Raw genomic sequence first — 72,089 nt, forward strand, 5'->3', positions numbered from 1 at the left:
GCAGACTTTTAAGATTTCTTTCCTGACCAGATTGAAAACAGATATCACTACAGAGCCATCTGAGCAAGCTTGCATCTTTCACAGTAAAGAAGACAGATGTTGATAAAGTAAAATGTGCAGTGTTAGAAGAGAGAAGAGTCCCCAGAGTGAGGACTCAACAAGGCTTCTTTGAAATACTGAAAAGAAAGTTTTGTTGCTGGTATTTTTATAGTAGCATTTTTACAGGTAAATTGGGGTTCAATCCCCAGCCCATACTAACTTCCCTTCAAACATAATACTGGTGTTGCCCTTGGGATGGAGTGTTTCCTGTTCAGCCATGTGTGTGGTGGACTGTGGAGACTTGCTGCTATTGAGAAGGGAGTAGTGTTACTCACATGCCCTTTGGTAATGTTCCAAAGATGCACACAGCAGCTGATCTCTGCCTCATCAGGCAGTCAGGGCCTTTCGGCAATGCACTAACAAGCTTCCTAGTTGTTTTAACAATCTATATTCATTCCCTGGCCCAAAATCCCCCACCCCCAGAAAGAATATGCAATTTAATTGAAGACGTATGGACATACAATGAGAAGAATTTCACCAAAAACAATGATGCATTCTTATATGGTTTGAAAGAAAAACCATTAGGCACAGAGTTGCTGTGCTACAGTTTCTATATGAAGACTACTGTATTTCCCCCTGTATATCTAGAAATCTCATGTGTATTTTCAATATTGTTAGATGACTGAGCTTTTTTTCAGAATTTTAAATGTATTGTTCTTTCAGCTGTACAGAAGATGCCTTATTTCCTTAGGGTGTCTTTTAAAACTCTCTAGTTCATTAGGCAGGATATTTCCAATATGCTATGGATAATGATTGTTCATATATTTTATTGCTTACTTCACTAGTCCAGTTCAGGGATATTTTAAATTTGAACACCTCAAATTGTCCCTTCTTAAGTAAACTCTATTACAGAGTAATAAAAATAATAATTTATATTAATAATTTACATAGTAATAAAATAATCATAATTTACATACTCCTTTAGAGGCCAATTAAGTATCTTGGTGACAATTAGAAAAATGCATATAATGTAAATCTAATCCTCACAAAACACTTTTTCATTTTAGATTACTTTTCAATGAACTGGAAAAGATTTTTTCTAGCTTTTTTTCAACCCTATTTCCTTTAACTTGTGAATTTTCTTGAATATTATTTTGAAAACATACAGTATGTACTTTTTAACAAAAAAAACTAACCACAGTTATTTTGAGTTTTAGCACTTCTAACATAAATTAACAGGACAAATTCTGAAATGCCATCAGCTGATCAAGCTTGGAAAACATAATGTCAATGTGTACATCAATACATGTTTTTTTAACTGACTTTCTATTGTGTTAAACATTATGATATTAAAATATGCTTATAAAGATTCAGAGAGATCACAAGCTTGTGAGAAGCTGTGTGTGACAATGTATACTGTAGATATCTAAATTGATTCAGAAACTGACATCATAAGTACCTGTGAAATATACAAAACCAAGTGCAAATACTGTACTTTACTAATTTCTTAAATCAAGAATAAACGATTTTTTGCAGTTTTCATCTTGTTTTCCTTTTAATTTGAAAACCTTTTTTTCTTATAGTTTTTTTTTTCTGCAGTTGTTCACAAAACCAAAAGCATTTTAGTGAAGATTATATTATGTCTTCTTGAAATGACTGCCTCTAAAAGTCAATAATCTCGTTACATTCTGTTGCTTTTCGTTCTGGGACTCTGCAACAAATGATACAGGTTCGGCAACAGTGGGTGAAAGACAGGAAAGGACCTAGGAAAAGATTTAGTGAGCAAGAAGAAAGCAAAAGTACTGTACAAATAAACAAAAAACCTTTGTGCAGTGGCCATCCCAAGCTAACAGCTTAGTGTCAGGCCCGGGGTGACTATTTGGTATTCTTCCTATTGCTTTCTTAAGGAATCTAGAGCTGCTTTGGAGATATTTTCTGTCTTTTCAAGTTAATTTTGTCTTCTTTCATGAGGCAACTGACAATGCATGATCTAAACCTCTTTTATAGAGCCAGGGGATGATGTATAGAAAACCCTAATGCTATTGATTACCAGAGACACCAGCTTCAACAACCGTTTGGAAGACGTTTATTATCCACTTAGATGTCATGTATTATAATTATATTCAGAATCTTCACAGATGTTAAAATGCTCTGACAGATTGTACTGTTCTAAGAAAAAAAAAACTGGTGTGGCTTTTTGCGAGGTCCAGTTATTGTAACCATAGTAACCTCTACATTTAGACAAGATGTTAAAAGCAATAAGAAGATCCTGATAGTGTATAGTTACTGGAATTGTAATGATCTCAATGTAATCAGCATATGCCAATGCTGAGGACATGCAGCTGGCAGCATTTTAGGAATTTATGAATCCTACATAGGAATACATTCCAAATTCAAAAACATTTTTTCCTCTTGAGAAAAGATGGTTGTCAATTTGTATTTCTAAGGAATTCACTTTAGGTTATTCAAATGTAATACTGGTTTAAATTAATAGGAAATCTTTTTCAGACATGTCAAGTTTAATCTTCTCACTGTGTATTAGAGTGAATTATGTGCCCCTGCCATTACATCTCAAACGAGCTCTCTCTTCACACAGAGGAGCTCAATAAACTCACCAACTCTAGAGGCTGTAACTATCATTTTTGATAGTATACCGTGCTTTACGCTTTTTTATACATTTAAGCATTAATACTTGTCAGGGTCTGACACTGGCCTATTTATTTAAAGCTAATAAATATTTAATCTGCAAACATGTTGAAGAAGATCACACTAGCACTTGCATAGGACTGGAGCAGAATATGTAATGCCTTAATAAATATTTCATTTTCCCATTCCACTAGCCCTCTGTTGACTTGACGTGTGCCTCATGCAGTTCTTTGCAAGAATTAAACATGCTTTGCTTGCAATATTTAATCTTTAAAAAGGCATAACATACTGTGCGGAACTGCTAAAATGTATGCAGCTTCCAACTCACCTTTTTTCACCTGCTTTTATTGAAGCAATAATGGGTGCTCAAGGTTATAACAGGAAGCATATTAAAATGTCCATTCAGACTTAGAACCCTGTAATCATTAGATTATCACATTTTCGTTAGTGAGGCAAAATAAATCAAGACTAAAAATCTGTGCTTTCGTTGTGAACACAACACACATGTATACCTTTTACTTCAAATCAACTGCATCTTCTTCTCTCTTTCTAACACCAAGAACAAAACCAAAATTGAACTTGAATTACCCTGATGGCATGGTTCCACAAGAAGGTGACTAAGACTACTAGATTAGAAATAGCTTTTTTTTTCAAAAAGCAAGGACAACTGCCAAATGCAATTCAGAAATCTTTGCATTTATTCAATCACTTACTGTAGATCTTTGAATTATTCTTCATGAAGAACTTTGATCTTGTTAGTAGAATAAATTAACAATACCAAACATACTTGCGTCCACAGCATCATTGGAAATTCAGAAAACCATTTATAAATCCCTCAAGATAACACTTAATTTCAGTAACAAATGTGTGGACATTTGTTTACCAGACTGAGAGACTGCGGTTAACATGACCATAGTTATGTTACTGTATGTTTACTGCAAATAAACTTCCGATCAAGATCTTTTATTCTGAATGACAGACTGGTGATTGATGTACAGAAGGCAAAGCAGATTTTATTAAATGCCATTGTTCACAAACAAATTAATACACACACTCTTAACACTCATTTAAAAAAAAGTTTCACATAATAACTAATTATTGCATGAACAGACGTTATTCATGGACTTACAATAATGTACCTTCAAGTAATAGCTTAAGAATATTTTCATCTTGTATAAGAATGTATTAAATTGAAAATGTACATCTTTTTAAAGTCATTTCAAAGTGTACAAATGGATTACACTGAATCGCTTGGTATTGACTATTCATTATATGAAATTAGAGGTTTCTTAGAGACATCATGCAGAACTACAGAAACATTTAGACATACTGATGGCTATTTCAATACATAATAAAGCTATTACATTTCCTTTAAAAGATTAAATTTGACAAGGGCTTAATGAAACCTATTGTAGACTTTATAATCAGCAAAAAGTATTGAATGAAGAATCATGAGAGTTTAACCCATCAGAATTTGTTTCCCACTTCCAGCTGCTGTTGAGTTGTGCAATGCACTTATAGCAGCTAAGCCCAAGCATCTTTAAAATGATATTAGTTTGATTCATACAGAAATAGGTACATTGTCCATTTTTCCTACCTCTTTGTAAATGTCAACATTCAAAACTGCTACAAATTGTGCTGTCATGTGAATAATAAGAAAGGTATTTTTACAATTGTATTTTTTGGAAAAATCTGAGAATTACTTTTGAACGAAAATATAATTTATTGGGGGTTATTTTTTTATAATGTACTGGGGCAGAAAACAAAAGCAATTTCTGTAATTATCATTGGAGAGGACTTATTTGAGCAAGGCCTTGAAATGCAGTACCTCACACAAAACACATTTTTATCAGAATCAGTATTTATTTAATGCTCCAAAATGCATTTCACCTTTCACACCTTCTGAATTAACTGGTAATGCATATGAAGCCACTGTATCATTATCAGGCACTTACACATCCAAATCCTTACTGTGTTTTTTAATCAGATTGATGGATTGATATTCACATTACATTATATTCCTCACAGTATCCTAGCAAGTCAGAGCTCAGATGCTGTTTCACTGTGATAAAAAGAGAGATGAATCAATATGGTACTTGCAATCGATCAGGTTAAAATGGGCACAGTGATTTCCCACATATGTAAATATACTGTTGGTGAATTAAACTTTTGTTAAAACAAAAGTACATTCCCAGAATCAGAAATGAAACTGAGTGCCAGTACATTTCTTGTAGTCTGATGCATCTGAATTGAAAACCAGTCACTAGGAAGAACAATAAACATCCTTCATGTCCAGCTCAGTAAAAAAAAACTTTATTATTTTTCTACTGTAAATAGAGTAGGTTTGCTTAACATTAATGACTTTTATAATAAGTAATATCTTCTTGCACTTACGTTTACTATTGCTTGACATATTTTCAAGAAACAATGATACAAGGAAAAGTCCTGTATTTATAAGCAACTTTAAAGAAGGATTCTTCTTTTAGCATGGTTCTAATTGGGCCAAATTCCCTTTTCACACATGTAACTTTTCTTAAATTATTCAAAACTGTTAAAAAATTTTATAATAAAGGGTATAACACCTACCAGCAGCTATTAGTTTCCACATATCAAAACAGACTATACCTGAACGCAAAAACTTTAAGAATCATGAGTATTTCAATTTCTAACTGCTGCAGTTTTCCCTATATGAGGAAACTCATCAATAAAGCAATTGTTTGAACTCCCACAAGATTCTGCTTGCACTTGTAAAATTTATGAGCAGTAGTACAAACAGACACAGGATGGATCGAAAAAAGTCCCCAAGGCAGCAGGAAGAAAGTCGTTAGCAATAGCAATGCAATCAATCATGTCTCACATATGCATGTGAACTCTGAAGTATACAATAGTATGTAATAATGCATTTCCACGTTTCCATTTGTGTACGGATTAGCTGATTACCTATCATATGACATGCTTATTCTTAAGATATTTGCATGAAAGTCTAGAACGAGACATCAATCCATAATCCATGCAAAAGCTACCTCCAAATTATAATACAGTTTCTCAAGCTTTAGCATTTTCTTTTTTAAGAATGCAATTTCATGTAATTCTAACATGGGAAAGAGATACAGCTAAACTATCTTTGTTTGGGATAATGTTATGAAAGTTGGGATGGCACAAAATGATCCCAATAATAAGACTATGTTGTGTCCTGCTGAGCTTTAGGTTGATTCCTTTTCAGTAACAGTTAAAGGTTCATTCCATGCTGAAGGTAAAGGAAAAGAAACACATTGTTTTGGCTGTTGAGTTGAGTCTTCTTCATGTTCTTCACACCTTAAAAAGGCTCTGCAACTGAAACATTGCATTTCTTTTCTTTACCTTTCTTTAAGTTCATTTATGGAATGAACTTTTATCCACCTGTTCCTTTGCAACCTACACATGCCGACACAGCTATCTTCTTAAATGATTCCTTTTAAGCCAGTGGTTCTCAAACGTTTTAGACCAAGTACCACCACTGATCAAACCAGAGCATCCAAGTACCACCTACTGTACAAGTCATCTTCTTAACTTCTCTTCGCGACCTACGTTGTCTTTCAGTTTTCGTCCTGTACGTGTATGATTATTTCATGAGAGAGCGAAATCGGGCGTCAATATTAGTGTCTTTACTCAGTCTATCCAATGCAGAAGCATTCCCTCGAAAAGGCTCCCTATTTTGGTTCTCGTTTTCCTACCCTCAAACACAATGTCAAAGCGAAAGTCTAAATTCACAACAGAACTAAATAAATAAATTTCCATGTTCTCGAAGTGGCAGAGAAGACTGGGAACCTTAAACAGACATTTTGTGTAAGCCTGGTACTTTTGTCTCCGTGGCAAATAAAGGTGTACTTTACTTGCAAGCTCATGTTGACTCAGACAAACACAAAAAGGAGTTTGAGGAAAGACTTCGTCAACCAAATTATCAGATTCTTTTGTAAAATCTGGCAGCAAAACAGAGGATACTGTTATTGCAGCAGAGGGGACTTATGCATTTCACACAATTAAACATAATCACAAGCTACAGTACTTGACTGTAACTGTTTACAGTTATGAACATAAAACATGGGATTTTTTCAAAACCCTCTCTATCCCGACCCCTTTCCCAGATAAGGCAATAGGAAAGTTTATCAGTGTGTCCTCTTTTTTTGATGTTCAAATATAGTAACCCTAGTTGCCGATGTAAAATCCTCCTTGTTCTCAACGGGTGTGCGTGATCTATCGGAGCTGGCACCAGTGCTCTTGGCATCTATTCCTTTCAGGCATGACATAATACTTGATTTTTGCGAGGTATTCATTTTCGATCATTTGTTCTGTTGGCAAACGTGGCGCTAAGCTGTGTCTGAAAGCTTGAGGGGAGTATGAACACTGAAGTATTAGCGCGCGCTGTATCGATGTAGCTAAGTACAAAGGGTGCATATTTGACGCTAATTTTATTAAAATAGAAAATATGAAAACCCATCTCCACATTTCTGAAACCGATTAAGTAAATTACAGATGATACATTTACATAATTTATAATTATTCAATTTTTAATTCCCAATTTTTCAGTGCACACAACAAATTTCCAATGTGGTACCACAGTTTGAGAATAACTGTTTTAAGCCATGCCATTAAAGAAGAAGGAATTGGAAGTTTAAAGCTGAGAAGGGGAGGCACGTCTTTACCTAAAATGGGACAAGCTACCCATTCATGCTTTTGAAATTGATACCCTGGCATCCTGGCAACCCAGGCTGGATGGTTTGAGTCAGTTAGCAACCATATTTGTAATCATGTATATTTTCTAAACTTCTTTACTACTTTTAAACTGAATGCAGACCTGCCTCAGCATATAGGCTTAAGGGAATAAAAAGAGGTTAATTTCATACTAACAATGAAAGAAAAAAAACATTGGTTCACAGGCACTCAGCCAACAGTAAAAAAAAAACAGAAAAAAACAATGTTTCAGCATGGAATTAACCTAAAAATGAACTATGACTGCTTTGATTTTGTACACATCAGGAATCAATGACCAGTGACTGGTTTTATTTAGGATCACCTCAGAAGTACAGATGTTATTTTTCAGAATTCACCAGCCAGGCTTACACTGGGTCAGGGAAATACTGGCAGAACTACAGTACAAGTCCTCAATGATCAAACAACAGTGTGAAAGAATGTCAGGGAGGTAATAGGTTGTTATACAGTGTTAGGATATTGAAGCACTGAAAACAATTAAATTGTGATTAGACTATTATCAAAGCTGGTCTCTATCTGCTCTGCAATTATTTTATACTTTCTCATTCATTTAGCTATTTGGCTGTGGAAGCTTAAGTATGCTTTTAATAATTAATTAAACTTAGTGATGTGTTTTAAAAGAAAACAAATCTCTAAAATGAAAATAATTTACTATTTAAGGATTTACCACTGAAATAACAAAACCAATGCAGATGACTTCATAAGACCAAGAAAAATCAGATCAAAAGAGTTCCAGTAGAACAGAAAAGAAAACATGAAAAAAGCTAAATGTAGACCTAGAGATTTCTCACTTCCTCTCCTTAACAGCAATTTTAAATTTATACTTACAGTGTTTGTGAAAACAGGTATTTAATAAAATATTTCCACATTTCCTCTGATGTGTTGCATATTTTGTGTGAACCACTAGGACTTTTGTAGGTTTTATCAGTTTGTCAACTAGGAATGATGATAACTGTATTTTTTTCTTAGGCTAGCTACAGAGTTAATTCTATTTGCTTCAAAATTATAAAGCAATTGTGTATTAATAATTTTATGTAGCTTCGAGGTATGGTAGATAACTTTGTGCCAACTTACTCTAACACCATCACTATCTTGCAATCTGTTCAGCCACAGCTTTCCCTGTCTGAGACCTACTGTATTTTGTATTGTCTTGGATTGTAAACCTCATGGACAGCCTGTAGCATTCCCGCACATTAGGTAGAGTACATACCAGTATAGGAATATGTGTGTGCATATATATAAAATGGATTGAATGCTCTTTCCTGAACCCACAGTGATACCACACATCAGGGTGGAAAGTAGCAAAGTGCATCAGAGAAGATACATTACATAAGCACATACTGTATGGTACAACAAATACAGTAATGCAATAAATGCTCTAACATTTCACAGCTATCCATGGTAACTCCTGTCTTTTCTGTTATCGTTGCCAAAGGACTATTTGCATTGTGTCAACAAGAGACTGGTCAGAACAGTAGACCAATAGGAGCTACTGTAGAAGTCCACACGTATACATTTTCCTTTATCTGCAGTGACTTATTAGTTCAAGAGATCAAACTGTTCTGTTTATACTGTATAATGTTGTGTTATTATGTCTTGTTTTTAGCTATCTTCATCCTTTGTAGTGACTGGACCTGTCAGTTAAAAAGGTATCAAACAACAAGGTATCAGTATCAAACAACATCACTGTAAAGACAAGAATCCATTGAATACCTTTAACCAGTATGAAACCCAATTGTAGTTACTAAATGTTTAGACAGTTTATTTGAGAAGATACTGAAGTCCATTGGCTTTATTTGGTCCATATATGTTGTGTATGCTTCTGTAAAAAAAAACACACAAAAAAATTCTCGCTCCTTTTCTGCAGATGAGTTCCTTATAAAGATGGTATTTTCAATGTTATGAAACAAATTTAAATGGAGAAACAATACAAACAATACATATTTCAGTAGAAGCAACTGCAATAATCCTAAGAAGAAAAGGAGTCTGAAGGGATTTAAGGTTTCCATCTGTAAACTGTTTCCAAATGAAGTCATATGTTAGTTATTGATGAATAAAAACATTAGAATGTAGCTCACAATACCTTTATTACTGTATTTAAATTCATTGAAATGCTTTTTAAATTTCCCTTTGGTTTCCATGTGTTATTTTGGCTGTAGCTTTGTATAGCAAAATAAATCAAAGTGAATGACAGAGAAATCCAGAATTGTTTTGGAAATGTGGGAAGAGGAATATGCTGAATGCCAAATGTTATTTTTAGCAAATCAGCAATTTAAATCTGATTATATTTAAGCACAAACATTGCATAAGCATTTAAATGCCTTAGCAGTGAAATAAACAATTACACATAAATTGAGATAGTTTTCTCTTCCAGCATATATTCAGCATTGATAAAGAGCATGACACACCATGCCATTGTACAAGACAAGATTTATTGTAATGCAAAAATCCAATGTGCTGCAGGACATAAATTAATAGTGCTCAAAACCCCAAAATAATCTAAGTTCTTTCCTCCCACATGAAGGTGAAGTAATACTGTAAGTTCCAGAAACAATTTTGTGGATTTGCAAAGCATTTAACCTTTGACACCTATATAAAATGAACCAGTATACTGTACACATCTAATCATTCCATTCTCACATATAATAAGTCTGTGCCATGTATCCACTTCTATCCTAAAGACATATACAGTAAGAAACAAACAATTGAATAACAAACACAGGCATATTCTACAGGAACAATTATAAGACATGTCTTACCAAATTGCATGAAGTAAATCTTGACTAAAAATATAAAGCAAATAGTTATAATTATGTGGTATAACACTGTTGCAACAATACATTTAATACATTTCACACAAGCATAGTTATATAAATATTTCATTTATCTCCATGCCCTAATATTTCACTAATTCTAATATTAAAATATTATCTGAAGATGAGTTCAATTAGCATTTTTTTACAATTTTACATCCGTTTTGATAGCTTTTTTTAATATGCAATATGGTGAAGATGCTGTAACAATAATACTGGCACAAGAAAAATCTCAGAAAGCCACATAAAGGCAACTCATTTCCGATGATTTGGAAATGGACTGAATCTAAGTTCACCACCGTTTTTGACTGCTATAGTTTTCAAAGGCTATGCTGCAAGAAAAAAAAAACACTTCACAGACCACTACAGGTGGAAGGCCAGATAATGCTAGGGTTTTTGAACCAGTATTGTATTTCATCATGCTGCTAAGAGGATGTTTCAAAAGAAAAATAAAGTGATACTCATGAAGGAACAGGGAAACATGCATGGCAGCCAACTCTTTCATCTGATGCCACTTACTGTACATGACAGGAGAAAAGTCAACACATTCTTTTTGCTATTTAAAATGAATCCCATTGCTCCACATGTACTGTAGACATATTTGGTCTCATGCTTAATTCCCCCCCATTACCCAAAATGTTTGAACAATACATTGTACGTATTGTATATAATACGATATAAATTTATCAGTGTTACCTTTACAGTGCTACACTCTTAATTACCTGAAGACTAAAGAGAAGGGCACCTACTTGTGACAGTCTTTGAATCCCTAAAATAATTGTCTACACAACTAATCAGATGTCTTTTCCATAAGCATAAACAGAGAAATCAAATCATTTTAATGCTTTACATTAAATATATTTTCAGAATGATAAATGCTAAATCTATGCAAAAATGTTTATAACAGAGGTTAATGTTTTACTGTATTGGGAGTAAAAAGAGAAAACTAAAGAAACATGACTTAATTTTTCAAAAATTATCCTCCACTCATGCAGGGCAACTTTCAATTAGTCTTTTTACAACTATCTGCTTTTGATGTATAAAACACCAATTTTTAGTATTTTGATTTGAACAATTTTTGCTGCTTCCTTTTCCTGTTTATATTACATCTTTCTGATCTAATGTGGACACCAAGGTTTCCTCTTAGGAGGGTCAGTTTTTTTTTTTCAGGGAAAACCTTTTATTACTTGGTGTGTGGAAGGGGAGCAATCATCCTTCACAAATACATTTTGTCAGCAGTCCACCATAAAAGATTTTAATCACATTTACTGATGGATGGCTACTGACAATCCTGTAAAGAGTCTGGTCTTCACAGATTTAAAGTTTTTGCCCCTTTATTCTCTTATAAAAAACAGTCAAGATTGTGTAACTTTACTGTAAGAGTGTTAAAAAATTAATGCATTTTGCTGGAAGTGTAGTGTGCCCAAGATCAATATAATACTCTAATTGACCTGAAATCAAAACTGGATGTGCAAAAGGAATTCCAGAAAAAAAAAACACTGGTATACTAAGAGTCTTATCACTTTTTAACTTTTATGTCATGTTTACTTTCAGTCAGCAAAAACACAAACCAAGTGAATGTGCACTTAAAATCTCTCCACCTGCTCCTGTATGCTTTTAACATACCTTGATGCTACAAAATGCACACATATAAAATTTATCACATCCGACACACAAAGCACTTAAAATACGGCACTTAAAAAAGCTCTACCTAAAAATAAAAAAAAACTGATAATAGGTTTTGTAAAATGAACAAAGTCTGATAAATCCTACTCATAGAATTGTGTATTATTTCTGGTCAGACCATTTTTCTTAAAGAAATATATAACTCAAAATGCATGCGATAATATTCTCTCACTGGGTAGGGTAAATGTGTGCATATACAGTATACAATGCACACACTTCGCATTAATAATTATATGATTCTCAGCAGCAGCATTCCTCCACCCATCCCCAAGGTCCCTACAGAGATCACTATCTTTGTCCGTTCAAGTCTGCGTTACTCCTGCAAATGCGTTTATTTCATCTTCTCATCTTCCATGAGGCCTCCCTGTGAGATATGGTTTAGAATTTCCTTTATCTGCTGTTGATCCAGTTTTCTTGTCATGTGCTCAGCTCATGGCCATTTTAGTTTCTTTTTCCAATGTCATAGACCCCTGTTTGCTCTCTTTTCCATTAATTTATTTTTCTGTTTAGTCCCATTATCTCCCACATTCATCCTTTCTATGCCTCTTTGTATCGCTCATACTGTAGTTTCTGAATCCTTTGTGCATTCAGACTCCAAGCTACCAAACTGTATATAAACACAGGAGCACAGATGTTTTAGAGGCAACAGAGGGATTTTTTTAGGTGATTCTACATGGTCCAAATACTGTACATGTACTGTAAATTCTAACTTTTTAGTTACATTTTAATTAACGTCTACATTATTACTATGTTTTCTACCATTATTAAAAATGTTATAAAGAGTTCTAAAGGGTGTTACATGCCCATAACCATAAGGTTTAAGTGGATGGTTCAGCGTATGGTCAAGTTTGGATTCTGATATTAACAACCAATCAGTCTACAATACAAGTTCAGCATGATCACATTTATGTAACTCCAATAATGAGCTGAATCTTTTCTTTAACAGATTCGATACAGAGTCCGCTGTCCATTCACCTCACAGGCCTTCACCCCAGGCACCCTCTTCATGTCCTCAGTCACCCCATCATGAGATCCCTCCTACTCCTACTCCATCTTCCCCTGCCGTCCTCAGCCTATCCATCACAGCTGACCAGGTCAGAAGGGAGTTGAGGAGACTCCATGCAGGGAAGGCAGACGGTCCTGATGGTGTCAGCTCCAGGATGCTAAAGATCTGCACGGACCAACTGGGTTCAGTGCTGCAGTACATCTTCAACCTGAGCCTGAGATTAGAAAGGGTTCCGGTGCTCTGGACATCCTGCCTGGTACCAGTACCCAAAAAGGGGCACCCTAAACTCTTGAATGACTACAGACCAGTGGCACTGACATCACACCTAATAAAAACTCTGGAAAGGCTTGTACTGGACCACCTCAGAACCCTGGTGAGTACAGCACTGGAACCCCTGCAGTTCGCCTACCAGTCACACTTGGGAGTGGAGGATGCAGTCATCTATCTGCTACACAGAGCTAACTCACACCAGGAGAAGACGAGGAGCATTGTGAGAGTTATGTTCTTTGACTTCTCTAGTGCCTTTAACACCATCCATCCACCTTTACTGAGAGATAAGCTAAGGGTGGCGCAGGTGGACACTCCCCTGGTGTCCTGGATTATAGACTATCTGACCTGCAGGGCACAGTATGTACGGCTACAGAGCTGTGTGTCCGAACAGATTGTTAGCAGTACTGGGGCTCCACAGGGGACTGTCCTTGCTCCATTACTGTTCACCTTTTACACCTCTGACTTCAGGTGCAACTCTGAGGCATGTCATCTGCAGAAGTTTTCGGATGACTCTGCAATCGTGGGCTGTATTAGAGAGAGGAGGGAGGAGGAATATAGGAGCTTGATTACCAACTTTGTGGAGTGGTGTCATCTTAACCATCTCCAGCTAAACACCAGCAAGACCAAAGAAATGGTCCTGGATTTTCGAAGGAATAAGTCTCCGCTGAACCCTCTTTCCATCCAAGGTGAGGACATAGAGGGGGTGCAGTCCTACAAGTACTTAGGGGTACACCTGGATTATAAGATGGAGTGGTCTGGTAACACTGATGCCCTGTACAAGAAAGGTCAGAGCTGACTCTATTTTCTCAGGAGGCTCAGGTCCTTTGGTGTGTGTGGAACACTGCTACACATTTTTTATGAATCGGTGGTGGCAGCGGCCATATTCTACGCTGTTGTGTGCTGGGGCAGCAGCATCATGACAAGAGATGCAAATTAATTTATTTGCTCGTCTATGGACAGCATGTTGCTCCATTGTACTTTTGGACACTCAATCTGTATATGCCTATGCACATTTTGCACATATTATATTGTTTTTACAGTGACATATGATCATATTTTGCACACACCTATGTATTTATTTGATTTTATATTTATTTTGTATTACTGTACGTATTCTAATATTTCGTCTATCCTGTCCTGATGTCTGTTTTTTTTTTTTTGCTTGTCTTGGGCTGTTGTAACACATCAATTTCCCTTCGATAAAGTAAAATAAAGTCTTATCTATCTATTTAATGCTTTATAAATATGTTTTAATTTAAAAAACATTTAGACATGCTATCTGGACTCAGGTCCATTGACTAGAATATATCAATTCAAAATACTTTACATGTACATGTGTGTGAACATGTATACTGTACATACTGTAGTTGCACTTAGGTCTTTTGAAATATCCTTTCATAGGGATACTTTGAAACTAGTATCCCTTGACAATGTAGCATAGCATTGTATTTTCAGAAAAAGTGCACTTCTTGAGGAGCAGTCATTATTGCCTTTGCCAAATGCCAAACCCTTTTTTTAAGATTACACAATTTGACATTTAAATAGAAACTCAAATGATTTATGCAAATACAATTTTTTCAGTTTTTTGTGGATGAAGTTAGAACAGTGGGTGCTCATAATTGTTAATTTTTCATAACCTGGATAATAAGGTAAGATCAAAGTAATGAGAAGTGGGAATAACAGCCCTCTGTTGCAATTAATAATTTCAGTTTCAAATTTTAATTTGGAACTTTAAGAATAGAATTCCCAAACAACCATCAGCAGGTCTTAAGGATTCAAACAGATGGGATAGATTTTTTCCTAACCAATTTTCCACATTTTCTTAAAAAATATGGTAAAATTATGTTAAGTTACAATACATAAAAATTACAATACACATCAATTCTTTCCCTCTTTACTTAGTTGTGTTTTTCCATGAACATCTAAACTGGCTCACCTGTGCACTGCTTTCAGGAAGCAAATCAGTTCCATTATCTCATTTACCTGTCAGTTCATCATGTTAATCATGCAGTTCATCTGCATAGCAGATTTTTCCAAAAGAAACAGAACTGCTTCCATCTTTGAAATGTACTTTATGTTCAGAAAACACTCTGATAAATGTCTTTTCAGAATTGTGAATACTAAGCCACTGGTAATGACCCTCTACAATTAAAATACAACTTTTGTAAATTTGTAAATTCATCCTGCAGTTCACATCTGGCAACCCACTGAAGCTAAGCAGGTGTGATCCTGGTAAGTACCTGGATGGGAGACCTCCTGGGAAAAACTAAGGTTGCTGATGGAAGAGGTGTTAGTGGGGCCAGCAGGAGGCATTCACCCTTCAGTCTATGTAGGTCCTAATGCCCCAGTATAGCGATGGCGACACTATACTGTAAACAGGCGCCATCCTTCGGATGTGACCTAAAACCGAGGTCCTGACTCTCTGTGGTCATTAAAAATCCCAGGGCGTTTCTTGAAAAGAGTAGGGGTAGAACCATGGCGTCCTGGCCAAATTTCCCATTGGCCTTTACCAATCATGGCCTCCTAATAATCCCCCTCTATTAAAATGGCTTCATCACTCTGTTCTCCTCCCCACTGAGAACTGGTGTGTGGTGAGCATTCTAGTGCACTATGGCTGCCGTCGCATCATCATCTAGGTGGATGCTGTACGTTGATGGTGGTGGAGGAGAGTACCCATTGTCTGTAAAGCGCTTTGAGTGGAGTGTTCAGAAAAGCGCTATATAAGTGTAAGTAATTATTATTAATTAATTTTAATTTGTAATTTTTCTAAACATTGACCAAGGGTCTGAATTAATTGTTATAAGGGTGTAAAGCAGTGAACAAATGACCTCATTATTCTTTCACAAAACTGCATTGGAACCAAAAGGTTGAGTGTCTTGGTGCTATTAAAGTTGATACCATCAATAAAGAAAAAGATTAAAACCAAATGCAACTAAAAACTCTGGTAATAAATGAAAAAATGTACAGAAACTTCACAAATAAATCCTTTTGCTTTGTAATTATTCTGTCACCCACTACTTGACTACTCTGATTAGTTCTTCTCTTCTCTCACTCCTGTTGTCACCCTTCACCAAAAACTCTGCTCTATGTTTCTTTCTACTTTTGTTTCCTTTAGGTTCTCAGAGATTTTAATGATACTGTAATGAGATTTTAATGAGAAATGACACCAACCAAGTTTTCCATCACGCCTGCCTAGGTACAGTATCTAACATCTTACCCTTTATGACATAACTTCCTAAAAAACTAATAATGCCTCAGGAGGCTCCTTCCTTCCATTCATCTTTTCCCTTTTTCTTCCCTTCATTATTTTAGCTACTCCTTGGTTAACATATCATTCTGAATAAAGGAATAAAATTGCTTATCCTGTGGCTAGACAGGCCTCTGCCAAGCTGTGTTAGGCAAAATTTCTAAACATTCCTAAACACATTTTTCTTGTTGGGCATTAGTCCTCATGAACTACCTCGATGACTAGTTCAAACAAAAATTAATAGGGACTCTTCCACCTCCCTGTCTGCTTCTTCTTTACAGCTTCACCTATCCACTCACCTCTTACCTTGCATAGAACCAGATTAAAACAGAAGCCCTACACACATAAGCAGGGCTCCCTCGCTTATATATTGCTAACAGCTATACACATTAAAAGAAACCATTGACTAGATACAAAACATGAACGCATAGATATTATTATATAACTAACTCTACACTCAGTTACAAAAATACTGATAGAAAATAGGTTTGTCATTATATCAGAATGAATCTGAAACAGACTGAAATTATGGTCCTAAATAAAGTTTGGATTGAAAGCAATTTTAAAAAATAGAAGTATGCTGGTGAAATACAGCACATTTCAGTTCAATTCAATTCAACTTTATTTATTATTATACTTACAGTACACTGGTGCATAGTATAGTGAAAAGTGTTTCTCATTAGTCTCTCAGGTGCAGTATATAAATAGAACAGAAGACAAGACAATAGACAGTAATATAATAACAATAACAGTATAAACAACAGTATGGTGCTAGTCAAAAACTGTGCAAATACGTAAACAGAGAAAGTACTGTATATAAACAGGACAAAAACAGTGCAAAAGTAATTCGGCGAACAGTGCAAAAATAATACGGTGATTAATAAATAGTACCACTAGTACAGTTGTAAGTACAATTTCGGCTTACATTCAGTTGTCGTGTATGTAGTGGTGTTGGAGTACAGTCATTCTGCGTACAGGAAGAAGTGAGGAGAGATCATAGTATGGTGGGAGGGAGTGGGGGCGTCACCAGTTTGACAGCTCTGGGGAAGAAGCTATTTTGGAGTCTAGGTGTGTGCGACTAGAGCATCCAGAACCTTCTACCAGATTGTAGGGGGACAAACAAGTTATGACTGGGATGAGTGGGGTCAGACATAATTTTGGTGGCTTTTTTCAGACTCCTGCTGTTGTAGATTTCCTGGATGGATGGTAAGGCACGGCCGATGATGTGTTGGGCAGTTTTGACCACCTGCTGCAGTGCCTTAGGGTCGGATGCGATGCAGATGCCGTACCAGACTGTGATGCAGCTGGTCAGTATGCTCTCCACCATACATCTGTAGAGGTTGGTGAGGATCCGTGGATGCAGGTGTATTTTCTTCAGCCTTCTCAGGAAGTAAAGCTGTTGTTGTGCCTTCTTGATGAGACTGGAGGTGTTGAGTGCCCATGTGAGGTCCTTAGAGATGTGAACACCTAGGAATTTGAAGTTATTCACCATCTCCACCGCAGACCCTTTGATGTAGATGGGGGAGTGGACTTTTCCTTGTCTCCTGAAATCAACGATCAGCTCTTTGGTTTTGCTGATGTTGCAACATAGGTTGTTGGTTCGGCACCAGTGTACAAGTTGTTTTATCTCCTCCCTGTGGGTAGTCTCATTATTGTCAGTGATCAGGCCCACGACTGTGGTATCGTCAGCATACTTGATGATGGTGTTTGTGCTGAACTTGGCAGTACAGTCGTGGGTGAACAGGGAGTAAAGCAGTGTGCTGAGCACGCAGCCTTGAGGGGCACCGGTGTTAAGGGTGAGCATGTTGGAGATGAGGTTGCCAATCCTGACAGTCTGGGGTCTGCTGGTGAGGAAGTCTAGGATCCAGCTACAGAGGGTGGTATCTAAACCCAGAGCCCTGAGCTTGGTAGCAAGTTTTATGGGTATGATGGTGTTAAATGCTGAGCTAAAGTCAATGAACAGCATTCTTCTATAGGTGTTCTTTTTATCCAGGTGGGTTAGTGTGGTGTGTAAAGCTATAGAGATTGCATCCTCCATGGAGCGGTTTGTGCAATAGGCAAACTGGAGAGGATCAAGTGTTTTTGGAATGCTGGCTTTAATATGTGTGGAATAAGTAGTTTTTCAAAGTACTTCATTATGATGGGACTGAGTGCAATAGGGCAGTAGACGTTCAGGCATGTGGTTGCTGATTTTTTTGGTACTGGCACAATGGTGGTTGTCTTGAAGCAGCTAGGTACAGTAGCCTGGGCCAAGGAGAGGTTGAAGATGTCAGTACAGACATCAGCTGTTATGCCACGCCCCCGGAGGAATTGGCATTCCACCTCACATTCCAGCACGGTTCCCAATTAGCCATTTTCCCCAGCCTATTTAATGCTGCCTCACACTCTTCCTTGTGCTCAGTATTAGTGTTTTCCTGGCTAGAGCTGCTCCCAGTCTCATTGTTATTTACTACTTGGTTTTTGGCTTCCTGACCCTGGTTTGTTTTCCGACTATGTCTCCTGGCTTTGGTTTTGGTACTTCTGCTCTCGTTCTGGTTTTGACTCTTGGCTTCCTCACAGTTCACGGCTCCACCTCTGGTTTTTTGTACTTTTGCACCAGCTACTTTACCTATGGCTTTTCTACCTCGGATTGTTCTTTCCACTACGCCTTTTTGGAGTTTGCCTGAGTTTTCTGTATAGGGTTCTCACTACTAATTGGTAACATCAGCTATCTGCCAGGCATATGTTCTGAGTACCAGGCCAGGGATACCGTCATGTCCAGCAGCTTTTTGTGTGTTCACTCTACTTAGTGATTTCCAGACATCTAGCTTGGATAGTGTGGGGAGTGAGGTGGCAGGGGAGCCAGTGGTCCAGGTGGCTAGTTCAGGGTTTTGAGCTTCGAAGCATGCGTAGAAGGTGTTAAGCTTGTTTGGAAGGGAGGGTTCAGTAGCGCTTACAGGGCTTGTTTTGTTCTTGTAGTTTGTAATTTGTATTTATGTCTTGCCACATGCGTCGTGGGTTAGCGTTGGTCTTGTAGTGGTGTTCTATCTGGGATTTGAAGTGTTCCTTGGCAGATTTTATGCCAGCTCTTAATTTTTTCCTTTCCACTCTCTTTCTTCCTCATTACTAGATTTGAAGGCTGCATCACAGGCTTTGAGCAGGGAGCAGATCTCAGTGTTCATCCAGGGTTTTTGATTTGGGAGTTTGCGTATCTTTTTCAATGCTCACAACATCATCAGCACATTTGCTGATGTAGCTGGTGACTGATGATGCATACATGTCGATATTGGTGTGGGATCTGTGGGAGGCTGCACACTCCAGTCTGCACTCAAAACAGTCCTGAAGCATTGATTCTGCCTCTGTGGTCCATGTTTTTACAGTTATAACTGATGCCTTGGTGAGTTTGAGAAGTCGTCTGTAGGCTGGGAGTAGGAACAGAGAGATGTGGTCAGATTGTCCAAGAGGGGGGTGAGGTACTGCTTTGTAAGCGCCGTTAGTATAAATATGGTCTAGTGTGTTGTTTCCTCTAGCTTGGCAGGACTGATTTTAGATTTCCCTGATTAAAATCACCTGCAATAATAAAAACACCATCAGGGTTTGCTGATTCTTGTTAACCAATAGCTTTGGATAGCATTTTGACTGCTTCCTTAGCATCAATGTACATAAAAGAGTCCATATGTTTCTGTTACTAATCTCAGCTCTCCAAAATAGCTTCTGCAAAAATGAAAACTGTTCAATTTGTAGATCAGATGACTGAAACTGCAGTAATTTCCTTATCATCCTTTCCTGTATTTATTTTTAAAATTAACTGTTACAATATGGCTTATTACAACACAATAACTTGGGAATTATCTTTGCGTAAGGACAGTCTGGTGCACATTGGTGGAGACAAGTTGCCCTTAAGAGCACATCAGATCCCAGAAGTATCACAGGCGACTCCCAAAATATATGTAAATAGTTGTCATTCATACAGTATTTTACAAAAAGGACTTAGAACAATCTTCATCTGCACCTGACATCGTGTTCTGTATGCAATTGTAGAATAGACTAAAATGTAGTGCACTTTCTAGAACAAAAATAACATTTCCAAGGACAATATTCAGAACAATATACTGTAAATTTGACTCCTCAAAATCCTAATCATTAAACGGTCTACTTAATTTTATTCACAGGAAGAACTTTACTCATTGTAAATACTGCTACTGTATATGAAGTTAGATGGTATTTCCCTATATACAGTACACTTTGTTCCTGGAGGAATAACTACCTTTTTTAGCAGCAGCAGAAACTGATCAGGCTGGGTGGCTTGACTGCAGCTAAAAAGATGCTGCAATGGGAGTCACTGCATTGCATCTCCTGTAATCATTGGATCCAGGCCTAACTTGACATTATCTATGCAGAGATCTCTAATGCTTGGATCCAGAGACAGGATGTTGAACAATTTTAAAATAAAATAAATTAAAAATAATTTAAAACTTTTTCAGAGAAAATAATGTATTTTTAAGTATTTTTAGGGTATATATACAGTATATACAGTGGTGTGAAAAAGTGTTTGCCCCCTTCCTGATTTCTTATTTTTTTGCATGTTTGTCACACTGAAATGTTTCAGATCATCAAACAAATTGAAATATTAGACAAAGATAACACAAGTAAACACAAAATGCAGTTTTTAAATGAAGGTTTTTATTATTAAGGGAAAAAAAATCCAAACCTACATGGCCCTGTGTAAATAAGTGATTGCCCCCCCTGTTAAAACATAAATCAACTGTGGTTTATCACATCTTTGGAAAGCTGAGTTCAATTTCTCTAGCCACACCCAGGCCTGATTACTGCCACACCTGTTCTCAATCAAGAAATCACTTAAAAAGGACCTGCCTGACAAAGTGAAGTAGACCAAAAGATCCTCAAAAGCTAGACATCATGCTGCGATCCAAACAAATTCAGGAACAAACGAGAAACAGAGTAATTGAGATTTATCAAGTCTGGAAAAGGTTATAAAGCCATTTCTAAAGCTTTGGGACTCCAGCGAACCACAGTGAGAGCCATTATCCACAAATGGCGAAAACATGGAACAGTGGTGAGTGAGTGGCCAGCCGACCAAAATTACCCCAAGAGCACAGCGACGACTCATCCAAGAGGTCACAAAAAAGCCCACAACAACATCCAAAGAACTGCAGGCTTCACTTGCCTCAGTTAAGGTCAGTGTTCATGACTCCACCATAAGAAAGAGACTGGGCAAAAATGGCCTGCATGGCAGAGTTCCAAGACGAAAACCACTGCTGAGCAAAAAGAACATAAAGGCTCGTCTCAGTTTTGCCAGAAAGCATCTTGATGATCCCCAAGACTTTTGGGAAAATACTCTGTGGACTGACGAGACAAAAGTTGAACTTTTTGGAAGGTGTGTGTCCCATTACATCTGGCGTAAAAGTAACACAGCATTTCAGAAAAGGAACATCATACCAACAGTAAAATATGGTGGTGGTAGTGTGATGGTCTGGGGCTGTTTTGCTGCTTCAGGACCTGGAAGACTTGCTGTGGTAAATGGAACCATGAATTCTGCTGTCTACCAAAAAATCCTGAAGGAGAATGTCCGGCCATCTGTTCGCGACCTCAAGCTGAAGCGCACTTGGGTTCTGCAGCAGGACAATGATCCAAAACGCACCAGCAAGTCCACCTCTGAATGGCTTAAGAAAAACAAAATGAAGACTTTGGAGTGGCCTAGTCAAAGTCCTGACCTGAATCCGATTGAGATGTTGTGGCATGACCTTAAAAAAGCGGTTAAGGCTCGAAAACCCTCCAATGTGGCTGAATTACAACACTTCTGCAAAGATGAGTGGGCCAAAATTCCTCCACAGTGCTGTAAAAGACTCATTGCCAGTTATCGCAAATGCTTGATTGCAGTTGTTGCTGCTAAGGGTGGCCCAACCAGTTATTAGGTTTAGGGGGCAATCACTTTTTCACACAGGGCCATGTAGGTTTGGATTTTTTTTCCCTTAATAATAAAAACCTTCATTTAAAAACTGCATTTTATGTTTACTTGTGTTATCTTTGTCTAATATTTCAATTTGTTTGATGATCTGAAACATTTCAGTGTGACAAACATGCAAAAAAATAAGAAATCAGGAAGGGGGCAAACACTTTTTCACACCACTGTATATGATGGCTATCAAAAGTATTCACCCCCTTTGATGTTTTATATTTTTTGTAATATAATATGGAATCATAATGTATTTAATTGGGATGTTTTGCCATTATTTGAAGAAAATTCTGTATAATGTCAATGAAAATAAATTTTACAAAGGCTCCTAAATTAATTAAATCTAAATGGCCAACAGCCATATCACCCTGCAACTCACAACTGGCAGCCCACTGAAGCTCAGCAGGTGTGAGCCTGGTCAGTACCTGGATGGGAGACCTCCTGGGAAAAACTAAGGTTGCTGATGGAAGAGGTGTTAGTGGAGCCAGCAGGGGGTGCTCATAAAGGTATTTTTGTGCTTTTTTGGTATACAAACACTTTACACTTTACACATGCTTCTGCCATTCTGTTTCCTTCCCCCTAAAAAAAAGACCTCCTTTAACCCCTGGGAATCTCTTTCCCTCTGGCGTGAAAGCTATAGATATTAAGCATTTCTTTCTTTAAACACCTATACATCCAGAACTGTGGATTATGGTTCAATTTATATCTATGTTCATTGTTCTACACTGCTGTGTCTATTTCAATAGGAAAAGTACCTATGATTCACCACCCCTCTGTCATTTTTCCCCTCATCAAGATCCAAACATGTCCAGGGCCCCACTGTTATGTTCACTAGTGAGAAAGAGGCCTACAATATTTTTAATTCCATTGGCTGCACAAATCTCCCAGCCCCACTTTCCACACTTCTACAGCTATTGTGAAGGCAATAATAATTGTTAGCTGTCCAACACCTTTCACTTCAACCCATTCAGCTCCCCAAAAATGACTAGGAAGTTCCCTGTCTACACCCATGAACATTTCCACCCTAGATTTCAAACTCTCTCTACACCCCAAACCCTCAATTTTCCTTTTCTTTTAGACAGCTTCTCTTTTGGATTTTCCTTGAGGCCCCATTTCTTCAATTGGGGACAATTGCAACAAACTCCACCAGCCTGTCACCTTGGACTCTATTTTACTCAAGGTCCTCAATTAGGGTTTCAGGATTGGTCTGTTTTCCTTTCAATGCTTGCCCAGTAGAGAACTGGCTCTCTAGGTATAACTATCCAAAAGTGCTTAGGAAGAAATATCATCGTTATCCAGCTCTGCATAATTCTTCCACTCCTATCATTCACATACAGTACTTAACTCCAGCTTCAATTCCTCTATGCAGTATACAGTCTTTGATCGTGCTATTTATTGGATGAAATGCTTTTAAGATAATGCCTATCAATACACACATCTGTTATCTGTTTAGGTGTTCTAATGAAAAATGTTACTTTATATCTCAGCATCCCTAAACTTTTCTGGAATCCCTGTGTGTGGCACTTACTGCTGAACTGTAGACATACAAAGAACTCTAAAACACCATAAGACAATGGTCTGGAATGCCATTTCATCTGATATCAGTTAATTGAACACAATACTCACATTGTGCACTATGTGACAGTTAAATAATGAAATAAAAATATAATTTATTTAATAAAATAAAAGAATGTTGTTGTGTAGTTATTCAATATGTTGTTTGGTTATATGCTACTGTATCCCTGCTATAGTGTTGACAAAAATGAAGATTTAAAACTTGTGTCATTTGTTCAGCTGTCAACAGAACAGAATATACTTTTAACACCAGTTGCATAAAAAACCCTATGCAAGCAGAATGTATATGCCACAAGCTACATCTTTTAATGCACTGTTACTTATGTTTTCCCTTGTACACCCACACTTTCCCATTCACATCGAGCTGTAGCATTTCATGATTTCAAATAAAGCAAAAATAACTATAAATTTCAAGCTTCTCTTAAATGTGTACAATGTCGTTTGTACACACCACATGCTCCACGTGCACATTCTAGAACTACTTAGAACTAGTTCCTTTGTTACGGAGAGGAAGTAAAAAGAATGAGGCAAAGATTTGCAGTTGATTATTTTACTATCGTAACATATTTTGTCTTTCTGTGTGTTTTATAACTAGTAGTCGAATCCTTAATTTTCAATATTGTTGTAACAGATTTCTAAATATATTTCAACACTACAAATTAAAGGCATAGTTCACACCACTGCATCCAGAAGATTACTCCCAAATATCAACAAAAATCAGATTGCACCAGTTAAGGGCAATAATTAAAGAATACTTTCTGAAGTCACAAAAATCTCAGGTAAATTTTCACTCCTTCTGTCCACAAACAGAAGCTAGAGTAATATTTGTAAGACTTTGGCTGCCACACATTTGAGAGTCACTATTGCAAAGATTAAGCTAGGGATTTTGCTGCAATGGTGTAGATGGGGATGTAGAAGGGATGCGATAGAAATATGTGAAGGGAAATCCTGGGTGTGTGACTTACAGTATATAAGTAGGTCAGAAGTGTATCTTTAAACAGAAAACAAATAACATGTGAATTAAACATCTGTTAGGCACACCTTTACTAAGATTACTTTTGCTTCTCAAATGCCACCCACAGCAAGCAACGCCAAGCATCTTTTCACAATATGAATAATATGAATGGTGGTACACAATAATGTGAAACATTTCCGTGAGCTGTGCAGCTGCTACTCGATTGCTGTACATCTTGTTTGATTTTTAGTAGCAGCTAGTGAAAAGGATATTTGTTTTCTGAATTTTAGAAGTTATTACAGTATATAGTTTCACACAGACATTTGAATCTGCCATTCAGTTAGGCTGCTCTGCAGGTCTCGCCCAAGCCTTATTATATATTCTGACTACTAGCTCTGACATGAGGGGACAAAGACAAAAGACAAACATTTTCAATACTGTTGGATTTTGTGAGTAGCACTTATTAATTTTATATTTTTAAAATATTTTTTTTTCTTTTAAAGTGTCTGATTAACAGAGAACAGGAAGTGTCTCCCTCACCAGGCAAAGCATGAACAAAATGCATGAAGATTAGTGTTGCTTGCTGTGTGTGGTATAGACAAAAAACTACATTTCCTGACATCCCAAACAAGTTAAAGAATTAAATGAAAAATCACAGATATGCATACTCCACATTTACTACAGTGTTAGCTTCATTCTTGCAGCTTGCCTTCATCTAGATACAATTATTTACATCACTGTATTGCAAGCTATTATTAAAATATTAAAATGTTTTGAGAGGTACATTGTTACGATACAAAAAAAGAAAAAACTGCGATTTTTATATTATATATTTACAAATTTATTTACAAAAACAAAACAAAACTATAATTATAATTACAATAATTTATAATGATTAAAGAAAAACACAAAAGTTCACTTATCTAAGAGTCCCTTTGTGTCAATGCGCTTCCGTCACTGTTCTGTAAATTGTTGTTGCTAGGATTTCCCTTTCAATTTGTGTCCACCAAAACAAATGAGGCAAAGTTCAATATCCCTCGATAAACAGTAAATCCAAATATATATTGTATATTCCTGCTCGTAAGTATAAAATTACTTTAAAACAGACTGCTCAAACTCCGACTGTTACTCTCTGGTGAATTCAAACTCCACCCAAAGTTCTAGACTTTTTTTGTCATGTGCTCCTTTTTAACGATTTAAATAATCATTCTAGTAAATTCTGGTCAAGAAAGTCCAAGATAACACTAATTATTTAGCTAAAGCAATGTTATTCACAAATGATGAATATTCTAGTAAATCAAAGCATATTGTCAAAGGTAATTATTCATAGCAACATAATTGCAAATTGCAACATTAACAATTTAAATATACTGATCTTAATATAGTGCAAGTAATAGGCTTATTCTATGCTGAAAAGAGAAGAAAGAAAACACAACATTTTGGCCCTGGAGCCTTCTTCAGGTACAGAAGGCTCCACAGCCGAAACGTTGTGTTTTCTTTCTTCTCTTTGCAGCCTACACATGCTGACGCAACTAGCCACCTGAACTACTTAATATAGTGCATACAGTACTTTTATCAGCTACAATGCAACTTACAAATACACAATGAAGTCATTCTAGTCACAGCTGGATGACTTTATAATAAAATAATTTTATAATTAAAAATAAAAAAGATATTGTCTAATTATAGTACTTTTTACAGTATGCACAATTACCAATAATTCTACATAATGCATGTAATTTAAAAAAGGATAATTCTATCTTTCTATTCTATGTGCTGTTACATATTTCATTTGGAGTTGTGGTAGTAATATGGTGACAATATCCTGTCTCAACACTGTAATCATTGTATTTAATTAAATTGTTTGTTGCTAGTATACGTAGTGTGATTCACACAGGAAAGAATTAATGGATCAATAAACATTTAATGCTGTACATATTTTGTATGTACACCCGTAGTCCTTTCAGTATTCACTGTGTCAGCTGACAGTTTAAGAAGTGCAGTTCTGTATCAAATTCATTAAAAAAATTTACAAAGCAATGAAACGTTACATTTTGTGACATTGCACTGCCTACCGTGTTATACCTACTGACACACCGCCCTAGATGGCTGCATCTGTACATCTTCTGTTTTTGTTGGTGTTTGCAAAATTCAATGAATTGATTGATCAAATTGTATACTCTATTTTATGGGTACTAAATAACACATCTTCCTACCAAATGAACTTAAGAGCTTCTACTTCTACAGAAAGTCAGGTAACAGGCCAGAAAGGTATTTGCCAGTTATTAAAACATAAGTGATAAAAAACTGTGAAAACTGTCCGTAAAGACAATATTTCATTTTTTTAATATATTTTCAGCTGTTATTACCAAAATTGTAGTGTTTCCATGAGAAAGCATAGACACACAAATAGCCTTACACTGAAACTGGAAAGTGTAAAGCTGGCCTTTATTTGATATATTTACCAAGTGCTGACACTAAGCACTTTCTGAAATGATAGCTGAAGGTTCTGATGAAATCTTAAATTGCCTTTTCGGCTTGTTTGTTCCACTTGATGTTATCTACAATAAAACCTCAAGGCAATGCTTACCTGTGTATGGACTGAGGATAAACACCAGCTTTTCAAAAACTCACACAGCTACAATACATGGCTTGGCTACAGTGTTTGGCTTCTGAATAAACCTCTAAATGAGGAGTTTCCTTGTAATATAAAATGGAAGAAAATAGCTTGCTTGGAAAAATAACCCGCTACTGCTGAATGGATCATAAATGGTTCTTATCTTGTTCTTGTGTCATGAATAGAGATATAAAACCAAATGGAAGGGATGAGTTCATTTTAACATCCCCCCCACAAAAAAATGCATTCGCTTTATAGCACTTCTCTAAAGATAAGATTATAGTGGTTTAAATTAGTATTTCTCTACCATGGTAATGTTTAACAAATTATCCAGGAGATTTTAATCAACAGGGTGTTGATCAAGAGTCCACTGTTTTCAAGCAGCTGACTGGTAAATGTCTTCAACAAGCTAATGTATAGCTAATTATGGACATGCTTTTTGTGTGATTCTCCAAATTTGTGATATACCGTAGCATCTTATGTCTTACTTACAGTACATCAGTTTTATTTGACTAAATAAAAAAAAAAGATACAACAGACATATGAGTAGGTCCAGTAGGACAAATTAATAAAGTAACATATGAAAAGCTGTTCTTTACCTGCCAGTTCCATTTTTCGAAATCAGCGTGCCATATTTTATCTTCGCCCATTTAAAAAATACTGTAGTTTATTCAAAAACTGAGGAGCCAATTCTGATTGATGCTATTGTTGAGCAGCTGTTTTGCACAAACCTTATGTACCATGTAGCCAGCATTGTCTCAAAATGTTTATTGCTCCATATATTTCTAGGTGACCAGTTTGTTACAATGTTCACATATTCTCCTTCACTTAATAAGCAGTACACGAAGCAGATGCTACCTGTAATATCTGCAATCAATAAAGGTACACTTGCAAGTACTAATGCTTGAACAACACATCAATCAAAAGTTGAAACTGGAAGGACCACATAACATACACTATATTTTATATTATAGTATTAGGTTGACTCTTACCATTACTTGAATGACAAATATTTTACAAATGGTCAACAGACTTGACAGCTTAATTGCAAAGGGATTTCTGATGATAAAGCCTGAACAGACAAGGTCAAACCAAACACTGTCTGATATTTAGACTGCTAAGAGTATCACAACTGCAGAAGCAGCTCTTACATTAATGTGGATTAAATGCCAACCACTGAGTGTCTTTTTAATGCGTATTCCACGTGGTGAATTATTTAATCATTTTATACCAAAACAACAAGATTTTCATAAAAATTTGTTTTGAATGAAACAGTAGTTAAGTGATCTACCCATTCATTTTCAAATAGTTTTTATCAGGGTCTAGGGGAGCCTGATCTAATCCCAGCAAGCAAGGGGCACAATACAGCATACATCCTGGACAGAATGCCAGTCCATCTCAGGGCACACACAGACGCAAAAACTCACACACTCACACCAGGGACAGTTTTCCTAGAAGCCTATTAATCCACCGCTATGTCTTTGGACTATATGAGCAAACCAGAGTGCTCAGCATCAAGACACATGGTCAAAGAGAGAACATACAAGCACCACACAGAAAGGATCCCAGGTCTTGAACTGAACCCAGAGCAGCAGCACTGCGAGGCTGCAATGCTAATCAATGTAGCACCATGTAGCACAGGACATTTGCAATTGATTTGAAATTAAATAAACTTTAAATTACAGCATGGGCACTTTTTAATTTTCACTTCACTTTTGTACTTCACTTTTTCACTTCTGCGATGAGCAATTTATTTATAATGGCTGCATCACCGTGCCTCCCTTAATTAAGTGATGTATTTTCTAAATAATGACTGGGACTGTCTATAAAAGGAAATATGAAGGGTATTTTGATTGCACATCAATACGTTATTTAATCATGCAAATTATATCATTTTTTAAAAACATTTTTCTTTTCATAATGCACACATCTGCTTCCATGTGTGCTTACTGTATCTTGTTCTTAGACACCCACAGTTTTCGAAAACGTTGTTAACTATGATGGTATTAATCATGCAAGAAAAACAGATGTAGTACTCAATAATAAACAGAAAGTCATTTATATATACAGATGCATCCATCTAGAATGTATGAGGTGTCAGTAGGTGTGCTGCAGTAGGTACAGTGGTGTTGCACAGTACAGCTCGTAATCACTTTTTAAAATTTTTCGAAGAATCTGATACATTAGCAACCCATTAGACTTTCCTGTGCTAATCATACTATTGATCTTCCTTATCAAGAACAGCTTCATTGACATATCAATGCAAAAGGGGGACATCCCAGGAGTGCCCGGATGTCTGGAGCACACTGGTGTGGTGTCTCAACTAATCAGAGAAGTTAGAGACCACAAGGGCTTAGTGCAGACCACACTAAGAAAATATCATGTTCCAGACAGAGTCAGAGATCTAATTGCAGATTACTACAATAACTTTAACATAAGAATCTCCTCAGGATTAGTCACATCAAGTTGGCACAAGATCTAGGTGGGATTATTACAGGCTGTATCATCTCCATGATCCTGTTTGTCCTGGCTATGAGTAAGATTGTGAAGTCTGCAGAGGCGGAATGCGGTGGCCCTAAAACCAAGTCTGCCACCAATCAGGGCTTTCATGGTTGTCTTGACAGTCATGACAGTCAGTGCCAGGATGCTGGTGGTTCCGGTTGGGCCTTGAGAAACTGATTTGGTGGGCCAGAATGAAATTCAATCCAGCAAAGTCCAGATCTATGGTGCTGAAGAAAGGGAAGATTATGGACAAATTCTATGTCAGCATTGATGAGACAACTACCCCACCCATCTCTGAGAAGCCAGTGAAAAGTCTTGGTAAGATGTTCGACAGCAGCCTTAGAGACACAATATCAATGCAAGCATCCTGCACAGAGCTGGAAGGCTGACTGAGATCAGTCGACAGGTCTGGATTACCAGGGAAGTTTAGGGCATGGGTATACCAACATGGCATCTTGCCCAAGATCATATGGCCACTTCTCATTTAAGAAGTTCCCATATCAACAGTTGAAACCTTGGAAAAGAAGGTCAGTGCTTACCTCTGTAAATTGCTGCGTCTACCAAGGAGACTGAGCAGTATCGCTCTCTATGGTCACGGCAACAAGTTAATGTTGCCTGTTAAAATCTTGGAAGATGAGTTCAAGGTGATGCAGTACAGAGATTCAAGTGACCCGATAGTATCTAAAGCCGGGGGTGAAGTGAATACTGGGAGGAAGTGGAGAGCAGAAGCTGTTCAACAAGCAGAAGCTCACCTGCACCACAAATGGTTGGCTGGGGCAGCCACTTGGGTTAGGGCAGGATTAAAATATCTCACAATGTTGTATAACATTAATAGAATTAACCTTTTTAAAATTACTTTTAGTATTAATAATTACTGGTTATTGTGTGTTATTAAGTATCAAGAATTACTGGTTATTGTGTGTACTGTAAAAAGTAATAAAAAGTCCAGATTAAAGTAAACATTTTGAATAGTGATTTAAATGTCATGTACTCAAACTTGCATTGAAACTGATACAATATGCTCTATATTTAGATCAATATATTTAAATTGTTAAAGGGGAACTGCAAAGTTATTTTTATATTTTCATGTAATAAAGTTATACAAATTTGAATCTGTAATAATAATCCGATAGAAATATCACTCTTAGTCAAAAAAACATGTTAATTGCACATTTTAACATAATTATGACAAACAGGATCACTTAAATTGTGAAGATAGATTTTTTTCTATTTGTCTAGAAAAAGTTTTGATATCCCCTCTCACTGTGCTCTCTTCATCGGTTGCTTTTTATGGTAAAAAATGTTAGGAATGGTTTGAGCACATGTTTTGGTTCAGTATCAGAAATAAGAATTTCTTTTATATTAGAAACTGTCAGGCTTCATAATCATTTAAACTGCAAAGCACAGAAATTTTTAATATTTTAAATATAATAATAATATGTCCTATCCCAAAATGACAATATTAGTATTGTTACAATTAGTTATAATACAAGAACATCATGATTGAAAAGCAGATTAGCATGTCCCTGTGAAATGTGAGACATTCCAATTCAAATACAATATGAAAGATATTCTGTTCAAAATTTGTTTAATTAACAAAAATATTTTCAAATATTACTGAAGCCTATATTTTTGATACTGTAGTATTTACATTGCTGTCTGTTTTAACTTTTCCACACCTACTGTACTGCAAAGTGCTTTTTTTTATACCTACTGTAAAGTGCTTTGAGATACTACTTTTAAAGACACTATATGAAACAAAGTTTATTTATTATTATTTAACTGCTTAGTTCAACTTTGTACAGATTGCCCAAACACAATATAATCTAGTGTCCTGGTATTTTTCCATGTTTATGTATTGGTGTAACCAGGTGACAAGATGGTGGGACAGGAGTCGGGAGTGCTATCCTCACACAGGCTGGCCATGAGCTCTCTGAAACCTGCTGCAATACACCTGTCCTGTGCCATCTGGTGAATATCACTGGAAACCATCACATATTTTCCATCATTATTACATTTAAAATTAGAATCTGAAAGTGCTTTAAAGTACAGTAGGTGTAGAAAAGCAGTTGTACTCTCTTTAACCTTTCAGAATGTCTGAACCGTGGCTAAAGGGGGAATGGACAAACCAAAAGAAAGAAAGAAATCCATACAATAAAATACTTGGGTGTTCTAGTGGTAAGGGGAAGCATACACACAGATTCAAAGATCATCACAAGGAAGAAAAAGTGCCAATTTCTCATCCATAAAAAGTGGTGTTTAATAATCTAAAACCATTTTCAGGTGGGTAGCTGCGTCAGCATGCACAGGCTGCAAAGGAACAAATAATAGGTTTATTCCATGCTGAAAAGAAAAGAAAGAAAACACAATGTTTCAGCCATGGAGTCTTCTTCAGGTGTGAAAAAGACAGGGCAGTAAGCAAAGGTAATGTAGCAGGAGAACAAAAGCTGGGAGAGAGGAGGAGTGAGGGGCGAGAGCAGGGGACAGAAAGAGAGGTTAAAGTTGCAACAAGCCCTGCTCAAACTCCTCAATCTCATCATGACAGCCGGATGTTTCCCCGAGGCCTGGAACCAAGGACTGATCACGCCCATCTATAAGAGTGGAGGTAGACTCGATCCCAACAACTACCGGGACATCTGTGTGAACAGTAACCTGGGGAAGGTATTCTGCAGTATCCTAAATACACGAATACTGGCCTTCCTTACCGAACACAATGTCCTGAGTAAGAGTAAGATCGGCTTTTTACCAGATCACCGCACATCTGATCACATTTACACCCTACACACACTAATAGACAAACATGTCCACCAAAAACACAAAGGAAAAATTTTTGCCTGCTTTGTCGATTTCAAAAAAGCATTTGACTGAATTTGGCATGAAAAATTGTTTTCGAAACTACTCTAAAGTGGCATAAGGGGCAAAGTGTACGACATAATTAAATCAATGTATTCAGAGAGCAAATGTACAGTGAAAATTGGAAACAAATGGACCAAATTCTTCACCCAAGGCCGTGGGGTGAGACAGGGCTGCAGCCTGAGCCCAACACTGTTCAATATCTATATCAACGAATTAGCAGTGTAGCGGCGAGGCTTATTAATAAGAAAGAATTAAGTGTTTCTGAGTTTCCCAAATGAGGCCCCATCTCTCTGTTCATCTCTGTGATGCAGCCACAGAGAAACTATTCATGCAGGCTGATTTAAGGTTCCTTTGATAAGGTTTCCTAGGACAGCTCCTAAAGGGGGATGCACTTAGCTAAGCCTGGCTATCATGATCAATGGTCATCCATTGGTGCCTATCTGTCTAAGGAGTGCCAGATGGACATCTGGACTGCATTCCTAAGTGTCAGGAGTAAGTGACTCATATCTCACCTTGATCAACCAATCAGGGACTGGTAGGGCCGAGTAACCCACGTGGGACTCTGATGCCCATGGAATTTTCAGCCAATCAACGAGCTGAAGTTCCTCCAGGTAAAAACAGGCAACACAGAGATTCAGTGAGATTCAGAGAGATTCAGGAAGATTCTGGAGAGGATTCTGTGGACTTTTCTAAAGGGAATTCAAAGGAGAATTCCAGGGCAGGACGGCCCAGGAGCAGAAGGCTCCCAAGGGCAGGACATTCTCGCAGAGCGCCTCCTGACCTTCCTGAGACTCAGCCCGGACAACCACGGAACGGCCAGTGTGTCCGAGTGCCAGAACTTTGCTTTGTTCTAAGAGTCTAGAGCGGAGGTTGCCAGCGAGTAACCAGAGGATCCACCCGAGGTTAGCACCAGCAGCAGGCCTCGTGAACAGGTCGGAACTGTGGACAGCTGAATCACTATTCAGAACTAGCTCTTCATCAGGAACGAACCGGTCCTCTTCCTGACTTGCTGGGATCCACAGTCATCTTTTCTCCTGTGCACAAACTTTGCTAGTTAAAGCCAACACTAACTAGCCGGTCAGTGAGCATCAGCAGCGCACCGTCGCAAGCCGCACAGCACAGCCTGGCACGGAGCCAGAGAGCGCGGATTGGACAGCAACAAGCCTGCAGCTGATTGTTTGTGCCTGCAGGAGATATGAATCCCCAGAAATTGGATGAGTATTCAACTTCAATGCATTACAGCTCGAGAATTCAATTGTTATCCCAACCAGTTGATATCAATTTAATTCCTAAGAGTTATGTACTTGTTTCAAGTATCTAATGTAGAAGTTATAACCAAGTTCATTTATGAAACGGTCTAAATGAATGATATACTGAATGTATGTCCTCTTGATATATGTAACTCTTTGTAACTGAATGAATATATATCTTTTTTATTCTGATAACCCTCTCGATAAGATCTGTTAGGTTTATATGCATATTCTATGTATTAATAAATGTATCCTCGTGTATTGGTACCTGTGTGTGTGCGTTGTTTGAGTTATGTCGCATGGTTGGATTCTAAAGCCATCGCAAGAATCAATTTTGTGATTTACTGCTACAATTAATAATTGTCCCAGTAAATGCCCAAACCCTACAGAACTGGTGCCTTCAGAGAGCCACTACATTACATTTTGGCTATGGCAACGTTACAGCAGGAATGCTGGAACAGTCTGCAGCTCCTGGTCTCACACTACACGACACAGAAATCAAGTTCCTGCTTTATGCAGATGACCTGGCCCTGCTGTCGCCCACAGAACAGGGGCTGCAGCAGAACCTGGCACTGCTAGAGCAGTACTGTCAGACCTGAGCGCTGACAGTCAATCTGGAGAAGACCAGAGTTATGGTTTTCCAGAAGAAAACCAGACCTCAGGGAAACAGGTACAAATTCACACTCAACAGCAACACATTGGAGTACATATCCAGCTACACATATCTCGGTCTCACCATCAGCTCATCTGGGAGTTTTGACCTGGCAGTGAAGGCACTGAGGGAGAAGGCACTCAGGGCATTCTAAGCAATAAGAAGGAGGCTCTTCAACATCAACCCACCAACAAGAATCTGGCTCCAAATATTTCAAAGTGTAATCCAACCCATTGCCCTATACGACAGTGAAGTGTAGAGTCCCCTCACGGACCAGGAGTACACTCAATGGGACAAACACCCCACAGAAACTCTGCACATGGAGATCTGTAGAAACATCCTCCGTGTGCAGAGAAAAACACCTAACAACGGGTACAGGGCCGAATTAAGCCAGTGCCCACTATTGATAAACATACAGAAAAGAGTATTAAAGTATTGGCTACACCTAAAAAACAGTGACCAAAATTCATACCACCACAAAGCCCTGCTGAGCCAAGAGTTGAGCCCAAAACAGAGCCCCCTGAGCCAGCTGGTCCTGAGGCTCACTGACACAAGCCACACCGACACTAACCAGCATCAGGACAGCACTGCTAGAGCACCACAACTCAGGCTCAACCACATCACAGCACAGATCAAACAGCAATATCTCACACGCTGGGACACACACACAAACACAACATAAACTGGAATGCTACAGAACCCTAAACAGACAATACAAACTAGCCAAATATTTGACCAAGATAAGAAACAACAAAAAGAAACAGACCCTAATGAAGTACAGGCTCAGTGACCACAGCCTGGCCATAGAAACTGGGCAACACAGGCAGACCTGGCTGCCCAGAGAGGACAGGCTGTGCTCCCACTGCCAGCGGGGAGAAATAAAGACAGAGGTGCACTTCCTACTGCACTGTGACAGATACTCTGGGATTAGAGAAACATTCTTCTCTAAATTCAGAAATCTAGTCCCAGAGTTCCCACACCTCCAGAATCACAACGGGTCCCAATCCTACTGGGAGAGGGAGGAGGGAAGCCCAGTATGTGATCTCCTGTCACAGCCTGAGGAACAGTGAGCCTGTCTCCCAATAATGCTCAATATGTTTACAGTATATGTAAATATTTTATGACGTCTCTGTTGTAAATGTCTGTAATATGTCTGTAGATTTTATTTTACTTTTATTTTATGTTTCGTTCCATGTTAATTTTATTATTTTTATTTGCTTTGGCAACACTGATTGTACCCATCGGTCATGCTAATAAAGCACCTTGAATTGAATTGAATTGAGAGGCCAATCAGGAGGTGTGAAGTCAGGATTGGTGAAGTGAGGTGTGAAATGAAACCTACAATAAATAGAGAGAATTTAGAAGAAAAGTAGTCTGTTGTTAAGAGAAGGGGGAAGGTGTGATCCTAGCTGCAGGATAATTTTGGTTTCTGTAGTCTTTCTGATGTATGAGTTCGGAAAACCGTCTTTGAGAACACAGATGGAGAGATTAGAGTGGTCATGGCCGTCAGAGGTGAAATGAGAAACAATGGGCTTGGAGAGATCTTTAATCTTCACAGCCCTAACATGTTCTCTGAAGCGGTCTCCGAGTCTCCTTCCTGTTTCTCCAATGTAGATGGCTGGTCATTTACTGCAAGAGATACAGTAAATAAGGTTGCTAGAGGTACAAGAGGTTGCTGGAGGTGCCATCTGGGTGATCCGGAATTGTCCTGAGAGGCCTTGAATGAGTGTAGTGTTAGATGTGTACTTGCAGGTGATACAGCGAGCTCTGTTGCAAGGGAAAGTGCCTGGTGTGGATGGTTGCTGAGGGTGGTCAAGGAGCTGTGAACAAGAAGGTTACGCAGATTAGGTGGTCGGCGATATGAGAAAATCATATCGGTCAGAAAAGAGGGCCCCAGTGGAGGGATCATCCTGTAGGATGGAAAAGTTGGTGTTGATGGCATCTTGTACCTCCAGCAACCTTATTTACTTATTTACTTATTTTATACTTATACTTATTTACTGTATCTCTTGCAGTAAATGCCCAGCCATCTATATTATTCTTAGTTCATGTATTACTGTAAGTGCCACAAGCTAAATCAAAAGCAAGGGTTGCAAAATGATGGGTTTATTTGAAAGAAAGTTTAATTTTCCATTACACAGCAGTGGATATTTCTAAAGACAAAAAGACACGGAGCCATTAGAATAACAGGTTTCTGGATCTGTATACAGTACATTAGAAGTACACCTGCCAAGCATTTTACTACAAAACAGATTTTTGCTAACTGTGTTTTGAACATGTGTGAAAAGTTAAAAATGTTAGACAATATATATTTCCAACAGCATTTTTTGTTTTATGAGAACATGGATTACAATACATAGAAAAAGCACTTAGTGCAGCTTAATGAGAAAACCAAGTTGTGTTATTTGCTTTGATCATGAATGAAAGAGGTATTTGTTGTTAATTCTGCTACAGACATACGGTACAGCACATAATTTAGAAATAAATTTGGGGTCACTAAAAACCCATTCATGGATATACATGGATATTTATGGATATGCTCTTCATAAGTCCCTTGACTCATTTAAACATTTTTTAAATATGAAATAACAAAAAACAATGGACATACTACTTACATAAATGTATAAGTAACAGTTGACAACAGTCATGATTTATTTCAAATTAATTAATATCATTGAACTCTAAAGTATGCAAACATTTTTGAGGAAAAAAATATTTGAGGGGATATGTAATTAAGAAGTTAATAATTCAGAGAAGGAACAGGCAATTCCTTAATAACACAGTGATCTGCAGTAAGCCAGGTAGAAGAAGGCTGATTAGGAAAGCTGAAGCAATTACATTCTAGCACTTGCTGCATTGAGCACAGACACCTCACATCTCTAAGTGTAATCTTTCCTGAGATAAGTGTTGATGAATCTGTACAACTGGTAGACTTGAGGGCATTTCTTCTATGGCTTTGTCTGCAGTGTCCTTGTCAGTGTAAAACAGTTTTACATTTGGGCCTCCATCACTCAACATCCTGGACAAATGAAGGTGCAGTTGGAGTATTCATTCCTTGGCTGACCAATCTGTGAGATGTTCTCTTCATATCATACCCTCTTCAACAGGAAGAAGTTCCAAGTTCCTATAGTCAATTTCTTAAGGCATCCAGAAATACAATTATTTAATAACTTAATAAAGTTAAACTTATTTTGTAATTATGATTATGGATATTTCAGTATATACCGAATAAAATTACTTATATATCTTAGAACTAACATATTTCCCCACCAGCTGTATGTGTGTCCTGTACCAACATAAAAGTTTATGAAGAAAACATTAATTTTTGTTTTTTCAGTTTCCAAAAATAAACCATAAAGCATAAATCTAGATGACCCAGTCTTTCCACTGCCTGCAGAAACTACAACTCTTACAAATACTGCTTCCTTGGATACTGCAGGCCCTGTCCAGCATTGGTGTTTTATAAGTACTTTTATAACTTATTTGTTCAATCATATTGTATGTTGTTAGTTGTTTACAATTTTGAACCTTGCAAGTGTTCAAGGGAAATGTAGTTAAAACGAGCATGTCAAAACTTTCCAAAAATAATGATAGGAAGTAAACAAGTTAAAGAACTTAGAAAAGAAAAATGTTTATGAAGAAGGTGGAATACTGATTTGTACAGTAACATATTTTTTATTTTCAGCTACTACTACCAGTACCATTTTTTTTATTTTCAGCTACTACTACCAGCTACAGTATATGATTAATGTGTCTGAAAATAAAACTAATAAATTCATATGGTTAATAATTTTTGAAAACATTATACTTTGGTTATTTTTATTTTCAGCTACCAAAATTTCCCCTTTGAGATCTATTTTAACAAGATATAAAAATGGAAGCTTCCAGTACATTAATGTTACAGTAATGTACTTCAAAGTACCATTCATAGTGGTCCAATATGAGAGCTTTCGATTTAATGAATCCAGTAATCCCCTTTTCAGAAACAAAATCGACAGCCAGTTTACAACTTTAAAATGGTAGCTGGGCTATGTATTTTATATTTTATACAACTTAAAATGTATTATTTCAGGAAATATCATTAGTAGACTTTATTATTAAAAAACAGATTAAATAAATCTAAAGTTTAAAAAACATCTAACAACAAGTTGTAACACCTACTGTACCAATGGGTTCTGAGCAGTGAAGGACTGAAGGTGGAATGCCAGATAGAAGTGTATTGTGCTTTCTGCTGGCACGAATTCTAGATGGCTGCACCTGTATATATGTGTATTTAGAAAATCACCAGGGGACAATATTAGCTTCTAGCTCATTCTTTTCATAGTGTGCAAAGAAATTTGAAAGTTCTTTCTTGAAGAAAATTAGGAAAGGGTAACTCATCATTCAAAAAGACAGGCTCCAGAGACACTTTCCCTTTCTTAAATCAATTTCAATCACCAAGATCAATTTCTCTATATTCCCCATTTTAAAAGATGATAGGTAACAATGAATGAGAAGCCAGGGATACCACAAAGTGATGCAAATCTGCGGAATGACATCATATTAGCAGTGTCTAAGAAAAACCTTGCTTTAAAAGCTCAAGTCTGATCCTATCCTTTCAGTGGAAACAAACCAAAATGTGTTCAAAATAATGTTTTCTAGTGTGACAGCTTGGGATGACCAGTCACCACTGGGGTCTTCTAGTTGTGTCTTTTAAGCATAGGGAGAAAAACTCCTCATGGTTATTTCTCTACACACTTCTAACAGGTGTGTCATTTCTGGATACTACCTGACGCACGCAAACAAAACTAAGATCCACATTTGGAGCCCTACCTACAGTACATTTATACGTAGTTGAATGGGTAAGCTTTGCTTTACATCTTTTGCCAATAGCCACGATATTTAAAAATCCCTTTTTTTCTCACTTTAATAACTCACAAACATTTTAAACAAAAAACAAAGAGCTTGCTTCATCATTTTATATCCCGACAGGCAAGCTAATCACTAAGAGCTGAGTTTCATCACTAAGGAAAGGAGCTAATCAGTGGTACCTTTGCCTACCCTACTGCTCTTGTAAGCAGGGTAGAGAAAAGTACAAACCAGAGCAGACAGGGTTATTGTGGGTAAAGGCTTCTCAAAACTCAAAATCTATTTGTTCTGCATATTCTGTCAAACTAGCTAAATCTAAATGGCAAGTTCTTGTTTTTTCCAGTGAACTGAACGGTTTAAGTGGTGCCTCAAAAACAATAATGCTTTAAAATTAATTAATGACAAATTTGAAATTCAAATTATAATTATGATTATTTGGAGGATCATTGTGGGTGTTTATGAGTGTTTATTTAATCACAGAAGAATTTAGACTGCCAAAAAATCAACCTTGTTGTTATCCTCACTCTAGTTTAGGTACAACAAAATTATGAGAGTGTTTGTGGTACTTGAATCAAAAACAACCAACTGAGCAGTTAATTAAAAGATTTGCAAAATAAAAATAGAAATAAAATAGACACACAAAGGCAATACATAATACACAATGATTTAGATTTTTAAGATTACCAGAAACAGACCAAAGTAACACAAAATTATAACTGCAAATATTAAGCAGATTCCAATTTACAGTATCTGCCTGGAAAAAGGACCTACAGCTATTCTGTAAATTCTAAAATAATTTCTCCTAGAATTTTCACATACATGTGCTCTTTTGGTGACAAATTTATTGATATGCTGTTCATCTGAATGATAAATTAGAAATTAAATAGGGAATCACTGTTCAAACACTTGCAGTTCAATGATAATATACTGTATATGACTACTGATCATCATCAAAAACCATAGTAAAAATAGAACAAAACAAAATATCTGATGGAGACATACAGAAAATGAAATGTGGATTTTGTCCGTATGATAGCATCACTTGAGGAAATACTTAATAAATGCTACATTTGCTGATGTTGGCAGGAGACTCATGGGGATACTACACTTCTCTCATGGTCTGGAACTTTATATTTAGGGCAGGTAAAATTTAGTTTTTTGTTTGAAACAAATCACATAAAGCAACTTGACAACAGAGTTTTAAGAGGAATGACCCTTGACCATGAAATGTTTTCTGGTATCCAAATCAAATTTGTTTCCCAGCACGATATACCTGTACAGTATCTGCAGTCTCAATTAAGAACAAAAGAATAGTCAGAACTATGTAACCGAGAATCCACATACAGTAGTTTCATTGCTTGCTACAGGGTGCAGGTATTGTACAGAGCAATGCATGCAGAGGTTTTGTGGTGAAGCAGAACAAACAACCACAGTCCTATCAGTTTTAGCTCATATTACTTGGCAAAGGGAATTCTACACAGTCAGATCCAAATGAGTAATTAAACATTAATATGCATTCCATCCATCTATTTTCTAACCACTTTATTTAATGAAGGGTTACAGGGGGAGCCAGTGCTTATTCTGGGAAGCAACTGGCACAAGGCAGGACACATCCATTCACCTGTCCATTGCAGGGTACATGCAGACACAAGTGACACCACAGCACATCCACATCTACGGGACTGAAGTGGAAAGGGTCAGTAACTTCAAAATTCCTTGGTGTCCATATCACCAAGGACCTCACACGCCACTTGTCTGATTAAGAAAGCGCAACAGTGCCTGTACTTCCTAAGACGGTTGAAGAAGGCTAAGATATGTCCCCAGATCCTCACTGACTTTTACAGATGCACTACAGAAAGCATACTGACAGGCTGCATCATAGTGTGGTATGGCAACTGCAGTATTGCTGACCACAAAGCCCTACAGTGGGTGGTGAAAACTGCCCAGTCCATCACTGGGGTTGCTCTCCCATCCATCCAGGACATTTATGATAGATGGTGCTTGAGGAAACCTCTAAGCATCATTAAATACCCCACACACCCCAGCTACAGACTGTTTGACCCTCTACCATCTGGAAAATGGTACCGGAGCATCCAGACCTGGACTACCAGACTCAGACTCACAGTTTTTACCCCCGCACGATCAAACTATTAAACTCCCAGCCTCTCTCACCCACGATTTAAACCCTTACTTTGCCTTCTCTCTTTATCAAAACTCAAACACACATTGAAATCTACCTCTACCTCACATGTCAAGAAGTTCACTCCCCATAATATTCTATCCTTTATTTCATTCTGTTGATGTATGATTTTTCACAACTGATGTTGTTTTGCACATTACCCTTTTCCTGTTGTTGTTTTGCACATTGCCTATTGTCTCTGTCTCTTTTCTTATACAATTGTATTGTTGTTTGTTTGTACTGCTTACCGTCTGAGAGCTAACTAAACAGCATTTCGTTATACCATATACCTGTGTATGAGTATAATGACAATAAACTTGAACTTGAAGTGTGCACACACTTACACCAGGGCCGATTTTCCTCTGAAGCCAGTTAACCTACTAATTTGGTTTTGGACTACGGAAAGAAACAAGTGCACCCAGACACCCATGCGAACATGGGGACAACTTACAAACACCATGCAGATACAGTAGCATACCATGACTAGAATTAAACTCAGGACCCCTGCTCTGCAATGCAGCTACTGTATGTTAACCACTGCACCACCATGCCTCCCTAATATGCATTGTATTCTTTGTTAAATAAAAGTAATGTGGGATGGGCAGCACAGTGGGAGCACTCCTGCCTCCTAGCACCGGGCACCTTAGATTCAGTTTTGGCCACATGTGCCCTATGACAAACTGGCATTTTGTCTGGGGCACTTGTGCACATGGGGCACATCACTTGCACCCATTGCTTGCCAGTATAGGCTCTGACTCCCTAGTGACCATATCTTGAATAAAGCGGTTAGAAAATGGATAGATGGATGGGTGGAAGTAATGTGAACAAATAATAATAACAATAATAATGATAATCACATTTTCTTAATATTGTGGATAGTTATCAAATTTTGAAGAGTCATCTCATTCTAATTTAATTTGAAAGGCATTGTTACTTGCCTTTGGTTCCCAGTTAAACCTTCATATTATTGAGTTGGTTCATTTGTGACAAATGGCTTTTTTTAAGACTGTGCTTTAAAAAATATTTATTGTTTTGTCAATTATATTGTTTTCTGTAAGCTTACTCCAAATGAAATATTGATTATAATAGGAATTGCTGCTGCCCTGTCACTCATAGCACAGATAAAAAAAGAGAACTATCGAAAATCAATTTCAGCACTGCCTTGCTTCTTGAGCTGTCCAACAGATACAAAATTAGTGATTAGTTCTGCTCTAGGATTAGGAATACAAAGAACAATTACTGGGCTCGCTGATTTGTGACAGACTTTTACAAGGTCATTTTTATAAATACTCAATCCGCTGACCTCCTGTAGCAGAATAGCAGGAGCCCTGTCAACTCCATAAAAAACTAAATTAAAATTTGAATATGCATACTACAAAAAATCATACAACTCTAAGAAACATGGTCTGAACAGTGTTTTCTTTTTCTTTTGGCATTATAATTTCACAACAAAAAATATTTTTACATTAACTACAAAATTTCAAATTAACAATTGGATCATTAGAATAGCTGTAAAAACAAATAGTGAACAGTACATTTCCCATTACATTGCAATTTTCTTCTTCAACATTGATCTCATTGTGTACTTAGAATTGCTTTTACTCTTTCAAACACACACACACATATGGTATACAGTACTGTTTTCCTGACCATTGATTCTTGCAGGTACAGTACCTGAAGGAAGAGTTTCATTTTAGAAATATGAATGGCCTGTGATATTTAACCCACTTTTCTTCATTAAAGAATGGTTGTGTATTTCTACTCATTAATAAATAAATTGCACACTTTAAAAAATAACAAAATCACAATGATAAAATAATTTTAGGATTAATATATATTTTATGTACATATTTTGTTTCTGTTTTAACCATGATGTCTATGAAGCTATTATCAAAAACATTTCTATGAAAATGTTTTTTTTTGTTAATGAAATCAAAGTTAGTGCAAATTAGCAGAATACAACAATCTATTGATTTAAAGTTAGAAGGCATTGATCCATTGTCCTAAAGATGCTGAGCCAACCTTTTATGCTACACAATCTTCCAAACTAGTGATTTGCTTTAAGTCGGCAATACCACATTCAGCAATACTGAATACACTAGTGATAATGATGAGCTTTGAAGTCACATGAGAACTTAGAATTCTCTGTGGGTGTATCATATGTATGCCATTGTCATAAGAAACTTCAGTTATTTTTCTGTATAATGAATTGTTGGTTGATGTGTGCATTCTTTTTAAATAAGTGATTTGAATCTATTTGCTCAATAGTAAATTCAGGGGGATGACTAGGAATCAATTTAAGGAATAGCCGTTGACTTACAGTAGTGTATATGGTATAGCCAGATTTTATTAAGTATTATGTTACTGTAATCATCAATGATTACCACGTCTAAAAATCTAATTACATTTCACAGACAGGTTTGGTTGTTGTTAGGTAAATTTTGAATGAGCTTGTTTTAATAAAAAAAATCTCAGCTCTGTCCATTTCATGTTCTTAGTACGCTTTCTCAGCAACACATTAGGTCACTGACCTTTGCAATCTGAACTTTTCTTACACAAAACCCAGTTTTGTGTCTTAATATAGACTGAACCTTAATGTGACTATTCAGCGCTATTATTGATTTCAGTGAGGAGTCTGAAAGAATGAAATCAAAAGAATGAAGAAATTGAAGAAAATGAGAGGGGGGGAATGTTTTTATTTTAAACACGCACACAGTGTTACAATGAAATACTTTTGAATTTTATCAAGTCAAATAAAAATAATAATAGGAGAAATTCTAATCTGTATAATTATAACATTGTACAGTAAGTGACATCCCAGACTTAAGTGTACTCAATGCATGAAATCACATAGCAACATCAAGAGATTAAATACAGCCAAAGCTCACAGTTTTAATATTTTAATTTAATATCTTTAAATTTGTTTTATATATAATCCGCATTTGAAAAGAATTTTGCAATACCTACTTTGGGTTATTCTCATTTCCACATCAGTTAGTATTTTGGCTCACGAGGAGTATTAACTATTTTACAGCATCTGCATTTTCATGGACCTGCATGTCAAATGGTATTGTTTGGCAGTTCTGAGTGTTGTGTCACCATACCAGTGTGACAACAATGACCTTTTCATTGGCAAGTTAGGAATTGCTTCAGGAAGCTCTGTTATTGATTTAGTCTCTCAGTTTAACCTTTTGATATTTTGTTTTGTTATTTTTTTATACTTTTAGAAATGTATATTGGCAGCAGAATATTCAGTCGATAAATAACTCTACAATTTTTAAAGGTGCAAAACAAAGACCAGAGATCAAATGCAAGTCTGAATTTCACCATCTTGGTTAAACCAGGTATCACTGAGACTTACTTGAACTTTGAAATACAATTTTCTGGAAATCATAGGCCCATACATTTACTATGTTTTTTTGACTACCTAAATATGCTGGCCAAACAGTAAGTACAGCACTAGTTGTATATTATTGTTGTGTAGTTGGGCTGCTGGTGTGGGAATGACTGCCACACATTGCCCAGATGCACTTCAGTGATGAATAAAGTACTGTAGGTCCCTTCCTAAATGTAAAGTGATTTAGGAATGAAAGGAACTATTCAAATGGAATTATTTCTCCTCCTTCATCTTCTATTTTCATAACCAGCTAATTCCTAGAATACTTGTAACACATGAAGTCTTCGATATCTACAAAGACAAAAGACACATAAAGTGGAACAATAGATTCTCTGAAATTGATATACGTACTGTAGTTGCATTTACTACTGTACTGTATACAGTATCAATAGCTATGTTAATAGTGAGGTTTTTAAGCAATTTTGTTGTTTTTGCTAACATCTTGCAACTGAGTAATCAAAGTACTATAACATACTGAAACATTCAATTGCTACTACTATCTGTTATATACTGTATAAAAATAATAGTAGATAAACAATTGGGAATGTACAGAAAGGCAAAGGATAATTCAGTTTTATGATAAATGAGCCATATACAGAAGCATATCTGTGCTTTTAGGGTATGTGGAACATATTCTATCATGATGTGACCCATTACTAATGTTGTTGCCTTTCATATAATAGACTTTAACTATAATAAATTATTTCAATTCCAATGTAGAAAATATTAAATAGGTAGAACATGTTGGTCTTGTGCCTCACAATAAGGCTTTCCTAGCATTTTGGTCTAAGCGCAACTAACTACATTGTTAGCACCAGGGAAGTAAAACTACCAGAAATAAGGAAGTCATCCAATTTAATGACAGATGATATTATTTATATCTAAGCATTACAAATCTCAGAAGAGACTTTGCCATCTGGAACAGTGAACAAGACAGGAAGGTAAGCATCCAGGGGTAAATAATTTTATTTTTTAGAGCATTAATGAGGCTGCATGGCAGAAGAAACGAGTGTATTCAACATCCAGATCAAAAGTATACAGATCTCTATTAATCATCCTCTAGACATTGGATCATTTCCAATGGACCAGAAATCTCTTCTATTAAAGAAATGTAAGGATGCTATGAAGTGCTCTAGGTTCTGTTCACTATGCCTTTTAAATTTTAACATAAAGATTTATGAGAAAAAAAGGAAGACTAGCTTGTCTGACAATTTGCATTTACTGGTTCATATTATACTGTACATGTAGCTGACCGTTTTCCTTCTGTTGTGGGTGTGCTCAAAGTGGATGTTGAGAAGGCTTTTGAAAGATTGGAGTGGGAATATTTATGAGCACCTCCGTGTTTTGGTTTTGAACACGTTGTAGTTCACCCACTACTTGTGACTCCTTCTTCAGTCTAGGAGACAAGTTTTCTTGCCAGCTTGATTAAGTGGCTCTTTAGCCTCAGAAGTTCCAAAGAAAACAACCAGCTCCCTGCATGTGCAATGCCGTTTCCTCTTTCTTATAACTCCTCTGATGTACAGTAACTGTCACATATAGGTGACTAAAAACAAAACTTATTCTTGCTTTGTGCACAACTATGCCATCTAGCAATTATAGAGGATGTTAGGACCTTTTTCCCCTGCAACAGGTTCTGTTTACCTCCCAGGATCAACAGTGCATACAACATACACTAGTATTGCTTATGGTTCATTTAATTTTCTAAAGATCTCAACATTCATCACTACTCAATAACTCAGCATCCACGACATCAAAGGTAAATGCAAGGGGAATGCTTGATTCCAGAGGATCAACAGTCCATTTAAGTAACGAGGAAAGGGGAAATGGAACTATTAGTCCTTATTACCCTATTCAGCATGATTACACCTATATATACAAGAAAATAAACATTCTTCTACAAAAGCCTCTGTTAGTGCAGCGAAGAACAGTCATAAAGAAGAAGAATGCCGCCCAGTCCAGTTTCCCTAGTCTCTGTAATGTCTGGGCTATATTAAAAGAGCCCCTGCAGGCTGCACTCTGTTCTACTCTGTTCAGTATTGGCTCTCCCAGCCTCATTCTTTGGTCCCAGGAAAAACAAAATCCCAGTACAGAACCTGTTCTAATGTCTATTTTGGTCTGTAGTTCCTGGATCTCCTCCAATGGTCTCACAGAAAGCCGTTTCCCTTGTTCTGTCCATCTTGTGTCAAGGTTCTCATGGGAGGAAGAAAGAGCAACCATCTCTTCAGGTTCAGAACTTTTTATCCCTATATATACAGTATTTGTTAGCCAGTCCCCCTAAGTGTTACGGTTACACCATCTTGCCACCAGGGGGCACCCCAACCTCTACTGTCTACTCCAACTGCACAGCAGAGGTGCAGACCAAGCAAACATCAGTACTCAATCCAGGCTTGCCTAGTGGCCCTAGCTCACCACGCAGTATTGTTGCCTTTACCCTGAGCTCTAGTTCTAGCCTTCGGTACTTTCTTCCCTGGTTCCTGCTTTCGTCTCCTACTCCTGTTTATTTCCCTGTTCATTGTTTGCCTTATTATTGTTCTTGGGTTTTGTCTGCTAGTCGCTTCCTGGATTGGTTTTCTTCAGTTTGGTGTTCTCAGCCCCTGATATTTGACTCTGACTATTGGAATGTGTTCCTGGACCTGGATTCTAGACGTCTCCTTCTGGCTTTGGACTCCCACTCACCATTCAGGCCCTGGCCTTGGATTTCCCTCATTCACTGTTTTGAATCACATCCTGTTCCTCCTCCAACTGTTGGCATTCTGTGACATAACCTTTCTCTGGTTTAATGGCTGTATAGACAGTTTAGACAAACAAGAAGTAGGCCCTGTGCAGATTCCAACAGACAAAGAAAGTCCAAATGAAAAAAATAAAACACAATCCACAACTGAAGTCTGAAACAGGCCAACATCCAAGGCCAGGGTGGTATTCCAGGGAGACAACAAATAAAACACAATCTGCAACCAAAGTCTTGAAACAGGTCAAAGTCCAAAATTATGTAAGCAATCCAAGGAGGAAAAAACAAACAAAAAACAACGAATGTGCAAGAAACTAAAAGGTAACAATAAACAAAAACAAGACTTAGGCTAATGAGTAAAGGAATCAGGACAAGGAAGAAAATACTTAGAACAGGGAACAGTTGTATTATTGTGCCTATTACTGAGGACTGTTAAATTGTTGTTTAGCCCAGGTACTTGATGACCCACAGAGGATAACATACTTTATTCCTATGAATTGCAATATTTTTCCTTCTCCCCTCTAAAGCATTAAATTGTATTGTTGAGGGTGTAATTGCAAATACCTTTTTGATTTGGAAGCAATTTCACATTTTTTCCAAATGGGTAACACTTCACATGCTCTATTACTAATATGGCATAACAATAGTTTAGTGACAGATTTTGTCTCTTTCTGTATATTCTCCTTGGTCTAAACAACACCACTTAGGAGAGTTCATGAACAGATCATACCCATCACTTTTGTACTCCCAGGGCAATCGGCACTTATTTATTTATGTTTCGGGATTGGCCCAGATTTAATGCATTCTGGAAATATGTGAGGTCTGTGTTGGCACATACAGTATATTAGGTACTATTCTGCCCCAATCCCCATAGGTTCTGTTACATCTGATGTCTTATGCTCAACTCACTCTGATGTGAATTGTTTCAGGGGGATGACTGTATCGAAGAAGAGTTGGATGGAGCCTGCTATTTCTTATTCTTGTGTTTGGTTTAGGACATTTACATTATATTTTGCTATCAGAAAGGTCTATGCTGTGGCTGTACCCAGCCACTTTTACTGTGTGGGCAGGTTGGAACACTGCTGTTGATGAAGTTCCTCAGATGATATGTTGTTTCATATTTCTTGACTAAGTATGTTTGTCCAGATTTTGTTCTTTTTCTTTTTTCTCCTCTGAAATTTAACTAAAGCACTGTCATGTCCATAGTGTATCTCTGGAAAATGTACATGTGAAGTTTTTCAGTCTGTGTTTCCTCTGTATGTAGTTGGGGTTTAAATGGGAAATGCAACACTATTTTCATATTTTAGGGTTAGAAAGAATCAGCATTGGATGGTGACTTGTGCAGACCTATGATATTGTAAACAAGCTGGCTTGTGAATACATCTCTTTTAATTCCAATAATATTGCTTTTGATTTTGAGAAGGTTTTGTTAACAAATACTGCAGTACTTACTTGTTGACTCTGTATGCAGATCACATTGTAACATTCCCGTGGTGAAATGTCTGCTGCACAAGCTGTATTTATATGCTCATACATCATGATGACATTATTACATTATTCATTACAGAGACTAGCGAACATGAAGGGCTGCATCACATGGCAATCCGTGGGAACTTGAATGGAAATGCGAGTTGCTTCAACATGGCAACTTACAGTACTTTCACAAAGTGAAAACTTGTACTTGTACTTAATTTTAAATTTGTAATTTTTTTCAATAATGAATGAATGTACAATATTTTGTTACCAAGATGTAATAACCCACGTGAGAAATTGGGACAGCATTTCCCCGTTAAATTTTAAAAACAATATAATTTTTCAAAAAGTCATCTGACATTATTCCATTTTACCAAAGTTACTGTATATGTTAAAATATTCAAGTCATCTTAACATCTTAATGTCTAAACATAGTATTTTGAATATACAACAGTAGTTAGACATTCAACAGTTCTTTTTCACAAAATTGCTTAATGCTAATATATTGTCCCTTGTGCTTTACTCATATTAAATTGCTAAAGAAATAATACAGCTGTTTTTAAAACCTTCAATAAGCAGTTCTAGGAGCTGGAAATGAATAATTCATAGAGTTTAATTGTCTGTACAACATGTAGTTTACTTCAACAGGATTTTCATTGGCTTTTTATGAGTTTTACGTCATAATCATTACCGCAGTTCAGACATCTGTTTGTTCACAATATAAAACATATTTTTGAAGATAACTAAGGTTTCTTAAAGTTGCTAAAAATATGTTTCTAAAATTTGTTATAGAGATACAACTATGCTCAAGAGTGTTACTAAAAATAAATTAAATTAGATGAATTTCCAACTCAATTGACATTGATACCAGAAAGAATTTATGACTGTGATTTTAAGGTATCAATTATATGTTTTTAGAAAGCCTGCGGTATATGAAGAAGACTTTTTAAGTTATGCAATACTTAATTTACTAATTATTCATTTATTTTTTTTCAGTATTTATGAAATAAAGAAATAGCTGAACTTTGATAATAAAGAACAAAGTTTCACAGCCTGTTTTACTCAGAGCCTGTTACGTTGCATAGTTCTGGACCCCATGCAGGCAGTATAATCCAGAAGTACGGTAAGTGGAAAGGGACAACGGGGAGGAGACGACAAGGATCAGGGCAGGTTGACAAACAGGGGGGCGTGACGACAGTGAACTGGTGCTTGGGGATGGGGGGGTGTAGCCAAGGCAGAAAAGTCCAAGGAGTCCAGGGGGGAAATCCGGGGCGAAGTCCAAGATCCAAATCCGGTTGATCCATCTGAGACGAAGACAAAACAGAGTTAAAACGGGATCCTGTACAGGGACGGGGAAAGAAAAACAGGATGACAAGGCCAGGCGCTCCGAGCCCCAGATTCAGCTGGGTAAGGATGCCAATAGGAGGCCTATGCCCTCAAGCCATGGACCTAGGGCGACTTGGTGGTAGGCGGGCCTCCGGGAGTCCATCTTCCAATGCAGAGCCTGGAGTAACGACAGCGTCCGGCTTAAATAAGGAGGGGCAGGATTGGAGGCAGGTGCACATAATCAACTAAAATGTGAAAGAGCCGGAGGGATTACGACCGTGACAGAGCCATGATTACAACTGTTTGTTTTTCAAGTGCAACATTTAAAAATGCATTGTGTTCTTAAAACTATGCCTAAATGCACTGTTTCTTAAATATGTTTAAAGAAAAGTCTAAATACTATAGGATTGTCGGCAGAAAGTCCTTTCATTTTAATTATAGGGGAAAAATAATAATGAGCAAATAAAATGTTCATAGAAGAACATTGAGAAAATAAATTTTGGTTTCTGTTGTCAGCTGTTCATGCTTCACTGCTTTATGTAAGTCTTCAAAACACTCAGAATATTTCAAAAGAACCATATGTTTAAACGCTTTGTCTAAGAATCTTGTAGCCACCCTTATGTTGGTTGTCAGGTTTATTGAACATAGCATTATTGTGATATACAGTAGCTCATTACAAATGTATGGACACTTACAAATATACTGTATGTCAGACCCAGAGATACATTTATGAGAACATCAGAATGTGAATGTCTGCTGAAAGTTTATATATAAGTACGGTTATAACCGCAAATGAGATGTGCCTAAAATTTGTTTGAAATGTCTTTATTATTTGGTATAATGAATGTTTATCATTTAAATTGTATGAGTTGTTTTAAAAGCTAAATTAAATTAAATTAAAAGTACTTAATGTGGTTAGTATCCACACTACAACATCATCCAATACCATAGTCAGGAACAGTATTTCAGGAAGAAAACTCAATTAGATCTTAACTTGCTATTTGCATAGGAAACTTTTGCAAGGTCATTATGTGGACACTTTGGTTATTTTTTCAGAAAGCTCCATAATTTAGAAAATCTTTATGTGACTCTCTTTGTAGGGGCATAATCATGAAGGACAACAATGTTTGATCCGAATACTACAGTAGATTTCCAGGCCAAATCATTCATTCTTTCAGTGATCCATTCAAAATTGTTTATTGTGGTCCACATAGTGCAGACAAAGTTGAAAGTTTATTAAAGTGAATATCTAATAAAGAAAAGTATTTTTTTTTTGCAGCCAACAAAACAAACCAGAGAGTAAACTTACTTGAAATCTTTATGCAAATTATTTTGGGCTATTTAAAGCTTGTGTGCAACACAAGAACCTGCTATTCTTTTTCAGTCTCTCTCATTTGATCTCTAGGCTAATCTTAGGATTTTAAATCATTTTCACACTCTCTGTACTATTGCTTCAATTGCTCGTAAAAGTGTGACTTAGTCCCTGCTACATTGAATGAAGAGGGCTCTGAGCCGCTTCAAACGCACTTTGATTACTGTCATTATTAAGATAATACAGTGTAACAGTTTATAATGCATTGACATTAAAGCTCACACTGCACTGCCCAAATATGTTGGTAGAGAGTGGTGAGTCTTATTTAAAAGAAACGAATGATTCTTTTTCTTCTGGGAGTGTTCATTCTATGGTAATCCTGCTGTCAAAGGACACAGGGCTGTTCATAAATGTGGACTACAGGTTTCTGTACATTGTCTGCTGCTGTATTTTCATCCATCATGTTGTTGTAGCTGCTGTTTCCCCATTGGTCATTTGCAGGGTGACACACTTGGACTGGAACTGGAAGTTGCTCTCTGCTCCGGGGCTCTGGGGAGATGATTGCAACCAGTGGAGGAATGGGACATTTAAGAGATTGCCTCAAGGCATTTCCCTCCCTGAGCAGCAAGCAGAGAAAAGCATTCATGCCAGCATTCGTCTGGACACTAAAATAGCTCACAGCTGTATTTGAGTTCTTCCATTAATTTGGATTTATCCCCCATGTAAATACTTATGGGTATTACAAGTTTGTTTCTCTTCATACTGTTGTGTTTGAGTTTTCAATACCCTCACAGTTCAATATGTTATAGAAATTTAATTTAGAAAAACATACACACCAACATCTCTCCAACATAGACTGACATTGTTGACATATTGTCCAAGTATTTAAGATCACCCAAAATTGACTGGGTGGGGGTTAGCTGTGTCATTTCAAAGTATTTTATTCCTCCACAACAAAAGACAACTCCTTTAAAAAACAAACATTTTGCTGTTATAACTTCTACAGTCTATTCAGTATATGACATGTTATTAACATGGGATATTACTGCACATTAAAAATACCACAAATATTGGATGGAAATACTGTATACTTGTCCTACTGGCTCACAACATTACTTGACTGAATTTACAATGTAATTAATGAATCCTACAAAACATAAATCAAAGCGGTATTATTTTTAAACATCATTTTTAGTACAGTTATTATTTATGCTGCTAGAACGTTAACTGTCCACAACTGAAATGAACACTTAATATGCAATTCACATGAATGTAAAATACTCTTCATTATACAGTTGTTACTGACCTCCTGCACCTGTTAAATACTGCACTGGCCAGAGTAATTGGCCAAATTAAAATGAAAACCCTGTATTCAAAACTGTATAAGGGCCAGGTGGATTTCATTAAAACCAGGCTTATAGCCAAGAGCAATAGATTCTTGATTCAGGTAGAGAAGAAAATGTGTCTCCCACTGGCACATTGTCCAGTTTTGGGTATCACTGTGGCAGGGGACAAAATAAGTAAGAATCCTTAGCACTTGCAGAAGTACAGAGCATTGCAGCTATTAAAATGAATTAAACTGTTTCAAATTCCAATAGTGGCCCTACTTTTTTCTCTTCTTATTTTTATATCTTAACTCCTGTTGCATAACACTAAAAATGTTTAAGATTAGACATGGATTATTTGACTAATAAACAATTTAATAACAATATTTTATATACTGTAGCATACAGTAGTCTGGAATGTCTCTTTTCTGGAAGGAATGTGGAAGGAATAATACAATACTTGCATCAGTTGATTGCGTATTCGGTTATGTTTAACTGTACTGTATGTAATAAGTGCTTCTGAATATTGTCTTAGAATGTGTGGTTAATATTTTACTTAATTATAATTAAATATATTTACTGTAATTATCCATCTAACTGAAAAAGAAAATATGTTTCTGTGTTGTACACAGGTTTTCATGATTTAACCATTTATTTCAAGACAAACCTACAGTAGCTACCCTATTTTGCTAATTATTCACCAAATGAGGAAAAGGGGCAGATGACTATTTTCCTACCTGGTGAACCTCATCAAAACATGTAACAGAGTCTTGAATAATTGTGCTCCAAATCAGCAATCTCCATCTGGCCTCATAGACCGCATGCTTTGGAGGATTGGCTGAGACTCAGTGAGGTAAATCAAGTCCAGATTATTTTGCCGCACTGAGAGATGAATGCCAAATCTGCAATGCATATGGGTTCCTGACTCTAGATTGGCAGCACAGCATGGACAGAATTTGAAGTAATGTATTTCATCCATGGTTTCTCTAGTGCTCCAGGGCATGTGCCAATATCATGTGAGCTACCACCATAGGTGACCCAGTTCAGAGGCAACATTATAAAAGGCATTAGTAGTTCGGGTGGGTACACCTGAAGAAGGCTCCATGGCCGAAACGTTGTGTTTTCTTTCTTCTTTTTTTTCAGCATGGAATAAACCTATTACTTGTTCCTTTGCATTAAAAAAGGCATGATTGGTTTAAGTAGTATGGAGATCCTACAGAACTTCATTAACTACAGACAGAACAGTATGCGTTTCTCTCTTTTCTTTGTATTGCTGTTTATGACGTGTTCTATGTTATAAAAAGAAAGGGAAAGCATGGGCACATAACTTTTTATCTCTGCCAACTGAAAACAGAGCCTTCCATCTTCACTGTCTGCTGTGTGATGCAGCTGAGGTGTGAAAGACAGTGGCAGGTGTCATAGTGTTAACAAGCTGCTGTAAGATGATGAGTTTGACACAGGCGTAGCATGAATTATGCATTTGATTGCCAGGTCAATTTATATTTATTACCCTGGACTATATAGAGTTATAAAATTTGCCTAAACACAGGAATAACACTTTCTGAAGCATATGCAGGAACTAGCAAATGCAATGCATTTAACAACACCATTGTTGAGAAAGTGAACAGTATAGTTGCTGCAGTAATTCAGCTACTGTAAACACCTGGTTAAATTCTGAGGATCCCATTAAAAGCCATTTTGCTGGTACTCATTTAAATATGATAAAAATGGTGTGATGGTAAGGAAATAATAATTATATGTATAGCAATCTAAACCAAATGTACATTGCAAAACAATTTAAAAACAAGATTTCATGGCTCATTCGCTAAAGATTGCATTACTGCCTTCACTACTGTGTGACAGTGTTTGAATTACAGACTCTATAACACTCAAGACAAAAGATGATTATTCCTCATACACTTCTCTTCTTAATCCACCACAGTATCAGTCAGAGACATTCTTCTGTTGCAAATCTATCATTATGACCCCTTTATCTCATGCTTTTAAATTATAGGAGTGTTTCACAATTTAAAAAGAACTAAACTTGTTCAGGTGAAATTATTCTTCTGGGGATAAGGCAAGCTGTTATTATTCTGAAATTCACTGAGGTAGTGGAATACTAAACAGCTGCCAAGATTCTTTGCATCTGTTACTGGAAAAGCAGAAATTATATTAATATAGAATAACTCCAAACCTCCAGAAAGTCATTGGAGAAACATGTCAAAAGACTGCTCAAAATAAGACAATAGTGAATAACATCAAACAGGTAAAGCATGCACATTCAAGCAAAATCCTGCCAACATTTAAGAGATTAAAACGTTCTGTAACCACAGTGGGTTTTTCATTTAAACAGTATAAAACACTTTTCTTAGCACTAGCACTGTTTATTAAGTACTGAAATATTTAATAAATAATTATAATTATCAATTAGAGAGTGATGATTTGTGTTATTTACTTTAATGTTTTTTCTTAAGTTCTGCCCAATCAGTAGTTTATACAGTTTATCTCATATAAAAAATATAAAAGACATGCTCAGAATTATTGGTTAAGGATAATCCTCAGAATCCACGTTAATATGAAGTGATATCAAGTGAAAAAATAAATACATTTAAACATTTCAGTCATGAATTTGCTAAATATGGAAATATTTGCCTAGAATGATTTGGGGGTAAAACAGCACATCCAGTTAGTATATATTAATAACCGTTTATATTTGATTCAAACATGTTTCTTGGAAGACTTAGACAGTGTGTTCACTTATGCCTGGATCCTAAAGTTCAGTAAAACCGATAAAAATAATCTGCAGTGACATCAGTAAAAACAGGTCAGAGTAGCTTGTTCTCTAATAGGATGAGTCACTGTGCATATCTATGCATTTTATAATCCCATACTGTCCAGATTTATCTCCTATTTTTATTATGAAGAGTCATTCCATAAAACACTTTACAGTGATGTCAAGGGAATTGGGGTCATTTAACAGTGACCATTTTTTGCCATCCAACTGTAATTACCTCAGCCTGAGATTAGAAAAGGTTCTGATGCTCTGGAAGACATCTTGCCTGGTGCCAGTACCCAAAAAGGGGCACCCTAAAGTCTTGAATGACTACAGACCAGTGGCACTGACATCACACCTAATGAAAACTCTGGAAAGGCTTGTACTGGACCACCTCAGAACCCTGGTGAGTACAGCACTGGACCCCCTGCAGTTCGCCTACCGGTCACACTTGGGAGTGGAGGATGCAGTCATCTATCTGCTACACAGAGCTAACTCTCATCTGGAGAAGACGGGGAGCATTGTGAGAGTTATGTTCTTTGACTTCTCCAGTGCCTTTAACACCATCCATCCACCTTTACTGAGAGATAAGCTAAGGGCAGCGCAGGTGGACACTCCCCTGCTGTCCTGGATTATAGACTATCTGACCTCCAGGCCACAGTATGTACGGCTACAGAGCTGTGTGTCCGAACAGATTGTTAGCAGTACTGGGGCTCCACAGGGGACTGTCCTTGCTCCATTACTGTTCACCTTTTACACCTCTGACTTCAGGTACAACTCTGAGACATGTCATCTGCAGAAGTTTTCGGATGACTCTGCAATTGTGGGGTGTATAAGAGAGGGGAGGGAGGAGGAATATAGAAGCTTGATTACCAACTTTGTGGAGTGGTGTCATCTTAACCATCTCCAGCTTAACACCAGCAAGACCAAAGAAATGATCTTCGACTTTCGAAGGAATAAGTCTCTGCTGAACCCTCTTTCCATCCAGGGTGAGGACATAGAGGGCGTACGTTCCTACAAGTACTTAGGGGTACACCTGGATGATAAGCTGGAGTGGTCTGGTAACACTGACACCCTGTACAAGAAAGGTCAGAGCCAACTCTATTTTCTTAGGAGACTCAGGTCCTTTGGTGTGTGTGGAACGCTGCTACACATTTTTTATGAATCAGTGGTGGCGGCAGCCATCTTCTACGCTGTTGTGTGCTGGGGCAGCAGCATCATGACAAAAGATGCAAATAGGCTCAATAAACTTATTAAGAAGGCTGGCACTGTGTTGGGGATGAGCCTTGACCCCATGGAGGTGGTGGCTGAGAGGAGAATGCTGACCAAGCTCACAGCCATCATGAACAACACCTCTCAGCCGCTTCATGGGACTGTTACTGGGCAGCGGAGCACTTTTAGCAACAGACTGCTCCAGCTACGGTGTTCAAGGGAACGTTTCCGCAGGTCTTTCCTCCCAGCGGCTGTCAGGGTGTATAACGCTGCCCAAGGCTAGGACTGTTAGCCCTTCATTTGCTCGTCTATGGACAGCATGTTTGCTCCATTGTACTTTTTGGACAATCAGTCTGTATAAACCTATGCACATTTTGCACATATTTTATTGTTTTTACAGTGACTATGATCATCACATTTTGCACACACCTATGTATTTATTTATTTTTTTATTTATTTGTATTTATTTTGTTGTCTTTTGTTTTATAACTATTCTGATGTCTGTTTTTGCTTGTCTTGGGCTGGACTGCTGTAACACATCAATTTCCCTACGGGATTAATAAAGTATTATCTATCTCTATCTATCTAATTAGAATAAATTAAATTAAATACTAATTTAATTATTAAATTAAAATACTATTTTTTTCCTTTTTAATGTCATTATTTAAACAGTGCGAGTGTGAATTACTTGAAATGGATACTGTCCAGCAATTTCTTTAACTCTGACAAATTATACTGTATATTGACCTACTGCAAACAGAATTCAGATGAAGTAAGCGCTGGTCAAAATAAATTAATAAAAGAAGGGACACTGGAAACCTCTACAAGGAATTTTCCCCCAGTTGAAGACAGAATTAAAAATCCAAATTTTTAGTTTTAACTTTTATTAATAAAAATATGTAATAATTGTAATTAACAATGAACAAAAATTAATATAAAACCTATTGAAAATACAGATAACTTCAGCTTCATTAATCATTCCTAGACTTTGGTTGGATTTTGTCTTTATCAGCCAATTTCTGGAAATAACAATATGCCAGTCAAAATAAAGTGCATCATATGTTATCCACTGATGAGCATATTTATTCCACACACAAAAGGACAATATGCACTACTGTGAAGAGCAGGAATTAATAAATGGAGCGCAGAGTGATTAGTTCACAAACCAACAGAGACAGATACAGTATAATATTATGTGGGCCACATAGGTGCTGAACCAGAGATGTTTAATAATATCAACAGTGCATTTGGGAAGAGACAGGGAATATGATTCTATCCCAGATTGAATCAAAGCCTCAAATAAAATCTTACAAGGTTTTAATTTGATAAGAATTGAACGACTGCAGGATGTTTTGACACAAAATTTAACTGAGTCAGGGTTTATCGTAAAGTAATATATAATGTTAGATTCTTGATGTTCAGGTTTATATAGAAAGTGTGTTCTCTTTGTGAAGAAATCTCTTACAATTTAGGGTATTTTGCTAGTATCTGCTAGTATTTATCCTTTTTACTGTATACAGTATGGTGTTTTCAGAAATTATTAAAATCTTGTATGAAAAATGATGTATACAGTGCCTTGCGAAAGTATTCGGCCCCCTTGAACTTTTCAACCTTTTGCCACATTTCAGGCTTCAAACATAAAGATATAAATTTTTTATTTTATGTGAAGAATCACCAACAAGTGGGACACAATTGTGAAGTGGAACGAAATCTATTGGATTTTTGAAACTTTTTTAACTAATAAAAAAATGAAAAGTGGGGCGTGCAAAATTATTCAGCCCCCTTGCGTTAATACTTTGTAGAGCCACCTTTTGCTGCGATTACAGCTGCAAGTCGCTTGGGGTATGTCTCTATCAGTTTTGCACATCGAGAGACTGAAATTCTTGCCCATTCTTCCTTGCAAAACAGCTCGAGCTCAGTGAGGTTGGATGGAGAGCGTTTGTGAACAGCAGTTTTCAGCTCTTTCCACAGATTCTCGATTGGATTCAGGTCTGGACTTTGACTTGGCCATTCAAACACCTGGATACGTTTATTTGTGAACCATTCCTTTGTAGATTTTGCTGTATGTTTGGGATCATTGTCTTGTTGGAAGATAAATCTCCGTCCCAGTCTCAGGTCTTTTGCAGACTCCAACAGGTTTTCATCCAGAATGGTCCTGTATTTGGCTGCATCCATCTTCCGCTCAATTTTAACCATCTTCCCTGTCCCTGCTGAAGAAAAGCAGGCCCAAACCATGATGCTGCCACCACCATGTTTGACAGTGGGGATGGTGTGTTGAGGGTGATGAGCTGTGTTGCTTTTACGCCAAACATATCGTTTTGCATTGTGGCCAAAAAGTTCGATTTTGGTTTCATCTGACCAGAGCACCTTCTTCCACATGTTTGGGGTGTCTCCCAGGTGGCTTGTGGCAAACTTTAGACGAGAATTTTTATGGATATCTTTGAGAAATGGCTTTCTTCTTGCCACTCTTCCATAAAGGCCAGATTTGTGCAGTGTAAGACTGATTGTTGTCCTATGGACAGACTCTCCCACCTCAGCTGTAGTTCTCTGCAGTTCATCCAGAGTGATCATGGGCCTCTTGGCTGCATCTCTGATCAGTCTTCTCCTTGTCTGAGCTGAAAGTTTAGAGGGACGGCCAGGTCTTGGTAGATTTGCAGTGGTCTGATACTCCTTCCATTTCAAGATGATCGCTTGCACAGTGCTCCTTGGGATGTTTGAAGCTTGGGAAATCTTTTTGTATCCAAATCCGGCTTTAAACTTCTCCACAACAGTATTACGGACCTGCCTGGTGTGTTCCTTGGTCTTCATGATGCTCTCTGCGCTTTCAACAGAACCTTGAGACTATCACAGAGCAGGTGCATTTATACAGAGACTTGATTACACACAGGTGGATTCTATTTATCACCATCAGTCATTTAGGACTACATTGGATCATTCAGAGATCCTCGCTGAACTTCTGGAGTGAGTTTGCTGCACTGAAAGTAAAGGGGCCGAATAATTTTGCACGCCCCACTTTTCATTTTTTTATTAGTTAAAAAAGTTTCAAAAATCCAATAGATTTCGTTCCACTTCACAATTGTGTCCCACTTGTTGGTGATTCTTCACATAAAATAAAAAATTTATATCTTTATGTTTGAAGCCTGAAATGTGGCAAAAGGTTGAAAAGTTCAAGGGGGCCGAATACTTTCGCAAGGCACTGTACATCTACCCCTTCAAAAAGAAATTAAGAAAGATTTAGCAAGGTGAACTGCAAGCTATTGTTTTTGTAATGATTTAATTGTTCAAGAAAATATGCTTTAGACTATATTAATGCTCCCTGACAAGACAGATTTCAGTGGAATGGAAGTGTATTAGAAAACATTTAATATTATTTCAAACCTGTATTTCTAATCAAGTTAAGAAATTAATAAACATGAGGTTTTCAATTCAAAATTAGCAAATTCTATAAGCATACTATAAGCTTTGCAGTTTAGAATACATGCTAACTCAGACCTTTATGTTTGACTTTGAACTCATTAAATCTTCAATAGCATGATGGCAGTGGACACCTGTTTAATAAAATTAAATTTTAGGGATTGAGTGAAATAATTATTAAATAATTGTAATTAAATGTGTCCTTTGTATTCAAACTCTGCTAGAGATATATTAACATAAGAATCTAGAAAGGCCTGTACCCTAATATGTTTGGGGAAGTTAATTTTAATATTTGTTCTAATTCCCAGTGAGTTGGGACAAAGAGATAAAAAGTAAGATAAAAAGTATTTTATTATAAATGTCATTCTTAGAATTGTTTCAGAAGACAAACACATTTAAAAAACAAAGAGAAAAACAAATAACAGGTATGAAAATGAAGGGGTATTTTCTATTGTTTCTTTGGATGAAGAGAACAAATAAGAGGAAGCCATTTGGCCCATTTTCAGTAGGTTGTTGGGTAATTTGTAGCTAATTGAACCAAGGATCAATTAACGCACATCCATGTAGTTTCCACTTGTGTCCTGGTTCTCTTGTCCTCTGGTTTGTGATTCACTGCTTATAGAAGAAAGCTGCATCCCAGAAGACACTGGACAGAGGACTCAGAAGAGAAAAAATGTGAATAAAGGTTCTAAAAATGGATCTTGCTATCACTCTTTCTGTGCAAGAGATTCTAATTAAACATGTCAGTCATTCAATCCAAGTCCTGTTTTCTTCTGGCCCTTCTTCATCTATTACGGCTAAATCCTAGCTCCTGTGGAGATAAGAACCTTGATTCAGCAGAGGAGCAACTAACAGGGCGGGAAGAAGCACTGCATCCCTTGGCATTCTGACAAAGAGATGGAAAGAAAAATATAAACCTACTTTCCTAATTTTGCAAATTACTGAAGCAGAACAACATCAGTTTCTTGATCCCCCAACCTGCCTCAGCACGAGTATGACACCAGTCATCATAGGTACAAAGTCAGCTCTGCTCCTGTTTCCCTTGCCATTTCAACTGGAACCTGATTTCCATCTGGATGCTAAACACCTCCCTGGTGGTATATTCTGTACAGCTTTAGAAAGCAAAACCTGGCTTCTTGCATCCACCCTATTAGATATCTTCATGTAAAGAGGAGACGGCCCTGTTACTAAATCCTTTCTTGCCCCAAAGCAAGCACAAACAAGAAATAAGAAACCACTGGGCTCCAATTTCACTTTCTTTAAAATCACACTTTATCCAAACACTTGACAGTCCCGAGTCTTCCAGTCTCCTCTCTGTAAGCCAGCATGTAACTGAATCACCTTTCTTATAGAGCTGCTCTGCTCAGTTCTAAGCAAGGGAGAGATGGGCACAGATGTGCCAAGGCAAAACATACCAAACCTTCTATATCATACATTTGTTGGGCACACAATGAAGGATAGATGCTGTCCCAAAACTGACAATTTGATAACACAATGGGGCTCCTAATCCATTCTGTTGACTTAGGGATTATAAGTATAACCAGTAAAATTAATTATACTCACCAAATAAAATTTCCCTAAGAAAGGTTATCTTAATTCCTATGTTCTTCATATACTGTAGAAGTATCTTTTCCAGGAAGCAATGAGATAGACTGAGATGTTAAAAGGCACTTTTCAATTGTTATAAATCAGAGAGGGAGTCAAGGAAAAGATCAAAACATGAAAATTCACACAAATAAAAAGAAGAAAATCAAAAGAACAATAAAAGGACATGAGAAAGAATGAATCAGAAGCAGTAAGAGTCAAAGAGAACAGTAAAGTTAGAAATCAATGACTCAACTAAAATAACTAGATAATAATCACTGACAGTCAGTGACAGTCACAAATGAGGGATGAAAATGACACCAGACTGACAAATGTATTTTTTGTAAACAAATATGCCTTTTGTTTACTTTGCAGAATTGTAATGTCCTGCAGAAAATGTAGCACTTTTCTTTACATAAACCAATTCACTTCTGCATACATACAGTTTTCCATATAGTATAGGCAAAGTTCTTAAGTACTTTACAGGAGATAAAGATTTATAATCTCAGAGAACTAGCACTAAGAGTAACTGAGTCCAGCTCAGTGAAGATGATTTATTATGGTCTAACTATGAAGTCTGAAAGTTAAATTGCAAGCTATTTAGCATAGTAATAGGAATTTACAGTTTACAATTCCAAAGTGGCCTGTGACGTAGGGTTACTGCTGAATTGTTTATTACAATTTCTAGTCTTCCACCCTCCTCACCCCTGTTTTATACCACCATCTTAGAAACAAATTCTGTTCAATCCAGCCCTCCATTCCAGATACCACACCAGCTGAATGTGCAGAAAGAATAGAAGAGAATAATATACACACATCTCTCGGAATGTGCACTTTCCTCTTCCTTGCCCTCACTTTGTGAGCCTCAAGCCCAATAAGCAGTGCTATCGCATCTGATTGATCATGTAGGCGCTTGAAGATCGACAGGGATTACTATTATTCTTGAGACAAGGATGATGATCCTTGACATCACCCTTGATGGGATGAGACAAGGATTCCCCAATTATCTTTTGCCTATTACTTTCATTGTGTGAGAAATTGTCATGGTATTGTGTTCTTTCATCATCTGGAAATCAATTACTTAGCTTTTTTTACTTTTAAGTTGTGTTGTAATTATTCGTCCTAGCTCCAGTAATTAACTCCTACTCCTATGGTTTGAAATATTACTTATATTACGTATGACTATGAATGCAATTATTTCAGCCATGGCTGCTGGATAACCAGAGGTGTAAATTCAGTACCTAATTCAAACTAGCCATTGTGACAGGGATTTTAGTGATATAGTAGGATACATTTATTAATGAATGAGTGTGAACATTGCAATTGTTAGGACTTTTATTTTAATCATTGATGGCATGATTTCTCCCATTTTTACCCCATGATTTACTCCCTTTTCTCTTTTGGCTGAATATCACTCAATTTGCATGCATTGTACAACATTACCCTAGATATGAACAAATTCACTTCCTCTCTTGCCTCATACTTTGTGTATTCAGTAGTAAGCTAATAGAGAAATATTATCTGAACTATTATATAATATTATACATAAAACTAATATTATTTTCCTTTTCGGTTGTCTTTTCTAAAAAAAAAGTGTGAGTAGATTAAACAGGTATCAGAACTGGCCTTTGAAGAAAAATATGTAAATAAAAATCATATCTGTACATGTACAGTGGGTCTTAAATGAGCCCCATGCTGTGGATGACTGCAAGCAAACAGCAGTCTGAAAGCTGAATGAATGGAAAACATAGATGCACTGAAAATGTATTTACACTGCACTTCAAATTGATAGAATAAATATAATAAAAGAAAACAAAATAATTAGCTTAAATATATTCCTAAAGTTAAATAAACAAAATTTGTTCTATTTAATTTATTAAGAGCCAATAGATCATGTGGGAGAATTAGCAGTATGCAAATTTAAAAATATTGTTGCTGTCAAATGTCTCGGTGTCTAGCTCACACTAAAAGTCATATACGTATAATTGAAAAAAAATGCTTGGGAAATTCCAATATGTATTGTATTTTAAATACAAATGTTTAAATAGATGGCTTATATTCCTTTATTTAAATGCATGGATTGTTTTCCCCCCAGTAATAGTAACTGTGTCCTTTGCATCTTTTTCTTCTATTTACAGGTATGTCATGATTCAGTAAAAGATTGTATAAAAGTCCATTGTCTTATGCTTATGAATTATTTAAATGTTGCATTCTGATCTTAACTTTACAGTTTCAGATATATTTTTCTTTTATTTCCATTTTTAGATATATGATATACTGTAGAAAGCATCATGATTCAAACTACAAAGAAGTTTGAGAATGTGCAATGCTCAAAAACTTTTGAAGTTCAGTAGTGTCAGCCCATCTCCAGGAGGTCTCTTTTTCTATTCCTTTTGAATTGGAACATCATGAAAAGACAGAGGATGGACACTTGATTGAGGAACAATCCAGAATTGCTTAAAACCACTGATATAACTAAAGTTGAAGGGTCTCCTAGACAGACTTTGAAAGCCAGTAACTTTTTCTTTGCTCGAGTCTTAATTTAAAAAAAGTTTTTGAATTTTTTTCTAATAATTTGTATATCCCACCTAAATTAGCAGATTAACATACTGTACTTCACAGTATCCTTATAAAGATCTATAGAGTCAGCTAAACAACAAGGTTTACCACGGGGATAATATACCCTGGGGTGTAGACACATGCTGTGAGTAAACACATTTAAAAATACACCAAAGTAACTGACTCAAATGCCCCATCTTGTGGCTTTGTTAAAAATAAATTAAAATACATTCCACATACTAAATACTTCTCAAACTAACAAGGCATTATTCTGCTATGTCATGCTTTGTTTTTACCTCAGAATACAAAACACATAATTGAAAACTACAGTATTTAACAATTACATAGAAATGATTCTGTAATATTATTCCTCTAATAATACAGTATATTTTGGTCAAGGAATATATTAATATTTTACAACAGGCAAATGATCACATACTTTGGAATCAATACAGACTCAATAAAATATAAGAACAAAAGGACAGTAATATACAATAGAAGGTTATTCATCCCATTAGGTTCTTTGGTAGTTAATAGCTACAGTAATTGAACCACCATGACATCCATCTGATATTCTGGCTACCTGAAAAAAGCCAGAATATCAGATTCAAGAACATGGCTGAGTAACTTGTTCCATATTCCCCATAGCCTCCTGTTCTCAGTTTCGAAAGCACTTCCACATAGTTTTGCTTCCTACATGAAAACCAATCAAATCCCAATTTTAAACATCATCTACCAAGTGTTTTACCAATCTCGAATTTTGGCTACTTCTTTTTGATTTTCATTTTTTGCTATCCTTCTAATTTTGTATTATATACGGACCTGACTAGTTTACTATTACTACTAGAATATTAATCATTGAATAAATTAGGAAGAGCAGTGGTCCTGGTACATATTCCTGTGGTACACCGCTATCACATCATTCCACTTTGAATATCCACCCCTTATTTTTACCGTGATCCCAACATACCGTGTTTCATAGGCGATCACAAGTGCTGAATTTTAGTTTATGTAAATCAATTACTATTACAGTAAGTTTTCCTATTTTGTATTTTAAGATTTAGACATAAAAAGGTGTTTTCAATAGATGTTGAATAATACACTGGAAGTGCTGAAAGGGAACTGAAGTTACAGAAGTGTCTCCTTTTAATTATTATTGTTTTTTTATTAAATGGGAACAGTAAAGAAATACAGATTTAATTAAGAGATACAGTTCTGGAGGAAGTAGAGTGCAACAATATCTGTTCAAAAGGAAATGAAAGGTTTTGAGTAATTATGTATTTATCACAAGTGAGGATGGACTTCAAAAGCAGATAGGAAAGGATGCCCTTTCGTATGTGAACTGTGCTTACGATTTGACAATTATAGATTGGTTTTAAGTATTGTTCTCTGGTTCCACAGGTTCAATTTACAAAAGAAACATAACCACTGTTGTGTTAGAGTTCAACAAGCATGAAGAATTAAATACAGTAATGTTTCACTTTGGGGGAGCATTAATAAACTACTTTATCCATACAGTATATAGTAGCCAAGGCTCATTACAGACTTTCAAGAAACCTGCCTGAAGCACATAAGTTCTCTATTACTTTTTTTTGTCTTTGAGCACAGCAGGTTGGGTAGTAAAAAGTTAACTTTATGGGTAATTATTGTGTAAAGAAAGGCACTGCTTCACTGAGTGAAAAAGACATTAGCCTGCTTAACAATCTTAAATTCAATATTTTTGATCAAACCAGGCCTATACACAGTCTCTAACATCTAACTGGATCACCAGCCTTGATGAGTTAACGTAGCTGAAGTGAGAGCATTCAGATCTATAGAACAAAGCCAACAATGTGCACATTTGCAAGGAAATATATAAAGCTGACTAAGGTGCTACTTCAACCCCACTCACCTATGACAAATGCCAAGTCCTGTATTTGATGGCAGTATCCCATTGGGAACATACAGGAAGCCTCTGCCAAGCAAAAAGCTGTTAATGGGTGTGTCAAAGCTGATTGCAGCAGCAACATGTCGAGGCATCAATTCCACTAGTTTTTCACAGGTGTCTCTGAGATTTGGGAGTACTCAGTGGATTTTTCACAAGATGTGAAATCTGCTGGCTCCGCTCAATGTCTATTGTAAACAAACATTATTTACTGTATTTATTTTTTTTAAAAAAACAACAAATGCAAAATATTCTACTGAAAATGGGAGCTTACACAATAAAACAAGGGCAAATGGGGGCAATTAAAAGATTTTCACAATTAGAAAGGGCATCTGCTGAAGTTGTCATGGTTTTGGTACTTGCAAAGTATAACCTCCCATACTTCTGTTCTTAAGAATGATTTAGGAAAATGAAAGCAACCAAGAACATTCTAAGGGTATGTTAATCTCCACCCAGCCTCATAAATCCTGATGACTGATACTAATTTTGGAGCTGCTATTAAGAAGGATGTTCAGTAGCTTCTTGTGACCTAAATTGCAATTGTGTTTTTTGACAACACTGCCTGTAAACCACTCTAGGCTGTCTGAATGGACATTAACCAAATAGACTGTTGCTTTCAGCAGTGTGCCAAAGGCTCGTTCACCAACAATCATGATTTTTGATAGGTCACCTACAGTATATCAGCCTTTTTTCTATAACAATGCACACTGAGGAAAATCCCTAGTTTGTTATTCCTTTACATTTCTCATGAACTCTGGGACACATCCTATACTGGACCATTGATGAACAGTAATTTATATGATACCTACTGTAACATTCCCCAAGATTCTGATAGGGCAGTGTGTAGAGTAATTCACTCAAAATCGTTAAGTTTATCTTTTGAGTCCACTGCTAGATGTAGCCCCAGAATGAGATATTCTTTTTTCAATTATCTGCTACAAATTGTCTATTGGATTACTGAATACTTGTCAGTGTCTCTCATTCTCCTATCTACATTCTTTTGCTGGGGTGTCTGCTGATATCCATCTGTTCCTCTAGCTACATCTTCAGTCTAATTCCACTTTTTTAACACATCTTTCATGAGAAATACAGTGATCATTCGATCAACTAGAACAGTTCACAAAAAGTTTCTGTCTTCTTCAGTATCAATTACAACATTAAACTTTAAAATATTAAATATACTTAGAGACAATACTGATTATTGATGGATTATTATGACATTAGATTTACTGGTTTGGCTGTGTTTTGATCTTCTTTGAAGGTAACAATGCCGTAATCAATTTCAAGGTAATTATCTGGTGTGAGTGTTGGAGCAAATGTATATTTTTAAATAATGCCCATGCTCAATTGTTATATTTTAGTACTCCATAAAGTCAAATGATGTTTGAGTTATTTTAAATTAATTTATAAATTAAAATGTATTTGGCTCAATTAAAATTAAATATGAAGACATCCAACTGACATACAGTATATTTTCTGAACTATTTATTTGAATTTGTTTTTGTGGGTTAACATGCCAATGTTGAATGGTCTGAAACTAAACCAGGAACTATTATATAAACACATTGTTTTATGCCCAGTTACATTTTTGACTTTTGAGATATGGGTGGTTTTGTTACATAAATGAGTCTCCTAAGGTTCACTAGACCGCAGGACGTTAACACAAAATACTTTGCTTGCCACATTCTGCCTTAAGGACCCCAAACTCGTTTTTCTGAGCTGCCAGTTCAGCTTGTGTCTTGCAGTTCTTCTATGCAAATTTGCTTTGTTCAGCACCCTTGAAATAGCTGAGACTGGTGCTGTACATCTGCTGTTCTCACTTTCTATAGCTGTTATGCTAGTTGCTCTCTTTGTATCCTCCTTTCCTGACATCTTGTGCTATATTAAGATTTTTTCTGCCTACAACTTTCTGCAGCATCCCTGCTTTTCCTCACTATGTCAGTGCTACTACTTGCATTGTCCTGCTAGGCAACATTTCTACAACATCTGTATCATTGTTTTGTAAATATTTTTACCATTTCATTACAGAAGCATGCATATTAGACACATTAGGACATCTGTTTACAAAGTTAATAAACCAGGTGTTGTACTGTACCTTAATGGTGAAAAAACCTTGCCATGAACATGATACCGGGATCTTGTTAATATTCCTTATTAAGTAGACTTGATTTTTTTTAATTGACCAGCGAATAGTGAAAAATTTCTAAATAATACAGTACAACACAATAACTTTACCCACTCCCCACATCTATCCTTCAGTGTCACATCCTTCAATCACCCTGTGAAACGACCCCTAAGCAAAATTAGACTGCTATAAGAGAGGCACTATGAATATGAATGTGACTACACTGTATGTACAGTATAAGCAATAGAAAGCTCCATATAAAAGAAATCTAGATTGGACTTGATCTAATGATGTCAGGTGAGAGAATGTTGAGACTCCTAATGCATCACCAGCAGTTTTTCTCTATTCCTGCCACTGTGAGAGATCAAAATCTAAATTATTATTTAGCAAACATACTCAAGGAGAGCAAAGAAAATCCTCATTTAGAATATTAGACAAAGAAGAAGAAAAGTATGCTTTGAAATTCTGTGACAGATCACTTAGATGGCAAATGGGTGATTAATGTTAGAATAAGATGCTCATTAAAAAGGACTTATGTTTCTTTTCAGCTTGACATTGTTACAATGCACCAAGCAGACTTCAGAGACTTCCTAAGACCTTACAGGAGAAAAATATCAAAAACACCACTCATCCCTCTCACTTGTCTCTTAATGAGACCTGGGACTGAATGTCACCAGTTATCCTTACTCTGTACAGAATTCACACACTCAGTGCATTCCCAGTCATAGAAACCTCCTAAGGGTCTTCTTGGTGACTGCCAATGACAGGCTGCTCAAGTTAATCAAATAACTCCTTGCTGTTAGGCTTTTCCTTTATACAGATGTGAACCGCACTAAGTCTCCCTAAGGTTCAGTTTAATTGCAGGTCCTGCTGGCTCCCCTATCAGTGTTTCACAGGGAAATTGCAGTTGCTTTACATGTGCTTCTCATAATGTACTGTAGAAGCCAACAACAAATTCCCACACGTATGCATACAGTATGTGCGGGTTTCTTTGACTTCTATGTTAAAATGTAAAGCACAGTTAAAATGTTCCACATGAACCACTGGCTGTTGTCACAGTCCCAGAAGTTTGTGAGCCAACCAACAGCAAGAAATACTGTATATGTCCAATTCTAGTCTTCCTGCATGTTCTTATAATGAAGATCATGATGTTTTACAGTACATTCAGATAAAAGTAAAAATACAAATATGATATAATACAATTTAGAAAATAAAATAACACATGGCATTTTTCTTTATTTGTTAGGCTGGCTCTTTTAGTCCAAAGCAAGTGGCATTTGTGACCATTTAGATACTTGGGCATTTTACCAAGGTACCATGCTCCGGGGCACAGCATCAGCAGCGCTCCAGCTGGGATGAAGCCTTACAACCTTCCAGTTACAAGTCTTGGCCTTGTGCATCTACAACATGCTGCACAGAACCTTTGTGGTGTCTGTGGGATATTTAAAGGGGTTCTCAGCATCTGAGGCATTTAAAAATGTTATCACCTTCTGTCCTGTGAACTGTTTTCCTCATGTTTGATGGAAAAAAAATGAATCCATTCACATTAATAGTTTTCCTGGTATCAGCAGCCTCCTTTAAATCTACCTACAGTATATCTTAATTTAACGTTCAGTACTTTCATCCATTTCACCTTTAGAAATTATGTTCTTGACTTGGCCGTGTACCATTTGTCAAACTGAAATGTCTTGCGAGATAGTCCCACAAATGCTAGTCTTTATTTTATTTATTTTTATTTTCTGTTTCTATACTGTGGTTGTGAAAATTCCTAAAAGAGCTTTAAAACCATGATGGAAGATGATACAATGAACATTCTCATTAAATCTCTTTTCTTTTCATTTCTATATAATAGTTGATCACTACTTTGCAAACAAATATGATAGAATGTGGTTTACAATGTGCTTGTCAATGTACATTTTGGCAGAGTATGTACTTTCAGAATTGAGATTTGTCTAGAAGAGGATTACAACTTGATCTGCAGTTTGTTTGTTCAGGTACAACTTTTGCACTGAGTCTGCTAAAGTATTCTGTAGACTTTACCTCATAGCCCTAGGTAATAGTTTTTATGGAGCTCTTGAACAGCACATCTTCCTTTTTAAAGACCTTCTGTTTGGTTTCACAGGCACAGATGTGCCTCTTTGACTGTACAGGTACTTGCAAATTTCTGGCAACATTCCTAGGAATGTTAAGCTTTTCTCTCACATTTGTATATAATTTTCCCTTTAGGTGTCATTTTAAATTTGAGCTTTGTCTCATACCGTTCAAAGTTTCTCACTGTAAAATTATTTTTTAAAAACACAATACTTTGGCTACTGTTAGTCACTACTCATTTGGCAATAAGTTTAATAATTAGTGGCTCATGTCAGTGATTAGCTACAGTACCTATTATATAATCATTGTCTTCAGAGGTAAACCAGGTCTGCTTTTCCTATGTGTATTTCGACCTTTACTACTCAATTTAATTTTTCCTTGTTTTGGAGTTGTGAATGCTGGGTACATCAAAGCTTTTGGACAAATGCAAATTTTGCATTTTTAAGCAAAGCATTGTGATTTTTAGGGAGTAGGAAAATGCAGCAGGTAAAATGAACAAGCAGCTCATTTAATGTCTTGAGGCACAGTGGATGGCCTGCCTGTCAAAGCAATAAAACACCAGCTACAACAGCTTTTCAAGGATGGCGCCTGTGCTTTGCTTTATTTCCCAAGGGTAAGAAATACAAAGCAAAAGAAAACTACTCATGGACTTCAGAGCACCTTCAGCACTGCCTCACAAGAGTAGGAGCCAAACATAAAAAGCTAACACAACACACTAAAACAATAATTCAAACATAAAGGTATCACAAGTTATCATCAGTTGCTTGGTTTTAGGGCTGAAGTTCATTCTCTTTCAGTGGTCTGCCCATGGATCATGCTGTTGAGGAGTTTGACTACTGCCGAGAGAAGAAAAGATAGTTAAATAGATGGAGGCACAGCTGCAGCAAGTTTAACAGAGCTGACAATTGACTACAGCTGAAGTTGTAACTGACTGACACTCTGGAGAGGTGTCATCTTATCTCAGGTACCTTTAGAAGGTTTCTGATAAATCCAGGTTTTA

At 36.8% G+C, this 72,089-nt stretch overlaps 1 pseudogene; it reads left to right on the top strand.

The window, feature by feature from the left end:
- Positions 1–12,166: 12,166 nt before the first annotated feature.
- Positions 12,167–52,773, top strand: LOC148835217 (uncharacterized; annotated as a pseudogene).
- Positions 52,774–72,089: the final 19,316 nt, after the last annotated feature.

The sequence above is a fragment of the Atractosteus spatula genome, chromosome 5 (genome assembly GCF_055471065.1).
Source record: "Atractosteus spatula isolate fAtrSpa1 chromosome 5, fAtrSpa1.hap1, whole genome shotgun sequence".
NCBI classification, from domain to species: Eukaryota; Metazoa; Chordata; class Actinopteri; order Semionotiformes; family Lepisosteidae; genus Atractosteus; species Atractosteus spatula.